The 72,089-nt window shown below is 34.8% G+C and overlaps 7 protein-coding genes and 2 long non-coding RNA genes across 12 annotated transcripts; 5 read left to right on the top strand and 4 right to left on the bottom strand.

Moving 5' to 3' along the window:
- Window positions 1–7,178: 7,178 nt before the first annotated feature.
- LOC122602225 lies at window positions 7,179–9,399 on the bottom strand. Its single transcript, XR_006324184.1, has 3 exons — window positions 8,591–9,399; window positions 8,148–8,383; window positions 7,179–8,060 (listed from the first exon to the last, which is right to left on the bottom strand). It is a non-coding gene; the product is annotated as an uncharacterized LOC122602225 (long non-coding RNA).
- Window positions 9,400–20,538: 11,139 nt separating this feature from the next.
- Window positions 20,539–25,047, top strand: LOC122599521 (lycopene epsilon cyclase, chloroplastic). Its single transcript, XM_043772048.1, has 11 exons — window positions 20,539–21,030; window positions 21,375–21,546; window positions 21,959–22,094; window positions 22,233–22,343; window positions 22,424–22,526; window positions 22,678–22,821; window positions 22,919–23,026; window positions 23,113–23,209; window positions 23,301–23,429; window positions 23,959–24,091; window positions 24,738–25,047. The coding sequence occupies exons 1-11, from the start codon at window positions 20,746–20,748 to the stop codon at window positions 24,901–24,903; spliced, it is 1,584 nt and encodes a 527-aa protein (XP_043627983.1). The 5' UTR covers window positions 20,539–20,745; the 3' UTR covers window positions 24,904–25,047.
- A 2,816-nt stretch (window positions 25,048–27,863) lies between these two features.
- On the top strand, window positions 27,864–29,468 carry LOC122600969 (protein ANTAGONIST OF LIKE HETEROCHROMATIN PROTEIN 1-like). Its single transcript, XM_043773748.1, has one exon. The coding sequence runs from the start codon at window positions 27,995–27,997 to the stop codon at window positions 29,357–29,359; it is 1,365 nt and encodes a 454-aa protein (XP_043629683.1). The 5' UTR covers window positions 27,864–27,994; the 3' UTR covers window positions 29,360–29,468.
- A 3,695-nt stretch (window positions 29,469–33,163) lies between these two features.
- LOC122600252 lies at window positions 33,164–40,890 on the top strand. 3 transcript variants are annotated; one of them, XM_043772942.1, is made up of 15 exons: window positions 33,164–33,233; window positions 34,452–34,984; window positions 35,069–35,339; window positions 35,464–35,714; window positions 35,833–36,000; window positions 36,093–36,776; window positions 36,869–36,963; window positions 37,069–37,119; window positions 37,201–37,289; window positions 37,391–37,939; window positions 38,025–38,099; window positions 39,273–39,343; window positions 39,424–39,481; window positions 39,619–39,853; window positions 39,944–40,890. In XM_043772942.1, exons 2-15 carry the CDS (start codon window positions 34,578–34,580, stop codon window positions 40,531–40,533), a joined length of 3,594 nt encoding a protein of 1,197 aa, XP_043628877.1. In that variant the 5' UTR covers window positions 33,164–33,233; window positions 34,452–34,577; the 3' UTR covers window positions 40,534–40,890. The 3 variants fall into 3 exon arrangements, with proteins under 3 accessions (XP_043628877.1, XP_043628876.1, XP_043628875.1); XM_043772941.1 differs by having other exon boundaries at window positions 37,060–37,119; XM_043772940.1 differs by having other exon boundaries at window positions 36,869–37,002.
- Window positions 40,891–40,976: 86 nt separating this feature from the next.
- LOC122602049 lies at window positions 40,977–42,715 on the top strand. The gene is made up of 3 exons (XR_006324147.1): window positions 40,977–41,028; window positions 41,676–41,748; window positions 42,462–42,715. It is a non-coding gene; the product is annotated as an uncharacterized LOC122602049 (long non-coding RNA).
- Window positions 42,716–42,999: 284 nt separating this feature from the next.
- LOC122599389 (berberine bridge enzyme-like 15) lies at window positions 43,000–44,613 on the bottom strand. The gene has a single exon (XM_043771896.1). The coding sequence runs from the start codon at window positions 44,611–44,613 to the stop codon at window positions 43,000–43,002; it is 1,614 nt and encodes a 537-aa protein (XP_043627831.1).
- An 11,345-nt stretch (window positions 44,614–55,958) lies between these two features.
- Window positions 55,959–66,682, top strand: LOC122599437 (kelch repeat-containing protein At3g27220-like). 2 transcript variants are annotated; one of them, XM_043771947.1, is made up of 8 exons: window positions 55,959–56,148; window positions 56,579–56,757; window positions 56,828–57,031; window positions 57,104–57,333; window positions 57,487–57,657; window positions 58,177–58,282; window positions 58,367–58,573; window positions 66,314–66,682. In XM_043771947.1, the coding sequence occupies exons 2-8, from the start codon at window positions 56,599–56,601 to the stop codon at window positions 66,479–66,481; spliced, it is 1,245 nt and encodes a 414-aa protein (XP_043627882.1). In that variant the 5' UTR covers window positions 55,959–56,148; window positions 56,579–56,598; the 3' UTR covers window positions 66,482–66,682. The 2 variants fall into 2 exon arrangements, with proteins under 2 accessions (XP_043627882.1, XP_043627881.1); XM_043771946.1 differs by lacking the exon at window positions 66,314–66,682 and adding an exon at window positions 60,830–62,108 and having other exon boundaries at window positions 55,963–56,148; window positions 56,579–56,758; window positions 56,826–57,031.
- Window positions 62,792–64,405, bottom strand: LOC122599435 (berberine bridge enzyme-like 15). Its single transcript, XM_043771945.1, has one exon. It carries the CDS (start codon window positions 64,398–64,400, stop codon window positions 62,802–62,804), a length of 1,599 nt encoding a protein of 532 aa, XP_043627880.1. The 5' UTR covers window positions 64,401–64,405; the 3' UTR covers window positions 62,792–62,801.
- A 1,662-nt stretch (window positions 66,683–68,344) lies between the features above and the next one.
- Window positions 68,345–70,112, bottom strand: LOC122600386 (berberine bridge enzyme-like 15). The gene has a single exon (XM_043773096.1). It carries the CDS (start codon window positions 70,101–70,103, stop codon window positions 68,502–68,504), a length of 1,602 nt encoding a protein of 533 aa, XP_043629031.1. The 5' UTR covers window positions 70,104–70,112; the 3' UTR covers window positions 68,345–68,501.
- Window positions 70,113–72,089: the final 1,977 nt, after the last annotated feature.

Below are 72,089 nucleotides of genomic sequence, written 5' to 3'. Positions count from 1 at the left end.
TTGCATCTTGTTTGAAATGATTAGATCATTAAATGTAGATATTTGACTATATATAGTACTGAACGTCGACCTGAAATTAATTATCACATTAATTAACACTACGTGATCATTTCTATAGCTTAATTCTTCTATACGTACCAATAATCGAGCCAATAATTTGTATTCCCCTATGTAAATTCACAATAAATAAATGTTGTTCGATTGTTTTTATTTGTATTTAAAAACTTTAAATTGAGATCTCAACTTTCTCAACCAACACTACGGCCGGGTTCCATGGAACATATACATACCTTCCAATTAAGGTTGTACTACTCCGGTTTATGTAATTCTAGTGTTAATTAGGCCCATGCCAACGCCTTGTCGACAGCTCCTTCGTGAGCCTCATCGATGGGGACACGGTTGGCAGGGGGTGTGTCGACACATTCGTCGATGGAAGGCTTCGATAGATCGATGGGGAAGGACACAGAGAGAGGAGCGTGTGTGGGACCCAAAACAAAAAAAACGCTTTTTTTTTAATTTGAATGCAAAACGGCTAGTTTTTTTAAATCTTTTTTCTCTTTGACACTTTCAAACAGCAAACACATACACACATAAACTCTTCTTTACCTACAATCCTTCCACTTAAACAAAAACTTTCAAATCCTTTCTCCTTCTTCACCTAAACTCTCTGCCGATATGTGGCGACAAAATCTTGACTATCCGTCACCGGCATTGTCATCAACCAATCAAAGCCAAACAAACCACCCATTGGGCTCCTCCAACCCGCCCCCTATGGGTCCTCCCGCAAGCTTTATGGTTAACCCATTTTCACAACCATTTTATAACACCATGAACTACAATCCAATTATGGGTCATAATTGGAATGAAACTCAACGAATGACGTTAACTCAAGCTCAAATGGTGTTCGAATTTCAACAACCACCACAAAACCCGAAAGATGCACCCGAAGCAGGTAGCGTCGCGTTTGCTGATGATGAAGTTTAAACGGTTGTTTGTGCGGGGGGGGGGGGGAGGCGGCCTAGAAAACCGCTAGAGAAAAGGAATTGGGAGGATGACGATACGGAATTGTTGGCACACTGTGGGGTGCATTATTTGCAGGACCCGATCGTGGGTAGGAATCAATCGGATGCGATATTTTGGAATAAAATAGTGGCCATGTTTAACAAGGATATGAAATACGGCCCCCGTACAAAAATCCAAATACATGGAAAATGGAATAAGATAAAAAAGGGTGTTAAGGATTTTGGCGCGACGTTCAAGAAAGTTAGTCAGCAGGGTCGGCAAAGCGGGCGGATGACAAACAGGTGGCCGACGCGGCCATAGCGTTGTACAAGTGAACGACATAGGAGAAACATTCGCATTACCATAAGTGCTATAACCTTCTTCATGACGTGGTCACCTTTTGGAACGACAACGCCTAGACAAGTAGGCAACCATCGCCTTTGGTAGATTTGACTACTGATGATACGCCTCATGGTTTGTAACACTCGTCATTTTAAAATTTGGATGTACAAAAACTTTTGCCTAACGGCATTTAGAAATACGGAAAACAGAATCATTAAAACATAACTAACCATTAACGAATAGTTCATTTATAAAAGTGATGTTACAACATATATACCATTAAAAAGTTTTTGAAAATACAGATTTTAAAATGACGGGTGTTACAAGTGTTATCAGAGCAACCCTTGGGATTGTTAGGAGTGTATGGCGCACTTGCATGACTCAACGAGGACATTGAGTTGTGTTGAGCAGATGTGAAAGCATACATTGCTAACATACAAGGGGGATCATGTCTATAAGTAATATCATTGGTCTAACAAAATATAACCCGTTTTGGGCGTATTGGCTGTGGATGAGAGAAGAACTCCACAGTTAAGCGTGCTCGGGCAGCGTCAATGCCAAATGGGTAACCCTTCCGCGAAGTTTGCCCGAGCAACCAGAAACAAAGCCGTGAGCCTGCGGGCAAAGCGAACAATATTGTGTTGTGGTAAGGAAGGGTGTTACATGGTACAACCCCGACTATAAATGAAACGGGTCCCTCATTTGAAGGGTTATTTAGTAACGACCCAATAAGGGGACCACCAGGTCACAACGTAAGCTGTAGGTTGTCTAGTTCATCTGATGCAACATCTAACCGGTCATCGGGTTCCGAATCAGCCTAAAGTATTACTACATATGTTCCAATGCAACATGAAGATTTGGAACAGACCCAGATTAGGGATGCCATGAAGCTTTTGGAAAAACCAATTCCAATGGGTCTGTTGAGGAAAGACTTAAAGGCCCATGTCATATTGAAAATATTTGCAAGAAAAGTTTGGGAGCAGGGTTTATTCCGAAGACGCCGAGGAGGCCGACGAGCACGAGGTCGATGAGTAGTTTTATGTAGTTTTAATAATGTAGTTTAATTTTATCTAGTTGTAGTTTGATTTTATCTAGTTGTAGTTTGTTTGAACTTTATTTGTAATGTGTTTACTTTTATTAATGTAATGTTTTTTTAAAATAAAATAAAATTAGTTTATGTTTTATATTTTTAAATATAAATTATAAATAAAAAGTTGATTAAGAGATGAGGAATAGGTGATTTAAGAGAGAGAAAAACTGATGTGACAGTGAGGAAAAGAAAAGATAATGTCTTGGGTTGGCTGAGGCCTAATAGCATTACATGGTTGAGGTAAGTATATATGGGTAACACTCCGGTGATAACACTTTTAAAATAAGAACGGTGATAACACTTAAAAATATCATTTTGATGCATTAAAAGTCCATAAAACTAACATAGTGCATAAATAATTTTCATTCTTTAAGTGTTTAACAACACATTGATCTGTCAAAATCGAAAAAATCACCTTTTTTTTTGTGCATCCATCTTGGATACATATTAATCAAAATGATGCCTCCAACAAAAAACGTGATTTTTTCGATTTTGATGGATCAATGTGTTGTTAAACACTTAAATAATGATAATTAGTTATGCACTATGTCAGTTTTATGGACTTTTAATGCATCGAAATGTAGTTTTTTAGTGTTCTCATTTGTTCTCATTTTAATTTGGTTTTCATTTGATAGCCACCTATATATATATATATATATATGGGGTAAAGTTATTTTGAGAACCCTTTTTTTGCGAGAACCTTTGAAAACTTTTCAAATCAAGCCCAACCGATGATTGTTCTTTACATGAAAATTATTTTTTGAATGTTTTCTAAATAACTTATGTGTAACTTTGAAGTTTATAATTGTGTGCAAGCATGTATTATCATCCGTTATACAATTATGTGGAGATTTGGATTTTTGATCACATGTGCACGAATATTGCTATGATCACATGTATGCAAGTCGATCACATGTAATCATAGCAATATTCCTGCACATGTGATCAAGACAGTGCCGAAGCCAGATGTTTAACTTAGGAAGGGCCAAAAAAATTTTAAAGTGAACAATAGCCGAACAATGGTGATGACGTAACATCATTTAGTATTTTAGTTATTAGATGATAAACATAACCCTCAGAAATAACAAACAATATAAGATATCTTTACCTAGAAACAACAACATTACAATATTTGACATAGGCGGATCCAATGCATTAAACACGAGGGAGACTGACCCCAACGATTAGTAGTCAAGCAACGATATTTTAATATATTTTATACTTGATTTTGATTTAAGGTGAAAATAGAATCCAACCCTAAAAGGGAAAAAAGACCCCAACATGTTATTCAGCTATTGAAAATATACAATGATAGAATAATGTAAGACAAACAAATAGCAAAACAATGGCATCCTTAAGATAAGTTGTATAGAGTATTGTAAATAATGAAAAGTTATTAGTAATTTTAATCATTAATTAATAATAACGAGTAAATGTGTCAAGAATAAAATCAATGGTTCATAGTAATGAAAAACATACATACATGAGATATTTTTACCTTTTAGTTTTTTTACTTGCGACGTTTTCTTATAAAAGAAAAAAGAAAAAAAACTTTAACAAATATTAGATGACCAAACAATTTTACTGGTATGATTTTTTAACTTTTTTTAGATAGGATGGGTAAGATAGATTAAAATCAAAGCAGGCTATGTATTATATTTGAATGTCATTAGCATACTTGGGATGGGCCTTGGCCCACTCTCAGTCCAACGTGGCTCTGTCACTGGATCAAGAATCCAAATCTCCACATAATTGTATAATGTATGATAATCCATATCTCCACACAATTATAAACTTCAAAATTACACATAAGTTATTCAGAAAACAATCTAAAAACAATTTTTATGAAAAGAATAATCATCGGTTGGGCTTGATTTGAAAAGTTCTCGCAAAAAAAAGGGTTCTCAAAATAACTTTTCACTATATTTCTCATTCACAAATTCATCTTTGTTTAGTGAAAAGTTATTTTAAGAACCTTTTTTTTACGAGAACCTTTAAGAATTTTTCAAATCAATCCCAACCGATGATTATTCTTTAAATGAAAATTGTTTTTTGATTGTTTTCTGAATAACTTATGTGTAATTTTGAAGTTTATAATTGTGTGAAGGCATGAATTATCATCCGTTATACAATTATGTGGAGATTTTTATTCTTGATCACATGTGCACGAATATTGCTATGATTACATGTGATCATAGCAATATTCGTGCACATGTAATCAAGAATCCAAATCTCCACATAATTGTATAACGGATGATAATCCATGCTCCACACAATTATAAACTTCAAAATTACACATAAGTTATTCAGAAAACAATCAAAAAAACAATTTTCATGTAAAAAACAATCAACGGTTGGGCTTGATTTGAAAAATTCTCAAAGGTTCTCGCAAAAAAAAGGTTCTCAAAATAACTTTACCCTATATATATATATATATATTATTTGATTGTCCTCATATATATCTATAACTCTTATAAAACAATAGTTAACCAAGCATTTTAAAGCCCTCTTGCAATCTAAAACTAATTTGAAAAATTGCCACATAAGATTTTATCCTATGTGTCAACTTCATATTTTTCTTTAAATAAACTATATATTTAGAAAACAAATGAACTATATATGTTAAAATAAATATATATATATATATATATATATATATTGTAAGAATTTAAGATTTTCTCATTAGATAAAATGATATCTTCTCTTTAGTTTAAAAAATCACGTCTATACCTAATGATATTTCATTATCTTTTTTATTCAACATTTATATGAGGTTCATTTCGTTTTTTTATGGGGATTATATGAAAGTTTGCTCAGGCCGTTGGTTAGTTGGAACTCTCATCGCATTAATCATTAGTGGCAATATTTAAAGTTTATAAGTTTTTTTATCACCACTAAATTATATTCATCTTATATAAGTTAAGAGCTTTGTATAATATCATAACTTTCTGAAAGAGTTATGTTAATTCTTTCATTCATACCACCATGGAAATTATGTACAATTTTTGGTTTAATTCTTTTATCTTTTTTTGAATTTTATGATATGGTTAATATAATCTCTTTTTTCTTTTGTTATTTAACAATACAATTTTTCATTGTGATGATGAGAAAAATATTATGATGGCAGACGAAGAGTTAGTTCAAAACAAGTGTACATAACAATTAGTTTAATGATTGGATAATGAATACGTTATTGCTAATTTAATTAAGTGAAACTAAATAGATTGTTTGTCTATATGTTTTTTTTACGATCATTATTGATTCATTCCATTAACTCATTTGTTCACATATTAAGCGTTTCATTAAAGCAGCCGCACATCGTGCGGGTAAAAAAATCCTAGTATATATATATATAGAGAGAGGAAAATTGTTTTTAGTACAAGGGTTTAAAAAAGTACAAAAAGTGCAATGTATTTCCTCCTTTTTCTTCCTTCTTCCTTCCATCTCTGACCACCATCACCACCACCATGATTATCTCCGACCACCACCATTGACCACTTAATTGCCACACACTACTTCCACGTATCCTTTTTCCCCAATGAAGAAAGATAGATACTTGTGTGTGAGTGGCTCGAATATTATTAGATTCTGGAAAGAGTACGTACGTAGTATCGTTTTAAATTAGTCTGTCTACACCCTTAATGAAGGCCTCCAAGTTGTGAGCATAGGGCCATCTAATTTTTCTTTACTCTTTTATCAGATATTTAATTTAATCATAACATACACCATTAAACCTTCTTATTTGTTTTAAAATATGGTAACGTGTACTATAATTTTGAGACGATATGATGGTAACATATTTAAGGTTGTGATCTGGATACCACTTACTTTTAAACCATGTTTAGAAATACCCATTGATGGTTTCTAGATGTTTTCAGAGGTCATATAGATGTTTTTGAGGGTTGGGTTTTTTATTTTGGGTTTGTAGGATCCATATTTTTTTTTGTCATTGGGCTTATTCGAGAGTCATATATGTTAAAACATAAAACATCTAAACAACGTAAAAGAAGGTGCAACAAACATATAACTTAGAATATCAATCTTTATGATCAAAAGAATGTCAAATAGATTATTATTGATAGAACCTAATCTAATAAATAGTTATTAGACTAGTATCAGCGCAATGCACAATGATGATGACAGTGATGACAGGTGACGGTGCTAACGGTGGTGGTGTGATTAATTGATATAAATGAGGGTTGTGTAGTTATTTTAAATGTTAATGAATATATGTTGTATATAATTACATTGAGAGTATTATAAGTATATATATTAGGTGAAAATGGTAGTTTAAGTATTCTAAAAGGTAAAAGTTGAAAAGGAAAGAATAGTAGTTTTATTTACATAGAAGTAAAGAAATATGACATATACAAGTAATAATTAAATGGAAACAAATAAATCGTTCTTATGTTTCTTTGTGTACTATTAAAAAAGAAAGAAAGAAATTAGTTGTTTAAGCCAATCCGTGACAAAGCATGCGCATAAGACTAATAGGAGTAGAACATCCGGGGAATGCCCCTCCACCATTCAAAACGCGACACGTGTCCTATACTAATCATATTAGGCATTCCTCCCATTCCTTTGGGGTGGAGTAATGCCCTCAAGGCATTCCTTTTCTTTTTTTTAATAAAATAATTGTATATATGTATATTTTGATATATATATATATATATATTATTTTTAAGTAGTTATGTATAGATATATGATTAAAGTTTATAAATAAAAGCTACTAAAAATTGATACGTCTTAATACAATACATACTAAAATTACTAAAAAATAAAACGTCTTAATATTTAAACTAACAGTACTAAATAAAACATGGAGGAATGAAAAGGAGAAAAGTAAACATACTAAAACTACTGAAATCCATACTCGGCACGAATTCTAGCCTGCTCCTCTAGCAAAGCTAGTCGATTTTCCGGCGGGACAGTAGACACGTCCCTAAACAATAAGTCCATATTTCTGCTTGGTTGTTTTTTCGACTTAAGTTCAAGCTTCTTCAATTCGATCTCTTGGCGTGCCTTGCCAACTTCTTGTAAACTCCGCATCTCCATTGCTATGTTATACGCCTCCACATCCACCGACGCCGCAGTCTTCCCCTTCCGTGAACCCCCCCCCCCCCACGGTCGGATTTTTTTGTCGTATCCCTCCCAACCGGACGACCTAACCTAGATAGTTCTGGCTGCGGTTCCCCCTCATCAGTATCATTAAGGTCGAATGCAACCCTCGCAGACGACCCCACACTTTGTTGACCCGAACTTTCTGATGTTGTCTTCGACCGTTTTGAACTCGGCTCACCAGGACTACTCATCGCCTCCCAACTCTCAATAACCTCCCACTTCGAACTTCTCCTCAAACACTGTCATTCTTTCAAAAACTTAAAAATCGGAAACTGAACATTGTATTCACTAACAACATTACTAATCAAATCTTTTTGGCTACTACCACTTTGATAACCCGAACCACTAAGCCTAGTTATAATACCATTAAACATGGTGACACTAGTCCTAATTTTCCGCCACTTCCCCTGTAATGATTCAATACCCCGGTAAGTCGGTCTCTCCAAGATTTTGTGATATCCTTCTTGAATCTTCAACCAAAAGGTCCGAACCTTTTGATAATTTGCTACAAAAAACAAATACACAAATATATATATATATATCATACGGTTTTATATATACATATATATATATATATGTGATGATGTTATACCGCATTTTGGGTCCTCAGATACATCGACCCAAGATCGACATAACGCCAAACTTTCCTCTTCCGACCAGTTTACTTGAGAGGCGATTTTCTTCGGGCCTCGGTTTGTTTCTTCCGATGTTTTCTTTTCTCTTTTTGCGGAGACGAAACACTAACTTCGGGTTGTGTCTCCTGAACCTCCTCCACATCTTCATAAAAGGAGCTCGATGCCGGTGGTGTATTAACCATCCGTTGTGAGTCTTAAAAACAAACACATAAACGAAAAATATATCAAGATTTATATATACACATATATATATATATCCGAAATATATATATAAAAATATATATTTATATATAAAACAGAAAATATATATGTATATATATATATAAAATCGAAAAAAAAATTTATATATATATTTATAACCGAAAATATATATGTATATATGAATAAATCCAAAAATTACCAAACATGGCGCCGGGTGTTTGAGCGAAACCCGACGGAGAAGGTCCAAAACCGAAGTTATCTTGTCGAATCCACGGGGTTCTATGTCCAGAGGGAGTCATCGATGATCCAATGTTCATTGTACCAAGTGATTGAATAAAATCCGGATTATTGTGAAGATTCGGGTCATCGAAGTTGTGTTGCAGGGGTGTTCTTTGATTGTTGTCCGCGTTTTGATTGGAGAAAAGGTTCAAACCCCACTGATTGGGAAACATTTTCGGTTGATTTGGATGAAAAAGGTATGATTTTTTGAAGAAGAATAGAGGGAGAGATGGAGAAGAAAGGGTGTAAAAATATATATGTGTTGTGTGTGTTTTGTATATATTTTAGAAAAGGAAATGAGTAAAAAAAAAAGAAATCGGAAGTGGACGGATGGATGATGTCCCCGAGGTCAAACCTCACTAAATTCCAATTAAATGGACGCGTTCAAAATGCAACGGGGCTCGTTTTTTCACCATTCGGAACGCCCCCCGGGGCCGAAGTGGGGCGTTCCCGGGGCGATCCGCACGAATTTTTTTGGTGGGAATGGGCTAGTCCCAATAGTCTAAGTTGATTAGTGACCGGCTATTATGTTAGATTTGTGGTCAGATGTTTTTTACAATGTAGTTTCTTCGTAAAGTCTCAAATTCGAATCTTGTTATATGCAAATTTGATGAGAGAACCTTAACAATGTTATACTCATCTAACACATAATGATGCAAATCCTTTAAGACGTTGCTAGAAAACGAACTGACATGAACACATATGCGTGAAAGTGGTAACCATTTATCCATTGCTGATTTTTAAAACTAAAAACAATCTATAACAATATACATACTATACGGGATAATGACCTGTGAATATAGTGAACAATGACAAAATGTCTATGTTATGTAACGAACTTACCATAACTGTCTAAGTGATGCATGTTACCGGGTAATCTACAGGTAGCCTGTTACCATCCATTTTTTTAAGGGATAATGACATGTGGATGTAGTTAACTATAACAAAATATCTATGTTATGTATTGATCTAATCGGAGGTCTATGTTATGTAACGAACTTACCAAAACTGTCTAAGGGATGCATGTTATAGGCTAAAGCCGGTCATCAATTTTTTTCACTTTATTTTTTTAATCTTAATAATTAATTAATTAATTTAACATATATAAATAAATATAAGTTATGGAAACATATATGTATATAAGTTCTGTAATTATATAAAAACTATAAACACCTTCATATCTTCTGGCCGCCACCTACCTCCCCATTTTTCTGATCAACCCTAACACAATCATATACCAAAAAATCAAAGATCTCAAAAATTAAAATCGCATTTGAAGATTACGATCCCTTATAAGGTCAAGAACCTGAAACCAATCATTACATATATTCTCAAACATATACACATTGACACACACAAATCTAAGGGTACATATATACAACCCACACAAACAAACAATGAGAACAAACTTAGAAGAACGCATTACAAGCCTAAAGCTGAAAAGATCAAATCCCCTTGACCTCAGAATTCATCATTTCTCTTTTCGGGATATTAATAAATAACTAAATGGAAACAAGAAAATAGCAGTTCTCAAATACTCGGGAGGAGTTGGAAACAATCAATAACATACATCACTTATAGACAGTTTTGGTAAGTTCATTACATGACATAGACCCTCGATTAGATCAATACATAAAATAAACATTTTGTCATAGTTCACTACATTCACAGGTCATTATCCCTTTGAATGATAACCGGCTACCTATAGATTACCCGGTAACATGTATCACTTAGACAGTTTTGGTAAGTTCGTTACATAACATAGACCCCCGATTATATCAATACATAACATAGACATTTTGTCATAGTTCACTAATTATTATCTCACATACCATACAGTTGTATTTGTTATGGAATGTGAAAAAAAAAAAAGTATTGTTCGATCATCAGTGTTCTTAATTAAATGACAATTTCAACATGGTTCAATAATCCATATTACATGTCTTATAATCCTTTATAAGTTAGGAAAGACATGATTGAACATTTAACTTTGATCATTATTTTGGTTATTCTATGTATTGAGAGCAATTAGTTTTTTTTAAAAATTTTGTTCAACTAAGTTATTCATAATTCCAAAGTGTTATTTTTTTATTATTCTCTATTTTAAGATATCTATTGCACATAGTCCACTTAAAATATTGCTAACATGAACTTAATTTACTTAAACAACTACATTATCCTTTTTTAAATCAATTACTTCTACATTAAAAACGCCACCGCCACCGCCGTGACCCGTCACCACCACCGCCGTGACCCGTCACCACCACGGCACCACCACTACCACCGCCATTATACCACCGCATCGCGCAGACGTATAACTTGGACGTACATAGGATGAAGATAAAAAACACAAACAAAAACAAAAGGCTCATTTTTTTGCCGGATGTTTGAATTAGAGTATTAGACAGCAAATCAAGGGAGTAACCATCTAGAGTTGATGAATAAGACAAATCTGGATTTATTATTTATGCCAATACAAGGAAAATTACTTGGTTCCTATATACTACTACAAAACATCACAAACCTTAACACTAGCAAGATGACACACATTGACATGATGAGAAATATTATATGATTCTAAGCACCAATAAAGATCAAACTTTTCTCATTATTTCACAATTCCAACCTTAAACCAACCTCATGAACACCATCATTAAACAAAAAAACTCATACATATATATAAATATATGATCAAAAACCAAAGATGTATTAATTCTTTTTTTTTTTGTTTGTTTCTTCAAAGATCTAAAATCATATATATATAGGTCATGACCTCAAACCATAAACCATTTGTGTGTACTTATCTTTGATCCATTTAAAGCTCTTTTTAAAAGAGCCTTTGACTTTACCTTCAACAGTATAGGCCTTGTAGCCAGCAACCCTTTTCTTCCTTTGCAATTCAGGGTCACTTATGCTCCAGTTTCTTGACATGGATGATGATCCACTTGTTGACTTATTTTTCTCAAACTTTGGATGATGGTTATATTGATCCATTTGACCAGTTTGTGATGTTGATGCATATGAAGTACTATAACATCTGAAATCTTGAATATTATTTGCATGGTTGTTGTTATAAGGTTGTCTTTGCATACCATTTGCATTGTATGACTTGGATCTAAAATCTTCCATATTTTGGTATGAAAGATTCTATAAGGAATAATTATAACTATACATACATACAGAGCTATGAATAATGAGTATGGGTTGTATCCAACTGTTGGGTGGGTGGGTGGAATTTTTACAGAGCTATATAATTTTATGATGATGATGATGTATTGATGTGGTAATTTGATTCTTGTGTGTAAAGTTGCTTTGTTTATGGTGATTTTTCTTTTTCGTCGGTGGAAAGATAGGAATTTATTCTCTAGGTGATTTTATATTTTTAATACTAGTACTTTATTATTTTGATACTACTTTCTCTTTCGGAGTTTGCAGTAAATAAGGCGAGCATAGTATCCGCACAATGTGCCGGCGATATAGTGGTGTCAGTGATAGTATTATTGGTGGTGATGGCGGTGTTAAGTGTTGTAGGTTGATATAATTGTGATACTGAAAACTTTTATAAGATAAGGGCTTAAAATGTTAATTGTTAAAGGTTTAGAATGCAAATTATAATTAATTAATGGAAAAATATAAAAAATTAAGGATAATTCTAATAATTTAAAGGTAGAATTATCAAACATAAAAAGAAGATAAAGATAAAGAAGAGTAAATTAAAATAAACTTTCTATTATTTGATGTTGGTGATTTTTTGTGTTTGAATGTTGCGCAACCCTTAAGTTTGCCCCGCTATAAATATTTTCAATGGTGTAATTCATTTAAAACAAACCGTTAGTAATTAACATTCTAAATAGAAGCATTCGTTACTACATGATATATCATATATTAGGCCATTATATTAGGAGTATTTATGATTTCCCTATATCGAAATATAAGGCAATTCTACTCCGTAACTCGATACATAAGAATTACCAGGAGAAAAAAAAGGCAGAGAATAATTGATGATGAGTTTTGTGGGATCCGATGCAGAGTGGATCACGGCATCTCCATTGGTCCAGGAACTATTACGTATTTGTTTTCGTTCATAGAGTATAAAGAAAGTAACTTAAAGTTAGCAACCATCAACAACTAAAAGCAAATAAAAAGAAAGGAAAATTGGCATCACACTTTTTGTTTTTCGGTTTGATCAACTAATATACCTTTATACCTTATTCATGAATATTGGTATAACAATTCATTTACTGAAATGTTCATTTCACTTTCAAAAATATCTAAATATGGTTACTTATCTATACTCTCTTATAATAGAAATTGACCATTTTTCTTTAAATTTTTAATAACCTGACATGTCTAATTTACCTTTCATCTTAATAAATTCCTATTTCCATTCTATACACTATGACCAAAATACCCTTACAAAAGTTTCAGACTTTATTATAAAAAAAAATTATTCGTTAAATATATATTTTTTAATTGTCAAAAACTATCATACAAATAAAAGTTCTGATTAAGTATTTGATTTGAAATTAACATTATCACAACACCTCAAACGTTGTCTATTTTAGTACCTGCATCGTGCGGAGACCCATCTAGTACGATATAATGACCACCCAAAGACATGTTTAAAATGCTAGAATGCACTATTAAAATACATTAACCTGTCACCTTCAAAATCTATGATATCTTCTTAATACTAATAACCAACAAAAAATTATCTTTGGTTTCAAAGTCGAAGAATGATTCATCTTCCATATAATCATCCTTGATACTTTCGTCGTCTTCCTTAACCTCAATGCATTTCGCTTCATACTCTTTAATTGGTTGCTTCCAGGTCTCTACCAAACCCTCTTCTTAAGCTAATAGGTACACACAAGTGGTTTGCGTTCTTGGAATCCCGCTCTTCAGGTTTCGGTCTGAAATCTCTAGGGGTTCCCAGCGGCGCTGGCTTGCCCTATTAGCTTTCGATTCATTCTCCTCTTCACCTTTTAATTCCTTTTCGGCCATATTCTGCTCGGCGTACTTCCAATCATACCTTTTTGTGTCAGGTTTTTCTCCTAAGATGCTTTCCGGGCTCCCTTCAAACACTCCCCCTGATTTGAGCTTGTTTATGAAACTGTGATCTTCCTGGTATTCATGTTCCTTTCAATTCACCTTTCTCTCGAGAAACTCAAAGGCTTCATTAGTTTTATTCAGAAACAGATTGCTTGCGACTTCATAGCAAAGCTTCGCCCTTTCTTAATATTTTAATCCATGATAAAATAAGGGAACGTAAATCCCCGTCTTCAAATCTTCATCTTCAAGCAAATCAACGGTTTCCTTTATCCTAAGACATGCACTTTCCCAATTCTCGAACCACAACCGCTCAAAATTTTCCAAATTACGTCTGAGTATGCCTTTGCGGCTGTTGTCAAAAGGTCCACAAATTGGCTGACCAGTAATCCCCAACGGCGCTGGGTGATGTCGAGCGGCACTAGATGGTCCTGAGCAGCTTCTGAAGTCGCCTTTTGTCATTTTAGCGTCTCTTTCCATCCCTGAATCAGGTTCTCCAGACTCTTTCCAGTGCATGGTACCTATCTTAAAGAAACACTAAATGAAAACTAAAGAAAAGAAAAACAAAAACGAAACAAACACGAAAACGATTAGTAACTTCAAGAACAAACTAATTTAACCTAATTTCAAACAATCTAATCTTAATTAACTAAAAACGATAAAATAAAAATATTTTTGGATTTTTGATTTTTAAGAAAAATGAAAATACTAGCTAAATTAACTAAAACCCTAATTTTGACCTAATGGCCTAATTTGACTTTAAACCTAAATGACTTGACCTTAGTGCTGAAAAGTATCTACTTTGTGCCGAAGTGTGTTTTTATTATTGATTCTAGCTTTTAATTTTATAATGTTGTACAAGTAAATTATCCTAAAACTAATACACTTACGAGCAGAGAATCCGGTCTGTGTAGTATAAGTCTAGTGATAAATTACAAGATCGTTCGCAGAGACGCATGCACTACCTAATATAATAATATGTGTAATTCTAGTTTGTTTTGGGGGTTTGTCACTAACTCCTAATAAACTACTACCTAACAGTAACTATCCGGTATTACCGGTGCAGACTGCGTCAGAAGACACAACGTAAAATATTGAAAAAGCAAATAACAGTAATTAATTTTAAATACTTGTTTGGCATCTCCGATCTCATGGTACGACCAAATACTATTCTACTCATTTGTTAGACTGTTGGAAACTTAATCACGACTCAGATTTTCGTTAGATTCACTTTGCCTAATTACTAGTGTTGTCGCTAGACTCACACTACCCTATAAACAAATTCTCGCTAGATTCATTATTTAAGCATTAATGACCTAAAGTTGTGTTATTAGTTCATCTTTTAGTTACCCGGTGATGATATACCCTACACAGGGCTCTACCTCCGTACCCAAAGCAGACACGAAGTTACCTTCATACAGATAAAATTATGGCCAGAACGGAGCTCGATCTTCTGTCACACCCCGACTAAGGCGGAAAACTCGGGATGCGACACATAGTACACGCGTCATGGATATTACGTATTTGAAAATACAAGGTCACAAATGAAATACGAGGTCACAAATGAAATACGAGGTCACAAATGAAATACGAGGTCGTATTTGAAAATACGAGGTCACAAATGAAATACGAGGTCACATTTGAAATACGAGGTCGCAAATCGACGGGGTCGTAAACTGGGTTGTTCTTCCCCAAAATTCATTCTAGAAAACCCTAATCGTTCATTTCGATCTGAAAGGTGTTTTTAACATCATATTCTACTTTTAGACTCCCTAATATGATGGGAAAACAATCCTAAAGTCGGAAACTCGAAAAACGGACTTAAACTCGAAAACCATTTGAACAAGGTTTATAAAAAGTATACAAAATTTATTATATCTCAAGATTTTGTTAACGAAATCACATTAAACTTTAAAAAAAGTTTTAATATATGTTTCTAAACGTTTTGGACGTGAAAAGTTTGATACTTGGCGTGTGTGATGTGTGTATAATAAGAAAAAACCGAAAATAGCAAAAAGAAGAGAATTAAATGGGTTTTGATTTTATACCTTGAATATGTAAAATATGAGTTTGTAAAGGTGTTTAGGACACAAAAACACTTGATGTAGTAAAGGTGTTTAGGACAAAAGTTTGTTAAAGCTAAATCTAAACAAAATAAGGTTTGATTTTCGTAAAACTTGATGTAAAATGGGGTAGTAATTGTGAGGTAGTAAAAGTGGGTTTGTAAAGTGAGGTAGCAAATTTGGGGTAGCAAAAGGGAGGTAGTAAGGGTTTTTGTGTGTTTTTCTTGAAGGCTAAGTTGATGGAATGAGAGTTTGTGAAAGAATATGAGTATTTATATGTAGGGTAAAATAGAGGTGCTTCCTTGCTAACACTTAAATACGATGCCAATAGAATACAATCCAGACTCAAATACGAGGCTATACCAGAAATACGAGGCCAAACATAATACGATGTCGAATTTAAAATATGAGGTCGATACACAATTACGAGGTTGTTGCACAAATACGAGGTCGTATTATAAACACGATGTCGATACAAAATTACCAGGTCGTATTTTCAAGTTTTAAAATTTTGATTTGACTAAAATTTTTCGTGGTCGACTCACGAGTGTTACACCTTCGTTTAGTATGACTAAATCTGGAGCAAGTACAGCTCCAAGGAAATATATATAACAAAGATCGGATATAGATCTTCTTCATGACCATCCGACTAAAGATATATCTAGCTCCGGTTTACTCGGACACGACTTGGTAACAAGATTACCACAAATCTTCTCAAGAAGCAAATAAGATATTCTCAAAGGATGAAGAGATTTACCCTAATTCTATTACCCTGCTCTCCAAGTTATTTACCCTCTATAAATAGAGGAAGAAGCCATACGATACATTATCATCATCATACGCATAATGCGTACAATGACTAAACCTTCATCCATAGTTTATTCGACCTCCGAATAAACCCTAAATAATTCCTCAAACCCTAAGTCGAACGAATCGACTTAGATCACCAATAATAAGGCGTAAAGCGGTCTTTGATCATAGTGCGATTATTTGATCAAACAAATTGGCGCCATCCGTGGGACCTTCAAACTGATTCCAACGACACCCACCTACTATCATAATAATCAGTTGCAATGGCTAAACTGGGAATTGATCACTTATCGAAATTTAGAGGTGCAAGGAGACCGCAACTGCTTCAAGAGGAGCCAGAAATGAAGAGATGGCGTCACGGAAACCCACATATGCCAGTCTCAGGTCTCCAAGCGACTGCCTATGACGACGCAGCGATGGTAACTGAAAAAACATTGGAAGCACATGAACGGTTAAGAAAGGATTACGTGTCGGCAAAGGAGGGCCAAAGCCCAAATGGGCAAACAGCCTCTGGTCCGTACACCCGGATCCAAAAATCCGGATTGACGCATGCCGACCGCCTAACTTGCGAAACCTCCTGAGCGCTCCGCTAAGGGAAAGAATACACGGAAAAGATAGTATAAACATAGACGACCCGAGAAAAACACAAACAATACCAATGGTCCTGGCACTAAATAGGCCCATACCAGGGCCACTAGGCGGGATCATGATAGATTCGCTCAAGGGCCGCTGGATATAATACCGAATGGGTCTGATCTGGTAACGCCGCGTAAGAACCACGGTGGCTCTTTACCAAGTCCGCCCGGTCAATACCCAGAAAAAGTCGTAAAAATTTCACCATTTCGAAACAAGGGACGCTAGAAACAGGGAGTCCCAAACAGGGGAGGCTTGTGACAAAAATACAAGGCCAGAAGCGAAAAGGATCCGAGCTAAGCATACCATACCCCAGTGAGGCTAAGTCCCCGGAAGGACCGTCGGGGCAGGCTCCGGACACAACCTTCGTCGGGTCGATAAGTCGAGACAATACGAGAACAACACCCAGGGTGAAGACAGCCTAACACGCAGAAAACTTCGGAGAACAAACCAAGATGAGCGAAGGCGCATCTTCGGTGACACGAAAGGGTTTCAAATCTCTGGCTCTTTCGTCGACACGTCACCCGCAGTAATAATTTACAAACCTGAAGAAAAAATGTCTGCACTAATAGATAAGGGGATCACCGACGCTAGCATTTTAAACGTTGGCATTTTAAGACAACATGCATTCTCGTCGCCCAATTCACAATACTATGGTTTGGTTCACATATAAAGGCATAATAAGTTCCACTTCCACACGACGAATCTGTTAGAATATGAGCACATAAACATATAACAATTCACGAGTACGCAACGGAAAGAAACATATATATAATCAAATTAATTAACAAAGAGAGAATCGAAACGTGTACCTTTGCGCAAAGTTTCCAATAATGGACAAGTGGTTTAGCCAAAAACAAGTCAAAGGTAGCCAAATCTTACCAAAACTAGTGATGTAGTAGTAAACTTGCCAATTTTTTGGCTAAAAAATACTTACCAAAAAAAAAACAAATACATACTCCCACATGTCCTTTGTCAGCCAAAAATGGTCACGTGTCATTGCCCAACGTTCACTTTCATCGGCCAAAACTAGCCGATTTATCTTGTCAATACTTGCCGATAAAACTTGTCGATACAAGCCGATGCATATGCTATAGGATAGCTAATGAGCTGATGCTTGCCGATGGTTTTTATCGATAAAACAAGTCCACTACACCCTTACCCTAAGGTTACTATTGAGTTTGTTTAATAATTTCAGCCAATTTATTAATCACATCAAAAAAGGCTACAAAATGCTATGGAATTCAAATTGCGGTGTTACAAAATTATAATTAAATATATGGTCATTATTCTCTTCAAATTTTCGCTGTTATGTAATTGTCACAACTTTTTCTCCCAAAACACAACCAGAACAAGCGTCCTACCGACAATACCAAGGTGTATAAATTATTTGTACATTTACCATGAAAATCAGGGGGTGAGCTTTTAATATGAAAGGTATAAGTGTTTTTATGCACGTTAAATACAGCCAGCATTTCCCTAAATATTATTTATACACCATCTTAACACAAGCTACACATATCGCCTAGACGCCGCTCCCACTGGTACTCCTCGTTCTATAAAGGATGTGACTTCGAGAGTTTGGTCGAGAATTGGGCGGCGCTAATGATGTTGCCAAGAACGTGCCCAAATTCTCATCGTTGGTATCACTTTAAGAAATTAGTCATATAGAGTCATTTAAAAGTACTCGTAACATGATCACAAACTATAGTAAATCGTATAAAACTATAACAACCAAATTATATATGAACCTGATATCGATTTAGCCAATTCGTTTAACCGGATCCTTGTTTGGATTTTATCAATTTAACTAAAATAGGTAGCCATGTATAAAGATAGAAGTTTGTTCGATTACAATTTAATTCCATGCATCTAACTTCTACTAACATATATTGCGTGTTGTCTCTTTCGCTATGTTGCGTTTTTTTCTCATTTGTCAAGGTTTTGTTAACATATAAAGAAATTTATTTATGGTTTTCATATGTACACATGACTTTTGCCATACATCGTTTTTCTTTTACTTGTTTTGGTATCTTTGATCTAATATAACCTCCCCAAATTTAAAAATGTGTCTCTAGTTGTTGTCAATAACAAAAGTCACTTTTTTCTTTGTAATAATAAGAAGTGTCCGTATGATTCGGTGATGGTATATGTTGGCAACCAATATCTTCAATTCTTACATATATTAATTTCTTAATTTATAATAAATAATAATTCATTTCATAGATTGTTTTAATCCATAATCCGTATATTTAATAGTTCGAGTAATCATAATTACAAACGGTCAACATTAGCGGTGAGTTCTTGAGTTTATTAATGTAAAAGAAAGGAAATGATTGGAAGTGAATATCTTTCCTTCCAAATCACCTTAAATTTGGGCTGAAATTTTTTTAAGCAAAATAACACTAAATCTTCCGTCCCTTTCCTTAATAATCATTTCCTTTCCACCTTTAAAAAAAAAAAAAACTTAAGAACACAATTATTTTTGAAATCATTTGTAATCATTTCTTTTCTTCCCTAAAAAAGACTCGAGAACTGACCGTAGACGAGAGTTGTGAAAATTAACTCGATAACCTTTGCTTGTCAGTGATCGCCTAGGTAAAATTAAATAGGTGACTTCAATTTTATTTTATTTTTTTAATTTTTTACTTTTTAAATTAACTAATAAAACCTAACTAAACGTAATAGTTGATAGTCTAATCCTAACATGTAAGTCTATCTAAAAAATCTGGTTTTCCCAACGTCTTATTTGTTACTTGAGGTTAAAGAGTATGCGATCTATACACATCTATGCTTGAATATAAAACCCTTACATTTTATATATTTTTTTATCTATAAAAGGTAGGAGACTAAACATTTGTTTATATATATATATTAAAAATTAATATGCAAAAAATTTTATATTTAAATTTAGGTATCTAACATCAACACAATTAACATTTCTCTTGTTTTGTTTAAATTTAGGTATCTAACATCAACCCAATTAACATTTCTGTTGTTTTGTGATTTGGCTCAACTTGACCACCCAAACATTGAAAATAGTGTACTAATAATAATAGGGCATGAAGTAGAATGTGATGGAGAACTCGGCGAACTTGACCACCGAAGAAGAATGACTTTTCAAAAGAGATGGCCGATTTTCTTATTTTCGTAGGTGTACGAACGTACATGGGGGGATATATAAACAAAAACAAATGAAAGAATGCCACGTCAGAAAAGTCACGTTACAACGTGGCCTATTTTTTAAAAGATGAATGGCTATCTCAGTAGTATCTCCTATCCATCCATTCATTCACAACACAAACAAAGAAAGAAACAAAGAAAAGAGCGTGACCGTATTTTCATTCCATTTTCCCCCATTTTGTTTTCCCTTTGTTGAAATTATTCATTAATTTAATTTGTTTTATCCTCCTCCGGAAAAGTAAAAAACAAACACACCACAATGGCATGATATATATATATAAGGGGTACAGGTACAAGTGGAGGTTCATAATTGATTGTTGCAACAACAGCAGCGAAAATGGAATTATCGTTTGGAAACATGACTAGTACAAAAATGATATGTTTTACAAGCCCTACTTGTGTGACTACTACTATTAAAAGAAGAATGATGATGAAATGCAATTCTAATAATAATATTATGAGGAGAATGTGGCAGCAGCGAATTAAGAGCAGCGCAAAAAGCCAAGGAAGATGTATTGTAGTTGATGAAGAGGATTATGTGAAAGCGGGTGGATCGGAATTGGTGTATGTTGAAATGCAACAGAATAAGTCCATGTCTACTCAGTCCAGTCTTTCTGATAAGGTTGGTTGTTTGGTTGGTTGGTTTCCCCTTTTTTATTTAATCATTTTTTTTTATTATTTTTGCCAATAATTTAATGGATTTTTCCCGGATATTGTTAAAGTGTTGTACGTACGTATGTTTCTTATATTTGGGGGCCGTTATTTTTATACTATATAATATGTTCATGTCATAGAAGTGTCTTGTTTATTTTAATGGATTATAACTGTCTTCGGTTGAGCTTTCTAAATTTAGAAAGAAAAAAAAACCCGGCCATAGGGTAGCTTCAGAACAATTTATTTGCAGAGTTTGATTAGTATGGAATAAGAGTTGTGTGTCTGTGTGAATGGAATTAGTCTGTTGTGCAGCTGCCACGGATATCGATTGGAGAGGGTGTGCTGGATTTGGTTGTAATCGGTTGTGGTCCTGCCGGACTTGCTCTTGCTGCAGAATCCGCAAAGCTAGGCTTGAATGTCGGACTCATTGGACCCGATCTTCCTTTTACAAATAACTACGGTGTTTGGGAGGATGAATTTATAGGTAGGTACAGGGTACTTGACTTTATCATTTACATTTTAACCATGTTTGAGTAACAATTTTTTTTTTTACTATATAGTGACCTACTTGAGAAGGGGATAACTCTTACATAAAAACCAAACATCCAAGGTTTCAAATCCCACTAGGTGTAAACATGTACTAGGAGCCGTCCTCGCCTTCGTTTACCTGATTTATGTGGAGGGGCACTTTTCATAGACCTGGTGGATTAGTGACCCAAATCTGACCTTTTAGGTCAAACTTGTTTGGCTCTGGAATCATATTTGACCTAGACGGTGATCCAGATTTGATGCCAACATTTCATATTTGACAGAATCTGTAAACTGATCTCCTAGTAATCAATATTTATGGTATGTGTGAGCTTGAGTGAATTACGTTTTTTATATATATTTTGCAGGTCTTGGACTTGAAGGGTGTATTGAACATGTTTGGCGGGATACACTTGTATACCTTGACGACAACAAGCCCATCCTCATAGGTCGTGCCTATGGACGAGTTAGCCGTGATTTACTTCACGAGGAGTTGTTGACAAGGTAATGTTCTTCCTATAAGTTATTTTCCTTAGAAAACTTCATATTTGATTCTCTGTTGGGACTTGACAACCTTAGCAAATTGCCCAAGTCTGTTTCTTTTTGAGGCGATTTTAAAACGAAAATTTGTATTAATGTTAGGTGTGTGGAGTCAGGTGTTACATATCTTAGCTCCAAAGTGGAAAGAATTACTGACTCCCCAAACGGCCAAAGTCTCATCGAGTGTGAAGGCGGTGTCACAATTCCATGCAGGTATACTGTTTTTTATACTCCATAATTACATCTCTGTATTATGCTTGAAAGTTTTATAATGATACTTTGTTTTGCAATAGGCTGGCTACCGTTGCTTCTGGAGCCGCTTCAGGAAAATTTTTGCAGTATGAGCTTGGAGGTCCTCGTGTTTGTGTTCAAACAGCTTATGGTGTAGAGGTTGAGGTGAGGATGTACACTTGACATGTAACATTCACATTACCATCATTCATTTTTCTGCTTCATTTTGTCATAATTTTTGGGCAATTAACTTTAGTTTATCGCATAGCTGGATCGTTAACAATGTGCAACTTCTGTTATCTATTATGTACTGCAGGTCGAGAGCATTCCCTATGATCCAAGCCTAATGGTTTTTATGGATTATAGAGACTACACCAAAAATACAGCTCAATCTTTAGAAGCACAATATCCCACCTTTCTTTATGTCATGCCCATGTCTCCAACCAAAGTATTCTTTGAGGTATGCTCAATGCACATCTTGTCTGTATAACCTGGTCGCCACTTTTTTTGTTAAGCTCTATGATCTTGTACGATTGATGTCAAAAATAAAATTGTAGGAAACTTGTCTTGCTTCAAAAGAGGCCATGCCTTTTGATTTACTGAAGACAAAACTCATGTCAAGATTAAAGACAATGGGAGTTCGAATAACCAAAACTTATGAAGAGGTACCCACTGTTTCTCTCACTGAGCAACTTGGAAAGGATTCTGACTTCTACTAACTTGGTGTCATTTGGTTTTTTCAACGTGAAAGGAATGGTCATATATTCCAGTAGGTGGATCCTTACCCAATACAGAGCAAAAGAACCTTGCATTTGGTGCTGCTGCTAGCATGGTGCATCCAGCCACAGGTAACAAATTTTGGCAACTTTTTGGGATTCCCTTTTATCAGTTGCTTGATGCTTCAAATTGATTCCATTTCATGACATGTGTGACAAACAGGGTATTCGGTTGTCAGATCGCTGTCAGAAGCTCCTAACTATGCAGCAGTAATTGCGAAGATTTTAAGGGAAGGCTATTCTAAACAGATGCTTGATCCAGGAAGATACACAACAAACATCTCAAAGCAAGGTATTATAGCGGAAACATTTTTTAAGTTATCTACCCAGGTTAAAATGATGACGTGACAGTACATTGAACCATGTAAGTTTAAATGGCGTGGCACTGACTCGATGCCTAGAAACCTCTCCTTTTTTTTCTTAATTTTAAGTTTGAAATGCAAGGCTACTCAGAGTTTCAAACCTATGGGATTCAGACTTGATACCGCTTTTGAAGAACTCAAGTGTTCAGTGCTCGCCCGCTCCAATGGGATATGGTTCCTGGAAACTATTAATCTAAAAAAATATACCTTGACTGAAAATTTGAAACTTCTCCTTGTTTCTGTTCATAAAAGGTTGGTTACTAAGTAGAAACTTTGTTTAAGCTGGGTAATCTTTTTATGCAACTCGCCCACCTTGGAAGACCAGGTTCAAAGTTATGCACATGTAGCTCCATTCACAGAGTAAATAGCAGACCTGCAGAGCACATTGTTATGTACATCGGTATTTTTGTCGTGGTATATATGGTGTTTTGATAAAAAATTTTATTGTTATTACTTCAGCTTGGGAAACACTTTGGCCACTGGAAAGGAAAAGACAGAGAGCATTCTTTCTCTTTGGCCTAGCTCTGATTGTGCAAATGGATATTGAGGGCACTCGTACATTCTTCCGAACTTTCTTCCGCCTGCCCACTTGGTACAATCTGAATTTTAAACCTTTACAATCTGAATTTTAAACCTTACAGTTCATCCATCCACTTGATTTTTGCTTAATGTTATTTTCAATGACCCATGGTCGCTGGTTTATATATTAAGTGATTCCTGATCCTTTAAGAAAAGCCAAGTTTGGAACAAGAAAAAAGAACACCTGTGTTGGCATAAACTACAAAAGGAACACTATAGTTGAAAATATCAATATCGCTCGATTGGTAGGTGGAGGGTCATGTTTGCTGTTATTGGTCTTCTTAATGTGTTAAAATACTAGAATTTGATATGCCAAAAACTCCCATATTTCGAATCACTAGTAAACATGCGAGTGGCAGATCCTACAAAATTAGAAATGAAATTAGCCCCTCCACAACTAAGACTGGATTTGCTAATATTTTTTATTAGAAAAGCAATAGTTTGTTTGAGTATGGTGTCTTTTATCATTCGATACAGGATACATAGTGGAGTTTTACCTGATTTGTTAATAGCTATGTATTTTCATTATCTTGAAACTTTGCCTCTGTTTACGCTTTTTAACATTTCAACATTTTCGTTTTATCTTGTGTGTGAGGAGAGTCAAGGTAAATGGTGTAAACAAATAATGCTAATTATATGATGATGTTGTTTGAATGCAGGATGTGGTGGGGGTTTCTAGGATCTTCTTTATCCTCAACAGACCTAATACTATTTGCGTTTTACATGTTTATCATAGCACCTCACAGCCTGAGAATGGGACTAGTTAGACATCTGCTTTCTGATCCAACCGGGGCAACTATGATCAAAGCATATCTTACATTTTAGATCACTCTAGTCCCGATCGGTTTAGATTATACTAGGCACATCCTGCATATATATATATAACCTTTATGTGTGTTGTATCCGTACATCAACGCAAGCATCAATTATATTTCCTGGGAGTAATGATGATGAAGTGATTTCTTGTCTTGACCCGAGTGCACATATCCTGTAACTACAAGGGGGGTTGGATTTGCTAATATTAATACGGGTCATGCAAGGGGGATTGCCCCAGAAAGTTAGAAACTTGACGTCTAGTTTTATTTTTGGAACGCCAAACTATCCTACTACTACAATAAACTGCACGAATGCCTTGGTGTACCTCAATAACTTTATACCCTAGTGCCTGGTCATACCCCCGTGTGATTTTCACAGTTAGTTCACATGCGGGTGGATGGTGGTGCCGTGGTAGTTCATAGTTAAATTTGTCACTATCACAAAGGTAGGTATTTTTGGGTGTCTTCATAACAATTTTTGGGTTCTTTTAATGCACATACACGCGGTAATCGAGTTGAGCTTACTTGCAAGCTATCAGATAGACGCAAAATTGATTTGGAGTTAGTCGAGTCCAACTTGAGCTTAAGCTACTCTAGTATCATAATACGTGGCTCAAATAAGACATGTATAAGATGTTAATAAATTGGTATGTTAAGGTAATAACTTGTCTCTGTCTTTCAAATAAAACATTATGTAAAAGTACCATAGATACATCATCATGAGTAAGTGACTATTGTATCCAGAGGTGGCTCAACTTAATAATGGGCCTAAAATGAGTTGTGTTTCTGGAAAGAATGGTGTTTTAGAGTGACAAATATGTGAGTTTTTTTTTTTTGAATTACTTGTAACGGCTTATGATTTATATTTTGTAGTCTATAGTACGTATAGGATTTTACTATTATACGGTAAGGTGTTTTCTGATATCGAATACTGACTAACGGTTAAAAAAAATTAATCAGTTAATTAAAAACTGCGACTTGGTCAACTTGTGATTTAAAAATAAATTACTTCGTATCAAATTATTAGTGATGATCCCTTTTGAACCACGTGTTCATGTGCTTAACACCATGCATTTTGAAGCTTGCATAATTTTTTTATTCAATTCAATTATACATCCTTATAAAATATTCATAAACTATTTTACTAATATTTTTATGAGATTATTAAAGGAAATAAGTTCATTAGTTGACATATAATTTCATTAAGTTATCATACGGATCAAGAATGAAATAAATATCAGCAACACACAAGGACATTTACATGTATATATAACTTACGGTAGCAAACTTGATTCATGGAAGAAATAACACATATTTTTAACTGGAATATATTACAAATGTCACATAGTAAAACACTAGAAGACATCAAAGTGTATAAACGTTAAATATTTAGAAATAAAACTACATCTGTAGTTTTAACTGTTAGAGATTGTAAAAAGAATGCGAGATTTTTAAACATGTGCTTACAAGACACAAAATTAGACACATGTAATGAACTAATATATGTCATACATACAAATAATTACGTTTAATAAGCTTTAATGAAACACAAGACTTACCACTTTAGGATGCCGATTTTTATATTTCAAGAAACTAACATTAACCTTATTAAATGTGTCTACACATGTGGCTTGACCATTACACAAAGACGCGAAAGAATTAACTAGATAGAATTAACTAAGTTGAAAAGTTGAATATGTTTGACTTGACCTTTTTGTATATTGTGTGTATAAAACCTAAGAATGAAGTTAAGGACAAAAAGGATAAAGCTATCTATATACGGACGGAAAAAGAATAAAGATTGACGACTGAGATAAGAGAGTTTGTTTGTTTCTTTCTTTCTCAATTGCTTCCTTTACATCCATTCGTTGACCAACAAGGTTCCATTTCTTGACACACAAGTAGAGTAGTGTAGTAGCAGTCAGCTCTTTTTCTTTCTTTCTTTCTTTAATTTATTCTTATAAAGTTAGCCCAAACCGTTAGTTCAATTCCCTACCGCGTTAAATACTATTTTGTATGTATCACTATTTATCCCTTATATCTTCAATATAGCTACATTCAAACCTCCTCTATTTACTTTTCTTTTTCACAATGTAATAAACACAAACTACTACCATTTCAACTCTACTCTCTACATTCATAGATACTGTGTTTGGCAACTACTCCACTTCTAACGGTTTATACGAGCTTGAGTTTTTGGTTTTTTTAAGCTTAAACATACACACTATATATCTTTAAGTATGCATTGTTGAGTTTAACCATAATTAATTACACAAACGTCTAACTTTAAAAGTTAGAATACATATTTAAGATGACAAAGTTTTAACATATAAAATTGTTGCACCACATAACAAAACATGTTTTTCGATTCTTATTAAGTAGAGTTGTAATTAAAAAGATGAAAATAAGAATTTTTTTACTTTCCACGTATATATATTCCATATATGGTAAAAAAAAAACACACCGCCAGTATCATATAATTATATATTCTCATAATATCATTAGTAAAATACTTTTTAACTCGTAGATTAAATAATTACATGATGACAGTTAACTTGAAACAAAAGAAAAATTTAGAACAACATCATAAGATATGCTAGAAATCTCAAATTAAGTTGTATTAATGAAATTATGCAAACAAATAAATAGTAAGTTATAATGTATATTACATAATATATTAGCAAAAAAAAAAAATATATACTAACTCCAAACCAAAGGGTACAAAAAGGTGTTCTCTAAACTTGTGGGGATTTAAAGGCAACCTTATTATCATTCCAAGGTAGAAAATGACATTTCTTTCTGATAAGATATAGAGTAGTTTTATATGTACTCCTCCTAGATGAACGAATTGAAAATGAATCTTTTTGTCTCTTTTCAGTCTCCCTGCCCGCGTTCACACGCTTCTTTACGCTCTAATCTCTTATTTGTGTTACGTATAAATATATCAACTCTTTCATACCCTAGCTAGCTAGTTTATATTTTCATTCTCCATATCAACACTTACACACCAATCGATCTATATATATTATACACATAATAATAATCTACCTTCGATCACTTTATTTCTACCTCTATATAAATACATACATACACAATAAATAATGGAACTTACTAGTCCATTTTTAAATCAAGAAGACTATTCGTATTTTTACAGTTTCTTTCAAGAGCTAGACAACGATAATTCTTCTGTCAACAAAAGACAAAAGTTGGATGATTTCGACCAAGATAACACCTCTTTGGACGACATTCTAGAAGGTCTTGACGACGATCAAGTCATACCCACTTCGGATTTCGTAAATAGGGCTACTGAAATGGCGGATTGGGATGATCATGGGATGAATTTGAAGAAGAGGATGAGGAATTCGTCTCCGGCGGAAGGTGGTGGAGCACATCATCACCGGAGGTTGTGGGTGAAAGAGAGGTCGAAAGGGTGGTGGGAGTATCATAACAGTGACGAATGCCCCGATGATGAGTTTCGGAAAGCTTTTCGAATGAGTAAAGCCACGTTTAATATGATTTGTGACGAGTTAGACTCGGCTGTCACTAAAAAAGACACAATGCTACGAATGGCTATCCCTGTTCGTCATCGGGTCGCCGTCTGTATTTACCGTCTGGCAACAGGCGACCCGCTGAGAAGCGTCTCAGCCCTATTTGGCCTGGGGATATCCACTTGTCACAAACTAGTCCTTGAAGTTTGTGCCGCTATCCGGACGGTCCTCATGCCTAAGTTTCTCCAATGGCCTGGTCAAGAAAGGCTAAAAGAAATCAAAAATGCATTTAGCTCCATCTCAGGAATCCCGGAGGTCAACGGGTCAATCTACACAACCCATATATCAATAATCGCCCCAAAATCCAACCCGGAAGCTTACTTTAACAAAAAACACACCAATAGAAACCAAAAGCCCTCGTATTCCACTACGGTTCAGGGGCTGGTCGACCCGAGAGGGTTGTTCACGGATATTTGTATCGGATACCCAGGGTCGATGACAGACGAACAAATCTTGGAAAAATCGGCATTATCTCAAAGGTCTAACATGGGGATGTTGAAAGACTCATGGGTTGTTGGTAATTCGGGCTACCCGTTAAAAGAATGGATGTTGGTACCATATACTCATCAAAATCTTTCATGGAGTCAGCACACATTTAACCAAAAAATTGGTGAAGTACAAAAGATAGCAAAAGATGCATTCATGAGGTTAAAAGGGAGATGGGGTTGTTTGCAAAAAAGAACAGAAGTGAAGCTGCAAGAGTTGCCAATGGTGTTAGGGGCATGTTGTGTGTTGCATAATATATGTGAGATGAATAATGAGGAAATGGATGTGGATTTGAGGTTTGATTTGTTTGATGATGAGATGGATCAGTTATTAGGGGATGATGATACTACATCCATTAATAATGTACTTCAAGCTAGAGATACTATTGCTCACAATTTGTTGCATCATAGCCATGGACGCTTAAATTTGTAAAAACACAATTTTTAATGTACGTGTTCATGTGTAGTGTTTGACAACTTAAAAATATTTTCTTCAGTGAATTTTGTTGTTTATGGGCCTTTATGTTCGAAGCTTTGTTAATTACAGTATCAAGTGGTATAATTTTGGGCACCTCCGCTAGTATATACATTTGTCTATTGTCAATACTAATTTTGCAAACAAAGAAAAACAAGTAAAGTTAGAAGAATAGTAATACTAGGTAAACTTCTTGGCTAAATCCGCGAAATGATCGAGAAGCTTATTTCATAATTAATTGGGTAAGTTGGGATGTTGTTGACTTTGAAAGTCATAATAATGCTAATTAAACGTACGTATTTTTGTCAAAATGTGACTTTCAGTACGCCTTTATCGAAAGTCCTATCTTGATGCGCGCATTACATTGTGCAATTGCAATGATATACATGTGACACTGTTACATTAGGAATACATATATATCTAAGGTTTGTTGCCAAAAGTTTCAGAACGTTCTTATAACACCAAAGGTCAATTAGTTTAGTTCATTAGTTGTGACAGGTTTAGTGGCGGAACCAGGATTGCAGATGACCCGTAACACATATTTTTTTTCGGTAGCCTCGTATCGCCGCAAAGTAACGATAACGCTTAGACTGTTACAGTTTTTAGCACTTTTTTAAGGATTTTCTCTATTTTTAGTGGGTTTTTAAGAGTTTTTGGCACGTTTGGAGTATTCTTTTCATATTTAGTAGCACAAATGCATGTTTATAAGCTATATTGATAAGAAAATCTTTCGAAAGTTTAATATTTGATACATTGACCGGTATCCCATATTTATTTGACCCGTAGCACCAATGAAAAATACATCATTTTTCAAAAAATTTATACTACAAAAATTTAACGGACCCGTAGCCCGGGCTACCCCTAGTATTAGTGTAGTTCCGCCAGTGGATAGGTTTACGGAGAAAACCTATAAACTTTCAATGATAAAACCCGTAAAGTGGGTGAGACTTAAAAAAAAAAATTTCATATTTTATTCACAATTCAATATACAGATACAAAGACGTAAATAAACATGAAAATAACGTCCTACTACTACATATGGATGACCACTACTTCTTAATATGCTAAATTGAAACATGTGCTAAATCACTTAATTAACAAAACTAACAAACGTGATCAAATAACATAATATGCATTAAATATAACATGAAAAATGGACATATAATAAGTCCACCTTCTTAACAAGCAAATATCAAGTTGTTTCATGCATTTTGTACAACATTGATAACAATTCAAACTATCTTGTTTAGATTATAATGGCGACCAACAATGAAAAAGTAAAGGAAAGTGATATATCTATAACTATTTTTTTGTCATCTACAACAATATATGCATTATACAGCTGTATACTATGCTGTAAAATATGTACAATTGTTGTTAATGGCTAAAAAATAATGTAGATATATCACTCCCCAAAAGTAACATATTCTTATTGGACAAAAACGTGATAACATTTTTTTTTTACTTTCAAAACCAAAACCGAAAAACCAAATCAAGTCAAAACCGAATCCAACGATTTCTGGTTTTTAAGATTCGATTTGGTTTTCGGTTTTAGTCATAAGCCGACCCAAACCGAAACGTACTTACCCCTGATATCTTTCGATGCGTGAAAAAAGATATTTTGACAAAGAACAAAATAAATAGATAGAAAAGTTAAAGTTTTTTAATAATTTTAAATTAAAATATTAGATTACAACAAAACTGATTTTATATTTTATTATATATAACTAAATAAATATTAATAATTTCTGATTAAAACTAAAATTTGATTACATAGATTATTGTTCTCTATAATCCATGGGTAAAACCAATACACGTCTCCGATTATATACACAACAATAAACGTTTGTTTATCTATAATAAACTTTTTAATCTTTATGATTAACTTTAATTCTTTTTACATATTACCTCTATATTTATGTTTATATGTTGTATGATAATTGTTACTTCCTCCGTCCCATCAAAAATGTCTACTTTTGAATTTTTAAAGTCTTTCTCTCGCAACTTTGACCTTAAATACTTTTATTTATAATGTATAGTGTTTGATGAAAGTTATATGAGTTGATAGAAGTTTCGATATGTTTTCATTGAGTATAACTTTTATCAAATATTATATAATGTAATAAAAAATATTTATGATCAAAGATACAAAAGAAAGACTTTGACAATTTAAAATTGGACACTTTTAATGGGATGGAGGAAGTACTAAATTTGGTTCTTTTTACAAATTACCCATGAATATTATCAGCGGCTAGGCTACTGAATCAATAGTTTGCTTGCCTTTTATTTTTTTAATTTTTTTTTCAATCACTTGAATTTTAGGTTACCACATACTTACAATTTTTTTAGACAGCATTACAAAATTTATTAAAAATGCTAGTAAAAAACTAGCAAGTACAAATTACGATCCAACGAACAAAAGAAAATAGGAACAGAATAAGTTCTAACAGTAAAAGACAAACACGCAACATAGCAACAACTACTAAAATCAAAAAGGGAATCCTAAGGCACCGCAAAAAGAATGACCTCCCATGAACGAAACCGAACACCCGTTGCATCAAATCACAAATGCAACGATATCTAACCGACATCCTTTGTTCGTTTCTTCAAAACACTATGCACGCGAACAGTTTCCTTCACACTACCATAATATCTCCAAATTTCAAACTCGCTTAAAAAATAATCTTTCCACGTGTGTAATTGTGTGAGAGAGAAAGAGTCTTGAACATTCTCATCAGGGTCTTTATAGCTTCAACATTTCTCAGAATCTAGATTACCGTTAATAGGTGGACCAATATAATCAAGCCACATAAAACAAGACTTTTCATCAAGATTTAGATTAGAAGTCGGGGGTGTAGATGATACTTACATTTAAGCGTGTCTTTTAGATTTTTTTTATTGTTCATTTTGTACCTTTATTACTTTATGCCTTTATGGTACAATTTTGTAATGTACGTTTATCATTATTTACGTATCACTAATTTAGTATAGTATGCAAGTTTTACATGTTGTTATATTTTTTGGGGTAATTATATATATATATACTAAAATGTAACTTTGGCATGTGAGGGGGGAGTACTGTAGCTAAAAGTACACCCCTACATGCTTAAGTTACAAGTACTTATTGCATAACTAAAATAACTAACGCCCTTAATGACCGTTAAGTATTGTTTGGTTAACTAACGGTACTTACAAAAAGGTATTTAACGGAGTATGTTTTCAAGTTTAAGTTTTTTAACTTTTGCCATTAAAGTTCTGCTTTAGTTACTTTTTGCCACATAACTTTTGGTTTTAAGCTTTTCTCATCAAAAGTTTTTTTTTTTACCACATAACTTTTACTTTTTTAACTTGCGTCACGGAAATTTTTTCTCGCTTCGAAGGTTTTTTTATTTGCTTTTTACCACCTAACTTTTGGTTTCTAAATTTTGTTACCAAAGTTTCATTCTCTTTACATTTGACCACAATTTTTATTCTTAACTTTTGCAACGAAATTTTTTTTTTCGGCTTAATGTTTTTTAACTTTTGTATTTTTTGGTTTAATGTTTTTTAACTTTTGTCATGAGAGTTTTGTTTTTCTCCCGAGGCAACGCCCGGGTTAAAATACTTGTATTTAATTAAAAAGAAAGATAAGTCATAACATATTTGAGCAAGAGCTCATGACTCATGACAACCAAAATCTGATTTTCTTATTGAATAAAAATAAAAAATCTTTATACAAATAAACCCCCAAAGTTCCAAAATCAAATTTAAATATATAATTATAAACTTTTAAAATCAAATTAAACAATCGAAGAAGAATTTTACACGCGATTATCACCTCCAATAAGAAGAGGTATGTAAATATATATAAATATAAATCTGTTATTTCAAATTCAATTATTAAAGTTCAATCATTTTATGATTTGGTAGCGCCTCTGCTTTTAATTTTACTTTAATTTTGAGCCTGTATTTGCCTTAATTTAGGGTTTCAAGTTGGATGAATGTGTAGGATTATTATATACTTTCTGTGTAATTATCTGAATATATATATATATATACACACACACATTCGTATTTGAATATTTAAATTTTAATTGTTTGCAGGGTGTTTACTAAATTTGAGATCACAGCTTGTGTTCTGATTTTATGTGCTTTAAACATTTTTGTATTGATCCTCGATATAGTGCTTATATAGATAGATAGATAGATAGATAGATAGATAGATAGATAGATAGGAATTACAAATTTGGATTGGCATTGCTCTGTTTCAGTGGAGATCAAATATATTGTCTGAATTACATGTAACAAAATCAGCCGGGCATTTTGATCAAGTGAGAGATTGTGACGTTTAGTGCTTAAGCGTTAAAATGTGACATGGGAGCGTTTTATTGTGAAAGTGTTTTATGTGTATGCTTGTTTCATGTTGAGAAATTTGTGATAAGAAGCGTCGTTAAGGTGAAGTTAGGCTGTTAGAATAGGGTTTTGTAATTTAGTTGTAAGGTGCAGTATGAACCTCTTCCCCTAATCAAGTCAAACAAAGATGCTTATTAGTTTATACTAGGTATCGTGTTTCAGAATTTAGACCGAGGAGGCATAGTGTCAGACCTCTGATAATTATTTATAGTATATGTTTTAAATTGCTAGGATTGGGAACATTATATGTTGGCATTTGAGATATTAGATTTCCAAGTTAATCGACCTCATGCTAATATGAGACACAAACTGAGAGAATTTTTAGAGTTGAAAGATACACATAAGAGGACATAAAAATATATGTATTGTGGGAATAGTGGGGAAATACATGAGCGAATTGGATGTACTTTACCTTTTGAAAGTACCATCCTTTCTGTTACATTCCTTCTATTGGCGATGATTGCGTTAACCTGTTTAACCAGAATTCTTAATACTATGTTTTATTTGTTCTTATTTCCATTTATCCTGCTGATTATATAACTAGATTTTGCAAATCATGGGAAATTAGTGTAGCATCAAAGTGGTTAGATCGTACTTCTGTTTGGCTTGATTTTGTTTCGAGACTGATCAGCATACTTTTCTACTTTCTTGTTTCTAGGTTCATTCCTTATCGGTGAAAAAAAAAGTTCGATCTTTCTTTTCATATGTTGTAACACTACAGTATTGTCATGCATAATTGTGTTGACAAAGTATGTAACAAAGATAATACATGTGAAGTGGTGCAATGGCATCATCTGGTAAATTTGATCTTTCATCTACTAGCCCAAGTAGACCGCTATATACCCCTGGGAAGCGTGGCTCCCATACAGCCTCTGCAATGGACAGGTCATCCAGTTTTCGCGTGAACATTGAAAATCCAATCCTTTCTTCTCTTCCAAACATGTCAAGAAGTACTATAAATGTAAGCCAAGGCGAAGTGACTAAATTTTTCCAATGTTTGCGGTTTGATCTAAAGTCAATGGCTGCTGAATATAAGTGTAATCAACATGGCAATTTTAGAAGACTTGCTAATGCTGCCCTTTGTGCACCAGATGGTTCACCATCTGGTTCTTTGAAAGGCAAGCTTCCTTCTTCCCATGAGGATATGAAACGGCTGAGGATTGGATTACGTGAATCAACTATCAAATCCCGGTAAAGTTCTTGGATCTGTTTTGAAAGCATTTATTCGTCTGGGCATAAACTTGATTCAGCTCATAATATTCTTTCACGTTTCAGGGAGCGGGTAAAGATATTTAGTGAGGTCTTGTCCGTGATCAACAAGTGCTTTCCAAGTATATCCTCAAGGAAGAGATCTCGTCCAGATACTTTTTCTGGGAATCGTTCTACTGCTTTACTTGCTGATCGAGTTGGCATCACTGTTGGGAAGATAGGTGCACAAAACCGTGCTCTTACTAGTGGTTTTGACTTCGAGCAGCCGAAGGTTGAAGAGAGGTGTAAACCTATTGTTCCTAACAAGCGAACTAAAACTTCTATGGTGGATCAAAGGGTTTGTAGTTATCCACTAGTTTATTTTACACTTTTATTTAGTTTATATGTAAAAGTTATCATAGTTAGACAGTATGCAATTGTTTATTTTATTGTTTTTAATGTACATGTTTTGAGAATTGTAGGGAGATGCTCGACCCAACACTCCTGTGAGATCATATGGATCCGCAGATAGGGATAGAGAAGTTCTGAGCCTCCAAAACAGCAACACTAATGCTGGTGTGGATCTATCGTCGCCAATTGCTGATGGATGGGAAAAGACAAAAATGAAGAAGAGACGCACCGGAATAAAGGCCGAAACTGCTCCAAGTACTAGCTCGGCGTCAACTAAACTTACTGATGGAAGCAGGAGTTGTCTTATGGATGCTAAGCCAAGGTTGAATGATTTCCTTGAATTCTGGAGTTTTGGGAACTATCCAGTATATATAACATTGGCTCTACTTATATGATTTTCTAGTCAATTTAATTGCCTTATTATGGATATTTTCTTATAGACCAGTAGTGGCTAATGGAGGTATTGTTGCCGGAAAATCTGACAGCGTGGGAATGCGTTCTTCCATCCCTAGGCCTGAGCAGCTGGAGATTACATCTGTTCTCCATGATAAAAGAAATCAAACTAGTAACGTGGAGCAGGAAAGGACAAATGTCAGACCTCTTAAAAAGTACGAGTCGCATTTCCACCTTGACTTGTATCATGCTGTGATGCTAATATGACGTTTCTTTTTTAATGCTTCTTACCTTTTTTGATTATCAGAGTCTTTGTTCGAGACGAGTTTATTACTGGTACCTCTTCTTCTTCAACTAAACTGCATGCAGCTGCTCGAGGTCCAAGATCAGGGACAGGTGTTGTACCTAAATTGACCAATGTTCAGCGTGCAACTGTTTCCAGTGATTTGGATTCAAGTTATGGTGCAATTAAGAATGCTAATCTTAAACAAACATTATCAACACGTTCCTCATCGCCACCTGTAGCCCGATGGGCTGATCGTAGGTTCCAGAAGATCTCACGTACAGCAAGGCGAACTAATCTTGTCCCTGTCGTATCAACCATTGATGAAGTCCCTGATTTTGGCAACAATGACATAACTGTTAGTGGAAAAGGGAGTGGAAATGCAAGACGATTTCCTGCCAATTCTCCTAAAAAATCTAAATCAAAAGGTGACCATACTCAGTCTTCTACCTTATCAGAAAGTGAGGAGTCAGGGGCTGCTGAAATCAGATATAGGGATAATGGCTGCAGGTCGGAGAAAGTTGTAAAGATATCAACTTCAGTCCTTCCAACAAAAAAGAATAAGTTCAAGAGAAAGGAGGATCTTTCTACTGGGGTTGGTAGACAAGGCAAATTTGAAAGGGGTTTTGCTTCTGCACGATCTGTTGGCAAAGTGAGAACAGCAAAACAGCTTAGAACTGGCAGAGTTGGTTTCGATAAGCCTGAAAGGTTAATACATCTTTTCAGCTGTCCCACACAAAACCATCTAAATATTGCTTCTATGATATATAATAACCTTATGTTTCATGAAACATTCACAGTAAAATAGGTCGCGCTTCTACCGGGAAACTTTCAGGCCCCAAAGCTTTTATGCGTCAAGAGCATTCTGCAGCTCCTTCTGCTTTGCATTTTGCTGGTATAGGAAATCCTCATGATTATAAGTTACAAGCATTAGGTATACAGCTCTTTGGTTCTTTTGCCCTCTTTAAACCATTTGATAATTTTCAATCAGCTGCTTCAGATGATGAGCATGGAGAGCTTTTGGCTGCAGTGAATGCTGTTATCAATCCTGGTACTGTGCTTACTGGCCATCTATCTAGTTTCTTATTAGAATACTCTTTTATGTAGTTAATTGATGAGTTGGTAATGTCAGGTTGTGCATGGTCCAGCCCTTTCTGGAGGCTGATGGATCCTCTTTTTGGTTATGTATCTGATGTGCATGTGAACTACATAAAGCAAGAGGTGATGGTTCTTATATCTGAAGTTCAGTTATCCGTGGGCTGAAAATAGCATTGAAGCTTTTTGATGTAACTTTATCTTTCTTATATTCTAACCCTCCACAGGGAATCATACTATCTACCGCTGACACTACAAACCTGTTAGATAGTTGCACTACACACCCTATTGGAACTGTGGTGGTTGGAGCTCCAAATAATGGAAGAGTAAGCAATAGCAAATGCTCGGAGCTTTTAATATCAGAAAGTTCGCTTTGTCAGAGGCTTCTTGCTGCTCTAATTTCAGAAGATGATGGCAACGAATATACCTGGTGTGCAAATGATGACCTACACTATAATGTTTATGGATCAGTATCTGAGCGTGAAACAGATATAGAATCCAATGGCATAAAGTGGCATTTAATAGAGAACTTTGAAACCGGTCGAAGTTTTTCCAGAAGTTACAGTATAGATTCTACATTAAGATCATGTAATGAGGTGGTGCATAGCCGATCGAATAACAACATCATGTCTATGTCAAATCCAGAAATTGCTACAAGCGGTCTCCTTTCAGATCCAGCCATGATAACTAGTTGCCAATATGGGTATGCTAATGTGTCGATAAATGAAAGACTTCTTCTTGAGATTCACAGTCTTGGTCTTTACCCAGCACCTGTGGTAGGTCCCCCTCCTCCCAAATGGATGTATAATCATACGTATATCTATGTGTGTGCGCCCTTAAATATTACACATTGTTGTACAGCCGGACTTGGTACACCCTGGAGATGAAGACATCAGCAAAGATATCAGTAGACTGCAAGGAAAACACTATCTACAGGTACATATGTTTGATGATGACCCAGTAAAGTAGAATTTTTATAAGCATAACTAAAAAAAGGGTAGATCAATGGGAACCCCTTGATTACATGTACCACATTGGTACAGGCAAAACCCCCATGCAGATTTTTTTGCATCGATGGTTAGCTTCCATTCTCAGAATGCCTTTGGCAAGAACTGAACTTATTCTAAGAAAAATTTGTAATGATATTTTGCTTGAAGTTTTGAATATAATAAGTAATAGCTGTTGTGAACGGGTAATTGGACTTAGGGGTATAAAAAATAACCGGAAAATTGAAAACCCGGACCGAACCGTGTGATCTGAAACCGAAAAAACCCAAACCGAAGAAAACAGTAATCCGAAAAAACCAAAAAACCGATGTATAACGGTCCCGTTACGCTTTTTTACCTGTGGTTAACCGAACCGAACCGAATTTTGATATATTCCTGCATATAGTCATATATACTACATCTTTTTAAGAAAGTTTTTGTTTAAATTATATGTCAAAAATATTAGTAATATCATGTAAAGGGCATTTTAAGTAGTAAATTATGATGCTTTTAGATAGAAACTTGCATTGCATAAATATATCATTAAAAAAAAAGTATTCCAAGATTAGACGTAATGCATATTTATTTATAAACAAAATATTAATATAGTTAACAATGACTACTATACATATAAACTTAAATAGTTCACAATGTAAATTGACTATTATAATTGAAAACATGACTTTTTTATTAGCATGACTTTAATAAATTGTTAACCGAAAATCGAACCGAAATTAACCGACTCTTTCGGGTAACTGAAATTAACGGTTCAAAATTTCTAGCTAACCAAACCGAACCTGAAAAAATGGTTTAAAATTTCTAGCTAACCGAACCGAATCGTTTGCAGCCCTAACTGGAATGGTGTCAGTGGTTCTAAAAAAGCACAAACAGCTACCATTACATTATTCATTGTGCCTATAGACATTGTTTGGAGAAATCTGTATGGTAAACAATAATTACTATCAGCAATAAAGAGTATACGCTCTAAATTTCACAGATGTTATCTTTGTGTATATATATGTGTTTTTTGTCTGCATTTAGACGTATTGCCAATAGTATTTCTTAATGTATGTTTGTAGCGTTGTGGCCATTGGTCAATGGTCCTAATATAGTTTACTAATAGGTATCTAGGAAGAAAAGCCTGCTGGACAAGCTTCTCAAGTCTACTGAGCAAGCAAGGGAGCTATATGAGAAGTAAGTGATTTCTCTATACATATAGACTTTTTTCTTCTTTAATTTTGCATTCTGATTTTCAATCGGTCATCTGTTTGTAGGGAATATGAGCAGCTTTCTCTTGAAAAGCTCACAGGAATGGCTTATCAAAAGTACATGGTAATGCTGTTGGTGATCATCATTTTTCCCTTGCGTCTTGATAACAGTCCACAAGTTGTGGCATGTGCATTATTGTTATGTATTTAATGCAAACAGAATTGTAGTTTTGATAATCTTATCTTTTTAATGTTCTCCAGAGCTGTTGGGGCCCAAGTGCTCCTGGAGGTAAGAGTGCCTTTGGCAAAATGGCTAAAAAAGCTGCTTTAAGTTGTGTCCAACGAACACTAGATCGATGCCACAAGTTTGAAGAAACCGGAAAGAGCTGTTTTGCTGAGCCCTTGTTTAAGGAAATGTTTATCTCTGGATTGTCACATCTGAATGATACACAAGTAAATGGTGTCATTGATGAGATCTCTATGGATAGTATCTCAGGTACTGCATTGAATTACTTGACAGTTTCAATGCGTATGCGTATAACTGTCTTTGGTTATTTATGTTATTTATTTCTTGTAAATAATTTAGGTACACCACTAAGCCCTTCACCAAACCATGGCATCAATCCATCTGAGCAAACTCTCAGCAAAGATGATGTATGGTCGATCAGGGTTAAGAAGAAAGAGTTGTACCTTGATGATGTGGCAGTGTGTACCTCTTCAGGAATTATAAATAATGCAAAAGGAAAGAGGAGTGAGAGGGACGGCCTTAGAAATGGAGGTCCTAAATCTGGGCGACCTGCATCTAGTAATGTTAAGGGTAAAAGAAAGACCAAGACAAAGCTAAAACAGAGAACAACACAGTTATCTGCATCTGTAAATGACGCTCTTGGTAAATTTTCAGATCAACAGAGGGCACCATTGTCTTCAGCTCTGAAGTCCACTGTCGGTGAAAGGGATGCGTGTATGTGGATGGAAAACTGTGATGAGCCACTTGATTTGTCCCACCTACAACTTCCAGGAATGGATGACTTTGTTGTTGGAGATGACTTTGGTGGACAAGGGGAAGACATAGGTTCGTGGTTGAACATCGATGATGATGTGTTGCAGCAAGATGATGATTTTATGGGACTTGAGATTCCAATGGATGATCTAACAGACTTGAATATGATGGTTTAACAGTTTGTTATGTTGTATAGACATGTTGAGTATATTACTTACAGACGACACATGTTTGCTGCTGTCAAGAAATGACTAGTCAGTAATTAGGCTATGATTCTTTTTCAAAACCCCTGGAAAAGGTACTATCGAGAGAATTCCCCGAGTGTTTCAGATTTTGCCTGCTATTTAAGATATTCACATAGGTTGTAAAAATCTTTTTTGCTACCTGCTAGCCAGTTTGCTTTTTCTGCTTTACCATATCATAGGAGACAGGTGTATTTTGGTTGTAGCATTTATTGATCAGAGCACAATTCCTCTTGTACATGCAAGTTATGATTCTAATAACAATAATATCAATTCATTTTTTTTGTTAAACATCAACTGTTCCACATTCATTAATGCAATCTCTTTTTTCAACTAAATTTGTCTACAAGCTTTCTGTGCAGCATCGACGCTACACAATTGGGAGCTGATACTTTTTGTGGTCACATTTTGCAAGATCTGTGTTTGGAGGTATACATTTTTCTTTATCATATCTATATGAGGTACATGGCTTTGGTTTTCCATAAATTTCGAATCAGTTGGTGGCTTTTCAAACATTTTGCTGTGAATTATGATGCATTTCTCCTAAAGTTGTAATGAGGTTAGTCTTTTTTCAAATGTTACTCAAAACTAGCTCTTGATTTAACTGAAGTTTGCAAGTTCCCTTTTTCAATTGATGAGTGACATTTTTTGCTGTTATTGGAGGTAAGTTGTCATGATGGTTGACTTGTGTTGATCAAGAGATTTAAGATTCATCAATATCTACATAATCTCTCTCGTTGCATTATATTCTTATTACTATTAATTAAAGTAATATATAAATCGTAATTATTTTATTTATAATTGTTAATATGAATACAACTGAATAAAATGAGCATTTTAAGATTGATTGCTTTTTATTATTTTGGACGAACCATTGTATGTTGTATATGACTAGCTACTTTGTATCTAGCCTTGAAAGATGAGTCCGTTAGGAGTTCATATTTTTGGCAATATTCTTGTTTATAACTATCATTCTGGTTTTCCTCAAATTGCACAGTTTTTTTCTTGTTCAACTATTCACCCAGTGTTTCTGCCCTTTGTGGATTCTCTACCTTTGCTCTTTGTTCGTGCAACAGGGTGCACGCGGGAGGTTTTACGAGTCTATGGTAGGGATATCTTTGCGAGCATTATCTACAAATTGAAATAAGAGTAAGTTTGTGCCTTACCTACAAACCGAATCCTTTTGTCTTAAGAAAGGATGTGCTCATTTTATATCAACATGATTTATGCCTGTTGGATATAATTGAAGGTAACAGTTTCAACGTTCAACCATTCTATATGAAATACAGCCAATTCTGCCATAGCTTATTTGTAATGAGTCAAATGGGTAACTCAGACAAATTTGGTTGACAAAAGATGTCTAATAGGGTGAACCAGTCAAAATTTACCTGAAGGGAAATCTAACGCTTATAACTTCATCTGCTTAAAACTTATGTATTACCTTAAATCGTTAGATGGGCAGACAAACCCAATTTAATGTGAACAATTTTGATTTTCTAAATACAAAATAACTACTTCAAACCCAAATTCTAAAATTACATATGTTGGCCTGAGCTTATAAATCATGTATTATCCGAACTAGTTCAGATTTTAGACATTTTAACCATTTTTTAACATTCAAAAGTGATATTTAGATGAAGACACAAATTTTTTTTAAAAAAAATAAACCGGCCTTATTCCAGTCTCAATCTAGTTTTAACCTTCCAGAATACCAAATCAATCTGGTCCCACATGAATCTTCCTATCTTTAATTTTGTCTAAAACTCCCGTTAAAGGTGGTGTTGGTTCGCTAGGTCCAAATCTCTATTATTTGATACATAAAATATAAAAGTAATTCATGGGTTATGCTATATTATCTGTAGAACCTGGCCGGATTAGTAAACAATGATACCTGACATTGCTCTAGGCGGGCCATGAGGATGTGAGATGTAAACAGTCATAACTTCTGTCCGAAAGGGTTGAGGTACTACTTTTAGAAAGGATAGAATGTGGATTCGTGAACCAAATAATTTTGTACAGTATTAGACTAAGATAATATTAATGATAGTATAGGTCCTAGATTGAAATATCATGGTCTACATAAATCAAACGTATTGTAACCCTAGTCACAATATTATAATACGAAACACATTTAATAGCTAAATATAAAATTAGCTATGATAAAAAAACACCACTTAATTTGTGTTATGGTCGAGTGCTTGACTACTACAAGTTTCCTTTCTTTTATCATATGTTTATTCAATTCTTCATATATCTTTTCATTTAACCTATATCATATTTTGTCAGAAGAAATAGATCAAGTTATTTATGTTTGTAGATCGAGTAGATTATTTATCTTCAAAACGAGAGTATGTATGTTTGTTTGGAATATTAAAAACCTTCCAACGATCAAATGGAGTGTTATGACAGGACTGGAATGCTCTGTTCATGCCTAAAAAAGTTATCAGGATCAAACTTAGTCTTGATCTTCACCAACCTCATGAAATTATCATCTTTGTAGTATCGTCTTCCCCATGAACTTCTTGCCGTCTCGAAACTTGCATTTTTGTCATTCATTCCAAGATCAAAGTCTCTGTAATTCATATACGCTTCTCTTGGATCATTTGAAACATACTGACCCATGTACTCATAAACATCCCTGATCCACTTATACTGCTTCTTCATGACTTCATTATCACTTGTTGCCCAACCGTTGACATACTGAATCATGAAAAGAACTCCATTCCTGTGAGGAAATGGTGTTGATGATTCTGGTATCCTCTCCATCATTCCTCCGTATGGAGTCCATAGCATCGTTGGCAGATTGTCGAGCTCTGTTGCCAAGTATTTTTCCAGAATTATTTTCAATCCTGTTTCTGGGATTGGGGTTCTGACAAAATCTGATTTGGCTTTCATGTAGAATAAGAAAGCTGGTTTTCCTGTGAGAAGGAAGGTGGTAGGGACATTATTGGGGAAACTGGACATGAACATCACAGACTCGAGCCAACTCATTTCAGTACAATCGGATTTATGCAGATTTAATTCAGGAAAACTATGTTTCATGATCTCAAGTAGTCGGTCAGTTTCTCCAAGGAAAAGTGCATTGTAGGTTGTAGTTATGGTTCTTTTATTTGTAGTACCGGTTATATTAGTAGCTGTGGTAATGACTCTGAGAAACAGATCTTCATCTAATTTATGACCCACTTGTTGCCATTTGTCAAGAATCTTGATGGCACCTTGTTCCAATGTTCTTGGGACATTGAAAACTGTGACAGTTCCAGGGACGGGTACGAGTCTCAGTTTCCATGAAACTATGACTCCGTAGCTGCCCCCTCCGCCTCCTCTAATCGCCCAGAAGACGTCCTCTCCCATGGTTTTTCTGTCTAGGATCTTTCCTTTAGCGTTTATGATCACAGTATCTAGCGCGTTATCAACTCCTAGCCCGTATTTTCTCAACATGGACCCATATGCACCACCTGTGATATGCCCACCAATTCCGAGGCTTGTGAAGATCCCAGCCGCAACCCCATGAGTTTTGCTTTCCTGAGCAACTCGGTAATATAGTTCACCAATGGTTGCACCGGCCTCAACCCAAACGGAATTATCCTCAAGGTTAACCTTAATGGCACGTAATTTTGACATGTCAATGACGATGAACGGGAGGTTCATAACAGACGTGTAAGAGACCCCTTCATAATCATGGCCCCCACTTCTGAACCGGAGCTGTATGTTGAGTTTTTTAGCACAAATAACTGCGGTTTGGATATGGTTTTTGTTCAATGGGGTGAAAATAGCTTTTGGCTTGGGAGTTGAAGGGGTTGTGAAGCGAAGATTTTCAGCAGTGGAATTGAGGAGAGTTGTGAAGTTTGGGTTGTTTGGGGTGTAGAAAGTAGTAGTGTAGTGGGTTTGGATTGTTGAAGAAAGACATTGCTGGAAGGTGTGCTGAATTTCGATTGAAGATGACGAAGATTGAGCAAGTGATGATGGTAGTAATACAAGTAGCACAACAAAACTTGAAGGTAGGATATGTGTCATTTTTCAAAGGAGAAATTATTTTGTGAAGTTTACTCGGAAATGGAGGTCAAATTTATAGTGTTTTGTGGTTGACCAAAATATTTGCATATGAATCATATCATAATATTAACTGTTCCATAGTACGACAACAAGTCTACAACAAATCCACAATATCAAGATTTGTTAATATTTTGATGTCGTTATCGTGTGTGTATAAAATCTAGTAGATGTAGTGGGTTATCATTTAGATGTCGACTTGTGAACTAACATCCACAATGTCAATGATCTAATCAAGTTGAATGGTAGACATACACCATTTTAAAAGAATTCACACACAGCCTTCGTCATATTTAGTAGACGTAATATTCGTACATTAGCTGGTTGATTGTTGAAGTCAAAAGGCCAGGAGATGATGTCAGACAGTCAGCTTCACCTACCACCGTTTGATGCATATGTTGATTAAGATTGGGCTAGATGTATTGTAAGTAGAAGATATGTTTATATATATATTGTGTTCTTTTTTGTGGCTCATTAGTGTCTTGAAAAAATAAAAGGCAGAATACAATTCAAAAGTCTTCTGCAGAGGTTGAATGTAAAGCCTTAGCTTCGGTGAATTCTGAAGATATCTTAGTTCTAAAATTTTAATCGATTTACATTGCGATGTGTCTAGTCTAATCAATGTTTTCCGTGATAGTGAATTAGTGATGTTGCTACTAAAATAGCAGGTTTAATGAGAGAATACCTTGAAATAGATTTACATTTTATAAGAGAAAAAAATGTTATTTATACTAAAAGTTACAGAGTATAAGTTTTTCATATCAAATTGTAGAAGTTCTTAACAAAGCACCAGATACAAAACAACACAACTTTTCATATCACGTATGAAATCTTTGGGTACCTTGTCTGTTCATAATATTGTAACAAACGACGTATACAGGGTTGGATTCTCTACTTCGCCGAGATTCTAGGCTATCATCTTATATTGGAGAACGTTTTGTAGACGAAGATAGATATAGATTATGATGATCAATATGTAACTAGGCCTGAAGATGGAGTTATACTCGAGGATCACGTCAGAAAAAAAATGATAATCAAACAATACACTTGCTTAAGGATCATTAACATATTACTATTAACTCTGTTTCAAATGATTAGACATAATAATGCCTAAAAGCTTTTCATCAAAATTGTTTAAAATTTGTGAATAATGCCATATTTAATAAAATCAATCTATTATAGATACAAACCTAGCATGGAAGATTGATTGGAAATGTCGGGTATACAACTTTTGATAGACATGACATTGAAGATTGATTGGTATACAAAGGATTCTTATACATATAGATAGATTGACTGCAAGTTTTTAGCTGATGGATCTATTTTCAATTTAAAGAATATTACGTTTAGTTATGAAAAGAGGAGAAAGTTTCAGATGAGGAATATTATTTTTCTCTCAATTTTGTAAAGGTTAGAACACGAAAAAAAGAGAAAAAAGAAGGATGGGCGGGAATTTGGTTTTAAGGCCTCTCCCTATAGTTACCTCTTCCACATTGCCACAACAGCTTTTCTCTTCCATAATCACTCCCTATAACCCCTCTTCTACACTTTTATTTTATTTAATTTTATATTTAAACAAGCTTTTTTTTTTTTTTTTTTTCTTTCTGTTTTTGGCTTTTTCCTCCGCTCCCCTTCGTCTACTCTCATCGATGGATAGAACTAGCTTGAACGATGCAGCCGTCGACTATAGCTTCCTGGTCAAAGACCCATCGACGATGTGTCGACGATGGCGATAGGGAGAGGCCTAAGAGGGGTTGTGGTGGCTCGAAATGCTTTTTCTAAATCCTCTTTTAGTATAGTATTAGATTAGATTAGATTAGATTAGATAGATTTGATTCCATTCCAATTCCAATAACCGTATAATCATCTTCATCGTGAAAAAACCCATCATTTTATTGCTTTGATATTCTGACCCCAAAGTGTTTGATATAACTTCTCAACCAATTATCTGCATTTGGCCTGATGTTATTAATTTAAATTTAGGTTGTTGTATTTTTAGTTTAATTGACTGCGTAAATAAAGTTAAAACACATCTCATTCCACAAAGGTCAACGGTATGGAGACTAATAATAATGCAGGTATGATTTGATGGCGTATATGCTTAGGTGAAAGATATATTGAAAAACCCTTTTTCAATATATCTGAAAAAGCCTTTTTCAATATATCTTTCACCTAAGCATAGTGTGTTTTGTTGTTGCAGTCTTTGCTTTTTGAGTTTTTTTGCCACTTCTATTTGTGAATCGTCTTTAACAATTCTATGGCTAGCTTTTACTAATTTATTTCATGGAACTATATGATTTCATAAGTATAAGGTTTGTGATTGTAGTTTTAAGTGAAATTCATTTAAGTTGGGTTTTCTTTTTATGTCTGATTATATGTTTTGGGGCTTTTGGGTTTTATTTACAGGTGATGGGAGATATAACTGAATAAAGATGGTAACTGGATGCTTGTAAATTGACGGATTATTGCAATGTGTTAACTGGATGGGAGTAAAGTGTTAAACGACTCTCTTTATTCGCTTGCTTTATGTTAATTGTTATTGCAATGGCATATAGATGCACCCGATTGAAGTAATTCACATACTAATGCATACCAAAGCAAAAAGAGAACTATTGTCATTGCGTCTGTGCTGAGGTTTCACACAAAACAACATCACAAATGGCTGACCAAACATGATGATGGTATACCATTATTTCAGTAGGATTGAGTTTACGGGTTGCATTTGTCGGTCCATTTTTGTCAATTTGACTGACTGCTGGTTTTCTTTTTGTTGGCATGCATGCAGAGACAGGGTTGGTTTTATGAGAACATCATCAGTTGTTGGGACTTATGGAATAATGGTATCAAGGAAATTCCTTTTGCTTCCGTTTTTGTTCTTCTATACCAAGTGGCAAGGTAATTCATCCATTTATTGTACAAAAAAAAAACAGATTTTTTTTTTTTTTTGAATTTGGGAAATGTGTGATTTGTGTGTGTGTTCCCGCATTTTATGTGAGAATTCTAATGCTGGTTTGCATTTTGGTATTATTGAATTGATTACCAAGTTGATACACATAAGGATGTGTATGTATATTGATTAGATATTCAGATCTCATTGATACAAATTTAGATAATGTACAGTAATATTAGCATAATGTAAAGTTAAGTAATTTACTTGAATTGATCACAGAATAAAAGGTCCGGATAAACGAAGATGGAGTTTTAGGAAAAGATCAGCTAAGCATCGAGTGTTGAGCAACGTCATTGTTACGGAACTAACTACTATAGAAACAGAGAGAGATCGGACCAGTAACTGTATGAATGGAGGTTCATTCTTGCTAGCTAGAAGTCATGCCAAGACAAGTTTTTCTGAAGGAAAAGGTGGTGCCGCCTATTCAAGAAGATTAACAGCAGACCTCGAATCGTGAAACTCCCACCGATGTAATAGTGCTTCTGAAACAGTCTTAGAATGGTATCCTCCTGTGTTGTTTGGACTTTTTTGTATATGGCATGAAATATGATTTCCAGTTTACGTCTTATATTGTAAGTTACAGCTTGGTTTAGTTTATAGTTTTATAGTTATAATCCTCATCGAAAGAATATATAGCATGTATATTGAATTCAGGTTTTCAAATTTAGGTGTGTATGGAGTATTTGCTTGAACAGTTTTAAGTGCCATTCCATGAAGTTTGTCGAGTGTTTATCATTGTAAATGGAGATGATGGCTTGATTGAGTGCTGTGGTAGGGAAAGCTATTAAAGGCTGACTCCTGCGACAAATTGGACAAGGTCTGCCAACTTTATCATATGTTATATGTCATTTAGGTGATTACTAATTGCATGTTTTTGAATTCAAGCTACCATATTCTATGAGGTGTTAAGTGTTTGTTTTGAAAGTGATTATGCAATATCAGACTGTAACTTGTAGTTTAGATGTTTCAGTGTTTGTCAATGCAATTATTTTTATAAAAAAAAATCAACTAACTAGATGTCAAAAGTTACAGTCATGTGAAAAGAATAGTGTGTGCAATTAGGCTCAAAGAGGTAGACAATATTACCTTAGACCGGTCAAGCTGAATGACTATCAGCCGATAGATATATGCTCTTGTATGTACTGTTGCTACCTTATCTTAGACCGGCCAAGCTGAATTAAAAAAGCATCCATTTCTTTGAAAATTTTATGCAGATTGGACAGGCCGGGGACTTACAGCTAGATGTGTGTCGTGACCTTGAAACTGGAAATATTGTCGCCATTGTTAAGATGCGTCACTATCGAGCAGGTTAGACACATTGATATGTGTTGGCACTATTTGGTTTTTTATATTAATTAGATTAAATAGCTTCTTTGGCTTATGCATGTACAGGTTAAATGTCAAGAACTGGAGCAAACAGTTATAGATCGACCAAGCAACAGAGACAACGCCATTCTTGGCCAGCTTCGAATGGCCGGTACTTGCGCTTCTGCAAGATGTCAAAGGGGTCCATTTGGTTCAAAGCTCAAATCTACTGGTCCAACTACTATGTTTTGAGAGATTTCACTCTACGTAGCGCGCCATGAGTGGATATTTTAATTAATAGGAAAATGAAAAGGGCGTGGGATATATGGGAATCAATTCTGGAAGCTCTCATGAACTACTACTGCAGGAAGGGGTACAAAGGGATTGGGATTTTATAGTAAAAAAAAAACGGAATTGTAATGTTTGAATTGTGATTTTTTTTTAATCAAGTTTATACGTGTATTCAAAAACATTCATATGTCTAAAATTTGATTTGATCATCTTATTTAATTAAAACTCAACCCTAAAGATTACCAAACCACTCTCAATTGAGTTACCTACACACTCCACTCTCTTTAATTTTCTACCGGCCAATGAAAATTAACACAAAAGAAAACAAGGTAAAGGAAAATTAAGGCACATGCATGTAAGGGACTCAAAATGCTAAGTAAGTATTTTATCAAGGACTGGTTTGAAACAAAAAATAGGGAATATTAAGTTAATTAAGTTGTTGATCGTGAAAATTAATTAGCTAGGGTTTCCAAATCATCATCTATCGATCAGAGTTCCACCGACCATATACGGGAAAAGAGGCGAAGCCGATGTTTTTTTTAAGTGTCTGGGCGGTAAGATTTTGCTTGTGGATCCTCGGTGCTTCTATGAATCTGGAAGGCTCAGTGGTTACGTTGAACTGATAAATGATATTAGAGAGAGAGGGATAAGTACATCACATACGTATGATGACAGAGATATAAGCGGTTTTCACTATTATCATTGAAATGGTTGTTGGATATTGTGTTCATGAAAGACTTTGCCGGTTTAGACTTTCCGGATGAAGATGTGGATCTCCTTGGACGCAGGCTCATGGAATTCGATTCCATATTTCTCCAAGGAATTCAGTCAACATCCATTCTTCTTCTACTTCTCAATGTACGCCCTGCCCGCCTCCCTTGTACGTTACGAGTATTATTATTTTTTTAATGAATATTGGTTCACGATATTTTTCTACTTGTCATGTCAGGCTGCTATCGAATTGGGGATTAATTAAGAGCCTGTTGAACCTGGTGCGTAATGCTATTGTTGACCGACATGTTAAACAGGAGGAGTTATTATAGATTGATATGTTTATTATAGATTGGGTTCCTAATTGCTTCAACATCCCTTGTATCATGAATTCCAAAGAGAAATTCAAACCTCATCAAAGTTGGACGGGTTATTATAGATTGGAAGGGCAATTCAAGCCTCATCTAAGTTACTAATTGGATGGGCATTGATATGTTTATTATAGATTTACAGATGTCAAGTTGACCCACGTATTAATTCATTATCGGGTTGATTTAGTTTATATTAATTGTATCTCATATACGAATAGATTAGCTTAATAGGAAATGGGTCAAATAGGTCAGACGGGTGGGTTGATAGTCACATAAAATCAAATGCATTAAATCCTAAATCGATTTGCTAAAAATTCTAAATTATGACTGATATGGCCAAATTGGATAACAAAAGAGCAAAGATAAACAAACATTTGTTAATTACTTTGACAGATCGAAAGAATAGTATATAACGTGTATTAAATGACAAAATGTTCATTATCAATTATCAATCATACCACATGATGGAGCTCTTATGTGACATGCTAATAGTAAAATAGTACTTTATGACTAATGAACCTTGGAGGTTATAAATTTAACGATGAGAATTAAAACTGTCATGTAACCACTGTAATTATCCTCTGATGTGTACCGATGTTGTGTGGCTCCTTCTTTTAGTGATGTTGCCTCTTCCATTGTCATCAACGACAATGTATACATATGTATAATTTCTTATTAAAACTAGCATGGTACCTGCACAATGCGGCAGAAGTTGTGACAACGACGGTGTGGTAGTGGGGAGACTGTTGGTGGTGAAGGGGGCATCGAGTGGTGTAGAAAATTGATGTAAGATTAATTGATGTAAAGGGTTAATGAAAATATGCTAAAAGATAAAGAATTGATAATGTACTTAATCATTAATGTTAAGGTGGTAGTATATGTGAAAATATTTTAAGGAGTGTTAAGTGTAAATATTACATATTTTCAACACTTCAATAAAGTGTTATTTTTTTTATAATATAGTACTAGCGTGGTACCTGCGCGTTGCAATGGACACCATTAACAAAGTGCAAATGAACAGAGAGAGAGAGAGAGATATTGAGACAGAGTTGCGTGTGTGTGAATAGCTACAAATGAAAAGGGAAGAGTTCTTTCAATATGGGGATTATTCTTTTTATTATATAGTATAGAAATATAGAAGTATAGATTGATATTAATATTTTATATAAAATATAGTTATTAATCGATAAACGTAAGAGGAACTTAAATTTTAAAGTAAAAAACTTAAACTAATTGGTTATTATTATTTTATTATCATTATTTCTTGATGTATCTAATAGTAACCATTAAAATTAAATTAAGAAAAATGATAAATCCTCCTAACCAAATAGCCTAATAATCCCCCTAATACATTAAGAAGGTGACATACTGACATGTGGTATCCACTAATTTTATTTTCTAATCTTGCCTCCTGATATTTTCACATGTCATTACCTCATAGTTATGAAAATTATTAGGCTATTTGATTAAAAGGATTAATTATTTCCCTTAAATTAAAATATCGAATACCTAACATTTGTAGCTACAATCTTTTTGTTAACCACCATGTATTTGAAAAAACAAAATCAAAATGTTGACTTATTTATTAATTTGACCAAATCACTATTTAAATATTAATATTAATTATAATTATTAATATAGTTATTATTATTATAATAATAATATAATAAAATACATAATAATATATTTGAATAAACAATTAAAATTGAGGAGTTTACAACTAAGCTAAAATCTTATGTAACAATTAACTACCAACGGGGAAACCCTAGTAGTACCGCCTGAATTCTAGGGAGCTAAAAGGCGCGGGTTCAAATCCTTGCTAAGCAGATTCTGTCCCATCTATTTTTCTGGGAGTCGTCGGGCTGTAGTCTATGCGGTAGTGATTCAAGGTACCTATTCGGTACATGGGACCAGAAGGTTCCCACTCATTTATCTTTTTTTTTATGTAACGATTAACTAATAATGTCAACTAAGTTTTAAAATATTTTCTCTTAGTTAAATATAGGAAAGTTTGTCACGTTCTATTAAATAAAATATAAAGGTCTATCCGCCTAATTACTATATTGATATCATCCCATGATTTAAATTTTAAAATCTTATATCATATAAAAGTTAATATATCAAATGATATATATCTTTTTGTTGGTATATCTTTAATCATATTTGAAACTTTAATCATGTTTGAAATCTTTAATCAAATGATATATATCAAAGGTTTTTAGGAGTATTATTAGTTTATACCAGGTGAACCTCGTGCGTTGCACCGGTCTATTTATTTTCTATGTAATTCATCGTATATTACATACAAAAAAATGTTGTTATAACAAAAAGTGAATAGTTGTATATAATAAATAGACATTTCGTATGGATTGAAAAATAAAAAATCAGTAATAAAGACATCCGCAAATTGAAGGAACATAGAATTTATTACATAAGAAAAGTTACAAAACTGATTGAAACTAAATCATGATTAAATATAAGTATAAAAGGAATTATAGATGACTCAAAACCTTCTTAAAACAACATTTTCTGTGGTGTTCGTAAGTGGGACATCACTACCCAAAATCAAAACTGTAACACCCATCGTTTAAAAATAAGGATTTCCAAAAACTTTTGCCTAACGGCGTTAAAAGAAGCGGAATTAACTTTAAAAGTCCAAACCAGTAAAATCTGTTTGGTTTATTCATTAAATGGTGTTACTAGCCATATCATCAAAATAAGTCTAAATGGAAATCTATCGGTTGCCCAACATTAAACAACCGAGTACATTATCAATACAAGTCATTAATATTTAAACATAAAGCAAATGTCTAAAGCGAGCAGCCACTTTGGGTAATCTATAGCTAGCTTCAAGATCATCTACCCATGCCTCACATCTTCACACATCTACCTGCTCACTATTGTTGGACCTGAGGGCACAACACATTTTAAAAGAGCAAGTGTTAGCTAACGAATTAGCTAAGTAAGATAACACATGGTTTATAAAACGTTTGTCCATTTAAAACATTATATAAAAGTCATATTAAGTCGTTAAGGCACATATCATCAACATATCATCTCACATACATATCATAGCATCAACATCTTTCATATTAGGATGGGTCATCCTAAATGTGCCTAGTCATCTTTTGCATCATCACATATCACATTTGAACATCTTTATAATTGTGACAAAAGTCACGCATCTCATATAACATATGCATCTCGTTAAGTGTGACATAAGTCGCACCCGACTAGATGAACCACCATTCAGTAGTACATCAATGTCGTTAAGGAATGGCAAGCCAATCCAGGAGTAATCCGTATGTTCAATGACAATGTGGTTGGTAAGACCTCCCGTATTACTCTTCACGTTGTACCATGTTGCAAGGAGCCACCCAAGCAACCACATCAACGCACTTAACCGGGCTAGGGCAAGTACGGGTTAAGCTTAACACTTTCACATCAAATTTACGAGCTCGATTTCACATCACATATAGTTTAGGTGTTTACACAACCTAAACAATCATCACATATACATCTTTTACGTTTGGGCCCTTAAACGTGCACGTGTCATGGCAACTTAATAAGTCTAGTGAACTAGATGAACAAGCCATGTAATCATGCACATTTCACATATCATCATCATACATCACATTTCATAGCGTTTCATTTCATATCATCACATCGCATACATTGTTACATCACGTACATCTTCATATATCATTGCATATCGTATATCATTACAACATTGCATAACATTTATCCTCTTAGATCGTACATCATTTCATATCATATCATCTATTAAGCATACATAACATCTCATAGCAATACGTATCATTGGGGTAGCATTTCAGGCTTTTATATGCATCTACATAGCCCATATTACCTCCCGTATAATCCCGAATACCCATAAGCAAACAAGATACCATTTGGGATATTATTATATGAAAACCATCTTTTGTTGAACCCTCAGTATGTCAAAGTAGTGTATCTTACCTCGTAGAAGCACACAACAAATGATAACGTAAGTTACCGATCTTTGCAAGTATTCCCGACTACCTTTAATCATTAAACGACATAATAAGCTAATAAATACCCACTCACTTATGGTCATGACTCACGTCTAAATACCTATAAACATGACTCATGACAATGCTTGATGCATCGGACATTCGATTAATACTTTAAAGCTTACATAACTCGACGAAACTCAGGATACACTCACTAAATTAACCTTTCTGGAAACTTGACATTACAATCATCTTTCAAAAACATTTCCATTAGAAAGTAGACTCTCTCACGATTCCATGGATATCTTATTTGTCAAAAACGGAGTTACGGTTCAAAAGTTATGGCCATTTGAAAATTCCGTCGCTATTGCGTCGCAACTACCAAGTTGCGTCGCAGCTATGTGTCACTGGTTTCCAGTTGCGCCGCAGCTAGTCCTGGTTCTGCACAAAACTCATTGTTTAACCTCCAAAACTTAACCAAACACACCCCAAACGACCCCAGACCTTATGAACGACTTTTGTACCTCAAAATTCACCATTTTAAGACGATAATGATGCAATGAAATCATTGATTAATCCTTACTTGATTTGCATCACATAATTAAACGTTTTAGGTTACCGAATCGATCAAAACACACGTTTTTGACATCAATTGATCTTCTAATAACCTAGACCAGTTATGGATCTGATTATATGATTGAAATGACATAAAATCAATGTTATTATACCTTGAATACCTGGAGATTACAAAGAGGATACAAAAACTTGATCAAAACACTCTCGAATCAACCAAACGAAGATGAAATCGAACAAGGAATTGGTTATGGCAATGGGGAATGGTTAGGGCTCAAAGAGAAAAGGATAATATGAGTAATTAGAAGCTAATGACCTGCTCCAAGACCCTAATCCCGTTTTTTAGTTTCCACCTATGTCAAAACTAGTCCTTAGGCTTCCTTATGGCTCATATTTAGCTCAAAACACCTATTGGGAATACTTACAACACATTAAACACTTTAAGCACATCAAAAGGCATATAAAACATATCTTAAGCACTTTAGCACATTAATCATTAAGGCACTAAAGCTTGACACATATAACACATTAAACACATATAGTCATTAAATCATTTATAGGCTTAACGGACACGTAATGTTGACTTAACGACCCGAGTCAACCGTTAAATAAAAAGTTTGGGATGCTACAAAAACTATCAACGAGTGTTTGTTTTTCACTATCGAAGAGGTAACATATAACTTGTTGATAATCATTGTTGATAATAAATTCCGAGTATTGCTATCAAAAAGTATCCAAGTTTTGTTAACCTACTCACTAAGTTTCCTTACTTAAAGTTTGACGCCATTACATAATCCACCTGGTTGATCTATGCTGTTAAGTATTTTAACCGATACACTTACTTTTGAATCAAGTGATGGTGTGGATTGCTAGACACTTATATATAAAGAATATAATAATAGTTATTTTATATGCTAGAAAAATAGTTTTTTTTTATTTTAAAAGTACTAAAAAAATAGTTGCTTTAATAATATAAGAGTATTATTAGTTTATATTTATTAGATTAAAAGAAATAGCATTTTTTTAAAAAAAATTGATTAATAATAAAAAAAAAAGTTAGAAAATACTATATATGACCCACCCGTATGAATAGTCGGTGGGGGGTGTCATATTTATGCTCTATATATCCCTCCCAATACAGAGAGTGAAAGAAAGAAAGAAAGAAAAGGGTGTGTGGGTGGGTGGTTTTGCTGATTGATTTAGAAAAGACTACTAGATACATATATCTACACCAAGACAAGAAGAAATTGATTGAAAACCGCTCTTACTCCTTCCTTGAGATTTGATTTCTTGTACTTCAGACCAGGTTTTGCTACTCTTTCTTCTCTTATTAGATCTATCTATTTATCTTGTTGGTTTTTTTTTTCCTTTCTTGTTTCATACGCATATTATATATGATAAAATAAAGGAATTATAAAGTAAGATTCTTAGCCAATGTAATGACAATGTGCAGTTTACCTTAAGCTAGCTAGGTACGAGTAGTGATTCATTGTATGTATGTGTCCCCATTTTATTTCCTTTTTTTTTAATGATAATAATTATATAATATAGTTATCCATTGTGTTCCCAATTCCTAATCATCACTAAACCCTTAATCACTACTTCAAAGAATCCTAAATGTATTGTTAAATATATATATAATTTGGGATTTTAGGACCTAAAAATGTTAACTGGTATAAAAGAATACATTGATTGACAGGCTTTTATTTGTTGTGTGTTTTGAAAATGAAAAACAGTACACCAGCAGAGTCGGGCGATGGTAGTGAGGGGAAAGAATAATTATAATAATAGTAGGAAAGCGTTGAGCGTTACCAAGTTGGTATTAATATGCGTGATTGGGCTTGTTGTTGGAGTAGCACTTATTGCCGATCTACAACTCATCCCTTACTACTCTTCTCCTGCTCCCAATACCAAGGTTCTTTCTTTTTCTGTCTCTATTTCAGTTTACAGTTAGTTGTTGGTATTCATTCGTATACAATCGACAGGAGGTGGTGCAGGGGGTAAGCGTTGATAATAAAAAAGATGGTATACATGCGGGGAGATTACTATCTAAAACTTTTGCTGATTTGCCTGGGCCACAACTACATTGGGACAAGATGGCCGACTCACCCGTTCCTCGTCTTGATGGTGCTGCAATTCAGATCAATGATCAGCTCTTCGTTTTTGCTGGATATGGAACTATTGATCTTGTGAGATATTCAAATTTTTACTGTTTCATTGTCACAAACAAACGCTAACCCAACCTGTTGCTTGCTTGGCAGGTTCACTCTCATGTTGATGTTTACAATTTTACAAGCAACACATGGGGAGATAGATTTGATATGCCAAAAGAAATGGCGCATTCACATTTAGGAATGGTGACAGATGGAAGATATATTTATATTGTTACTGGACAATATGGTCCACAGTGTAGAGGCCCAACCGCACATACATTTGTGCTAGACACCAAGACCAAGAAATGGCAGGACATGCCCCCTTTACCAGTCCCTAGGTATCTACTTTGATCAGAAAGATATTTCCCCTAGAATAATTCACGTCATTGTTGGATTCTTTTTAGACCACCTTTTTTGTGTTTAAATGCGAACAACTCAGGTTTTACATTATTGGAGAACATGCTCAACATATTCCCTTTTTTTAATGTCAGGTATGCACCGGCAACTCAACTTTGGAGAGGTAGGCTTCATGTGATGGGGGGCAGCAAAGAAGATCGATATACAGTAGGAGTAGATCATTGGAGCATTGCTGTCAAGGATGGGAAAGTTCTAGAGAAGGAATGGAGAACTGAAATGCCCATACCTCGTGGTGGCCCCCACAGGTATCTAATTGCAGTTTCTATATGCATTTTTAGTTACTTGTAGGGAAGTGGGTAGCCCAACATACAAGGCACCTGCCATTGTTAGCATTAGGGATCACATCAGTGCTATCAGATCTTTGTAAAGATATAGTCTTTCGAATGTATCATGTAAAATTCTGTGGATGCTCCTCAAGAAGGGTCGTTTCATTACTTTAAAATATGAAATCAGATCCGGGAATTAACTTGTGTATTTTACACTTGTGTCTTAACCTTAATTTGCGGATAGTGCATGAAATAATACTGTAACTAACTGAAATAACCTATAGAACAAACCTATTGTCAAACCCATGCTATAAAATTCGAGTAACTAGATTATCTGTTAAATCATTTCTCCATCATTGTGTGATTATATTGTTATTGGTAACTTGCTGCGTTTTGTCTTTTGTGGATATTTTTGCAACATATTTAGTAAAACCTTGTATCCTGATATCTTCTAATGCATAAATTGATATGTTTTTGCATCTCTATACTTTGTTTTAGGGCTTGTATCGTGGTGGATGACCGGTTATATATGATTGGTGGTCAAGAAGGTGATTTTATGGCCAAACCAAATTCGCCTATATTCAAGTGTTCTCGGAGAAACGAGGTAATTTGGTTTCCGTATTTAGTATCCTCTTTGCTCTCTACTACTAGTCAACCTTTTCTGATAAAAGCTTTGCAATTGGGACAGGTAGTATATAGTGATGTTTACATGTTAGATGATGAGATGAAGTGGAAGGTTTTACCTTCCATGCCAAAGCCTGACTCACACATAGAGTTTGCTTGGGCAGTTGTCAACAATTCTATTATTATTGCCGGCGGCACTACGGAGAAGCACCCTGAAACCAAGAAGATGATCCTGGTTGGAGAAGTCTTCCAGTTTCAATTGGATACTTTGGTAAGATGTAATTTACTATTTATTTTCCTTTGGGATCTCTGGATGGCTGAAGTTACATTTGCATGCTTACACTCTAAATTTGGACCACCCTCAGTACTTGCTAGAAATACGCCTAGAGTGTCTTCATCACTATGTGACAACATCAGGAACTTCAAATCTTTCAGCTCGTTATACTATTTTTTGTTTTCCAAAAAGAAGATAGTTATGTTGATAGATATCCAGCATGTTAACAAAGTAGAATATTTTAACGTTAAGTTATGGATCAGTAAATGAGTAGGCAAGTGTAGCTATCATGTAATCGTTGGTTTTTGGCAAGTGTCAGATATCTCTAAGAATGGAGCGTATAAACTTCCAATTTTAGCCTATTAAAGAGGTTTCGATTTGTGTTAAAGTAGATTTAAGCCAATTAAACTAATGTAGATAGCAGTAGGATAAAATGGCGATGATGGAGGTATTCATTCAAATTAGAATCCCTCTAGTGGGGTTCAATGCTGATGATCGTAAATACATGTACCTTGATGACTTAAGCTTTTGTAAAATAGACTCTTTGGTCCCAATATCTAAACCTACATAGCAACCACCTCACATTAAGGATATCCAATACCGGTATAATGCAATTGTACACACCTTTAGATTCAATTTGCAATAACTCGTAACCCAATTACCTGGCTAGTCTCATATTAAAAAAAAAACAGAGAGTACTGAACATCTATAAATGAACAATGCAAAATCAAAGTTGGCCAGCATGATAGGAATGAACCAGTCATGGCAAGAGAAATATGATTCTATGGAAAGCTAAAAATATATAACACTATGATTATAAATGTATTAATGATCAAGAGCATAAATAGAAATCCTAAATGCCAGAGTTTCTCTTCTTCAAGTAAAACAATGAAGGATTAATCCCACACAGTTGGGGTATAAATAATCAAAACTTTACATGAAGTGTTGGGAAATCATATTTCTATCGATGGAAACTGAAAGCGTAACCCTGAACCTTATATATGATTGAAATACTTGAAGCTTGATCTTCTCCTCTTTTTCTTGTCTATCAAAATCGCCAAGTCGCCCGTAATATGCTCTTAAGATTTGAAAACCCTATCCCTTAGGTTGAAATAGAAGATCAGATGTCCAAAATGTAAGGAGAACATAGGCAGTTTTTGGCCCAGCTGTCGATTCTTCTGATTTGGTTCTGTTTTTGCTCTTTTCTTGTCCAAGCTGAGTTTTGTAGCTTATAAAGTATATATAGCAATTAAGTATCAAAATACACGAACCTACACACGATTTCGCTATCTTGTCCTGTTCAGGCATCAGCCTTGTGTACAATCAACTGATCAAGTATCATGTCAAATCATTATGACTAATCCATGATAGTTTATTCATCTAAAAAGCTTAAAGCCGCGTGACTGGCTTTGGTGGCATAATCGTCACATTTTCAACTCCAATGTGGAGATAAGAAAAATGAAAGAAAATATATAATCTTATTGAAGCTTCAGTTTTGTAATTCATAAGAATATAGAGCCATGGGAATGAATAGCTGACATGATCATTATGTTTTAGAGACTACGCGAGAGTATTTGTATACTCATCATCAATTTAACGCCCAATCAAAACTTGTCAGAAAAGATATCATACCAACTAATGAAGGCTAGTTCAACATATGCTACTTCCTCCAACCCGGGTCACCCGCGGCCGTTGCAACTCTCTTTTTGAGATCAAATGAGTTCTTGGATTTGATTGAACTCTTGCTATGATTATGCCGAGTCTGGTTGTTTAGTTAAGGTATTTGAATAGTGACTTGCGGGTCGTACTAAATACAGTAAGCTGGCTCAGGCTGATTGAACTGTTAGGTTGTCAATATGAGGAAAAAAAGTTGGGTAGGACATAACTTCGCTTGATGAATTCTTGCTGGATAGACTGTTTCCATCTCTTTCATCATCTGACAGAATTAGTTGTTATTCCTTTTTTTGTCATTATCTCTGTATCTTCCCTTCTCGGGCTTGATTTTTTTATTAGCAAGCAAAAGGTGATATGTATATGGCTGGGTTAAGGGTGGCTATAGTAATGAGCAAAATGTTTTTGAAATCTCCTAAATGTGTATGAACCATTTCCTTGATTTGTTTTTATGTTATTCCTAAAATATTTTTTACGGTCTTACATTGAGGTGCAGATTGTATAGTGACAGTAATATAATGGTTTCTGTACTTGGGGTTGAGAACTTGATCATGCCGCTGATGTAAAATTTTTATTTTGCAGAAATGGTTGGTCATTGGGAAGCTTCCTTATCGTGTGAAAACCACATTGGTTGGGTTCTGGGATGGATGGTTGTACTTCACCTCAGGACAACGAGATAGAGGACCGGATGATCCTACACCTAAGAAAGTCATTGGAGAGATGTGGAGAACAAAACTCAGCTTATGAGTGTCACTTCTTTCTCTATATATACCCACAATTTCAACTTGATTATTCAGGTGAGTTCAAATATAGCTGTAACATGTACATCAATTTGAGATACTAAAAAGTGCAAATTGATTCGCATTTTCATCCATTTGATTTTTTTTATTATTAGGTGTCCCTGTACTATTCATTTTCATTGTCAACCGTCCTAACACTAACAACCGTTAGTTTTGCTCCGTTAAACCCCTCATGTGCAATGCACATTAGGGTATAATCATCAAGTTCATAACCACAGGAACTATTTGTAATAAAAACATTGGATTAAAAAAAATCTTTGTATTCCTTTTCCCACACAACTCCGACCACCATTCTTCGCCCGACCACCACCTGTTATCGCCGGAAAAGTTCGCCGGAAAACGAGAACCACCACCCGCCACCGCCGGAAAAGTTCCCCGGAAACCGAGAACAACCACCTGCCACCGCCGGAAAACGAAACAGCAACAACGACGACGGTAGAGTGGCGGAGCATCAGCAGCAGTGACGGTTCTGTGGTTGTGATTAAGTAATTAAGGCTTAGGGTTAAAGATGAAACCCTATGTTGTTCGGGATGATGGCCGGAGTTTTTTATGGTAAAAAAGAGCGGCGGAAGGAGGCTGTGATGGTGACCAGAAGTTTGGATGGTGGTGGGAGTGAGAGAGGGAGGAAGATGAGAAGTTTTTGTCTTTTATTACAAATAGTCCCTTAAAGATGTTTTATCACAAATAGTCCCTGTGGTTATAAACTGGACGAAAAGGCCATCATGTGCATTGCACATGAGGGCACATGAGGGGTTTAACGGATGAAAACTAACGGTGGTTAGTGGTAGGGACGACTAGCAATGAAAAGGAAAAGTACAGGGACACCTAATGATAAAAAAAAAAGCACAGGGATCAAAATGCGAATCGAGCAAACCACAAGGATGATTTGTGATAATTTCTCTTGTTCAATGATATTATACTTTTTTTCAAGTTATTTTTTATGTCAAGTATCCTCTTGTCCGGACTGCAATTTGGAAGATGTATGTATGTCGTACGCCTGCCTGGCGATATATATTTATCTTTGGCTATATATATTTTAATACATTAACCGTTTTAGTTCAGATGTTGCCCGATTAATTGCTTTACAATATTATCATGCAATTCCGATGAAGTAGCTTATATAATGAGGTGGCCATTCTGCTGATGATGCTCAAAACTAACCTTTTGTCTTTTGGAATGATTGATGAGATTCAAGTTATATTTAGTTTATGAAACACAATGCTGCATGTAATTATATGCTTTGATGGCAAAAGAGAGCTGATCCATGATATGTTGCGTATCTGCTCCGTCTATATCGCTGGTCCGTGACATAAGAACGTCACATTCGAATTCATGTGTTAACCTTTATCACCTTTGTAATCATACTATATCCTAATTTAATAAATAGGCAAAAACGTAGCGGCAGGGTAAAACCTAGCTCATTGTTTTGTGTTTTGAAATGAACTTGAAAATAGCATTTTAATTTGAAACTAATTTTGAGCTGTGGCATATCCGGATCAAGATCCTTTCAAGTTGGTTTTTAACATAGACCTATTATGTTAGGTGTTTTGTGAAGATATAATTTATAAAATAGATGACCCACGGTAAAGGCGTCATTTATTTCTCTCTCACACAAAACGTTTAACATAATACATCATGTTGAAAACCAAGCTGAGAGGATCTTGATCCAACATATTCCCCCATCCTTTTCGTGTAGCCACTATGATCACATGTTACTCGCATACAGGGAAAAGCAAAGAAAGTATCCATTTTAATTAGTGTGGAAGAATTGGAATACTTTGTTCATGTCTGAAAAAATTATCAGGATCAAACTCAGTCTTGATCTTCACCAACCTCTTGAAATTATCATCTTTGTAGTATTTTCTTCCCCACATAATTGCCTTCTCGAAGCTTGTGTTTCCTCCATTTTTGGCATTCATTCCAAGGTCCAGATCTCTATAATTCACATAAGCTTCTCTTGGATTATTTGAAACATATTGACCCATATACTTGTAAAGCTCCCTGATCCATTTATAATGTTTTTTCATTGCAAGTTTATCGTTCACTCTCCAAATGTTGCCATACTGAATCTTGAAAAGAACCCCATTCCTATGAGGAAATGGCGTTGCTAATTCCGATATTCTCCCCATCATTCCTCCGTATAGATTCCATATCATTACCGGGTTTTCTTCTTTTAGCATTCTTTCCCAAATCCCTTCCATTCCTTTTTCAGGAATTGGAATTTTGACAAAATCTGACTTTGCTTTGAAGTAGTTCAAGTAAGCTGGTTTCCCGGTCAGGAGGAACGTTGTCGGGACAGTTTTAGGGAAACCTGCGATGTACATGACGGATTCTAGCCAACTCATTTCGTGGCAATCGCTTTTTTGCAAACCCAGCTCAGGAATGTTCTTATTCATGAATTTAAGAAGCTGCTTAGCTCTTCCAAGATACAGGGTATTGTAAGTTGTGCTTATGGTTCTTTTAGTTGTGTTTTCTATATTAGAGGGATTGATGAATACTCTGGTCCAAAGATCATCATTTTCAAAGTGTGGAGCCACTTGTTGCCATTTGTAAAGAATTTTGGTGGCACCTTGCTCCAATGTTCTTTCAACATTGAAAACTGTGACGATAGCAGGAACAGGTAAGAGTTTTAGTTTCCATGAAACAATGACACCGAAATTGCCCCCACCACCACCACGGATCGCCCAAAACACGTCTTCTCCCATGGACTTTCTATCAAGAATTTCTCCTTTGGCATTAATTATTTTAGCATCTAGCGCGTTATCCACTCCTAGCCCGTATTTTCTCATCATGGACCCATATGCCCCACCCGTGATATGCCCACCGACGCCTAGGCTGGTGCAGAGCCCGGCCGCAATCCCATGTGTCCTGCTTTTCTCAGCAACCCGGTAATAAAGCTCACCAAGGGTTGCACCAGCCTCAACCCATACAGAAGTGTCATCAAGATCCACGTAAATAGCACGCATTTTAGAGAAGTCAATAACAACATATCGAGGGTCCATAACGGAAGTGTAAGAGATCCCTTCATAATCATGGCCTCCGCTTCTAAAGCGGAGATGAATACCAAACTTTTTGGCACAAAGAACCGCAGTTTGAACGTGGTGTTCGTTCAACGGTGTGAAAATAACTTGGGGCTTGGGACTAGAAGGGGTTATGCAACGAAGATTTTCGGCAGTGTTAGTGAGGAGTGTTGTGTAATTGGGACTGCTTGGAATGAAGAAAGTGTAGGGAGTTCGAATTGAAGAAAGACATTGATTGAAGTTATATTGAATTTGGTTTGATAATGAAAACTGAGCAAGTGAGAGTATGACTACAAGTAGCTCAAAAAGTCTTGAAGAGAGAAAAGAAGCCATTTTGATGCAAGAAGTTGGTAATTTGTTAAAACTTGGGAAGGGAAAGGGCTTACATATATAATAGTGCATGATGCAATATTGTCTTCGGTAATTAAAAATTGTAGGATTAGTTAGTCTACATATTATTTCAAATGACCGGCCAGCCATAGATTGTAATATAGACAAATATATATATATATATTATTGATATTGACTGATTGTGATTATTGATTAACAATGGATAATGATATTGATGATAACATATGGCCTAGTTTTAGTGTTTAAATTTTAGTGTTGCGACAACTTATGTATCGTTAAACAACGTCCAAAGGGCAAGCATGTATGACTTGATATCTATTTGAACATGTATATTACCTAATGAAGTATAGTTTTAACGTTGGTTTGCATAAGGATATGTGCAATTAACACCTTCCTTTTTATTTAAATATTACCGTCTACAGAACGCAATGTTATTTTATGAACCATAAACAGTACATGAAACTCCCCCACACATGCAAGCCATAATGTTCTCTATATGTTCTTATTAAACTATTTTGAATATTATTATTACTTACATATCCTAAAACATCTAGCACTTGTGTAATGTGGTGACATGATAATGAAGGATTACCCCCACACGGTTGGGGTATAAATAATCAAAACTTTACATGAAGTATTGGGAAATCATATTTCTATCGATGGAAACTGAAAGCGTAACCCTGAACCTAATATTTGATTGAAATACTTGAAGCTTGATCTTTTCCTCTTTTTCTTGTCTACCAAAGTTGCCAAGTTCGCCCGTAATATGCTTTTAAGATTCAAAAGACCCTATGCCTTAGGTTGAAAGTTGAAACAGATGATCAGATCTCCAAAATGTAGGGAGATCATAGGCAGCTTTTGGCCCAGCGGTTAATTCTACTGATTTGATTCTGTTTTCGCTCCTTTCTTGTCCAAACTGAGTTTTGAAGCTTGTGAAGTATGTTATATAGTAATTAAGTATCAAAACGCACGAGTTTACACACAAAATTTCTATCTTGTCCTGTTCAGGCTGATGCCTGGTGTACAATCAAGTATTATGTCAAGTCAGTATGACTAATCCATGATATCTTCTTCATCTAACAGGCTTAGATCCGTGTGAATGACTTTAGTGGCATAATCGTCACATTATGTTTTAGAGACTACGACGAGAGTACCTGTGTAGTCATCATCAATTTAACCCCTAATCAAAACTTGTCAGAAAAGATATCATACAAACTAATGAAGGCTAGTTCAACATATGCTACTTCCTCCAACCCGGGTTACCTGTGGCAGTTGCATTGCAACTCTCTCTTTTTGAGATCAAATGATTTATTGGATTTAATTGAACTCTTGCTATAATTATATCGAGTCTGCCGTCTGGTTAGTTTAGTTAAGGTATTGGAATAGTGACTTGGGGGTCGTACTAAATACGGTAAGCTGGCTCTGGCTGATTGAACTGTTAGGTTGACAATATATGGAAAAAAAAAAGCGGATAGAACAGAACTTCGCTTGATGAATTCTTGCTGGATAGGCTGTTTCCATGTCTTTCTTCATCTGGTAGAATTAGTTGTTATTCCGTTTTCTGTCACCATCTCTGTATCTTCCCTTCTCGGACTTGATTTTTTTATTAGCAAGAAAAAGGTGATATCTATATGGCTGGGTTAAGGGTGGTATAGTAATGTGCAAAAGCCGTTCCGAAAAGAAAAAGACAAAAAAGTGCTGTGCAAAATGTTTTTGAAATCTTTTAAATGTGTATGAACCATTTCCATGATTTGTATTATGTTACTCCTTAAATATTTGTTTCGTGCTTACGTTGAGGTACAGATTGTGTAGAGACAGAAATATAATGGTTTCTGAACATGGAATTGAGAACATGACCATGCCGATGCCGCTGATGTAATATATTTATTTTGCAGAAATGGTCGGTCATTGGGGAGCTTCCTTATTGTGTGAAAACCACATTGGTCGGGTTCTGGGATGGATGGTTGTACTTCACCTCAGGGAAACGAGATAGAGGACCGGATGATCCTACACCTAATAAGAAAGTTATTGGAGAGATGTGGAGAACAAAACTCCGCTTATGAGTGTCGCTTCTTTCTTTATATATACACACAATTTCAACTTGATTCTTCAGGTGATCAGTTCAAATACTGCTGTAACATGTACATCAGTTAGCCATTCTCGTGTTTAGTGCTAAAAGTTGTCGATGCTTGATTTTAACCTTTATCCTTCCTTGTCCAGTCCATGTGGAAAAGAGCAGTAAGTGTACATTACTTTGTGACAATGTTTTATATAGATAATTTATTATAATTTCATATATACATACTAAAAAATCTATCTATGAAAATTTATGGAACTAGCATAGAAAAAAAAATTCAGGTACTACATTGATAATTTTAATATGTGAACTCTTTGATAATGATATCCCCTAATTTACTATAATTAATGGAATTATGTTTACAATGACTTGTGTAAAAAAAGATTAATTAACCCCTTTGTTGTACAACCGACATCTTTCCATAATTAACAGAATGGTTGAAAAAGGATAAGAAGAGAAAGCTGTACATTCCTTGTATATTATGAATAGGGAGAGATAAGTTCCCTGATGCAATCACTTTGTTAATTATGTTATACGTTTTTTCAAGTTATTTTTTATGTCAAGTATCGTCTTGTCGGGACTGCAATTTCGAAGATATATGTATGTCGTGTTCCTGCCTGGCGATATATCTTTCTTTGGCTATATATGTTTTAATACATTAATTGTTTTAGTTCAGATGTGCCCGATTAATTGCTTTACTATATTATCATGGATTTCTGATGAAGTAACTTATATAAATGAGGTGGCCATTTTGCTGATGATGCTCAAAACTAACCTTTTGGAATGATTGATGCATGAGATTCAAGGTATATTTAGTTTATGAAACACAATGCTGCATGTAATTATATGCTTTGATGGCAAAAGAGAGCTGATCCATAGTATGTTGCGTATCTGCTCTACTTATATAGCTAGTCCGTCACGTACATTTGAATTCGTGTGTTAACTTGTACGAGTATCATTTTTGTAATCATACTAAATCCTAATTTAAACAGTAGGCAAAAACATAACGGCAGAGTAAACCTAGCTCAATGATGTGTGTTTTGAAATGAACTAATTTTGGCTAGTAACATATCCTGATCAAGATCCTTTCAAGTTGGTTTTTAGCATTTTTGTGAAAATATATTTTATAAAATAGATGACCCACGGTAAAGGTGTCATTTTTTTTTTTATTAAGGTATGAATCATTTGCTCGCAACAGAGAATCTAGCATACATTGTCTTAACTGGGTCCGCGCTAGAGAGCCCCTCACCCTCAATACCTAGTAGGAGGAGAAACTCTCAGCTAAACCGCCTGAAGGCACTACAAGAAAAATCACCTTTTGCAACGAATTTTTTCGTTGTAAAAAACATCATTTTCGTTGCAAATTTTGCGACGAAAATATTCGTTGGGGAAAAGTGGTTAAAAAAAAGAATTTGCGACAAAATTTACGACGAAAATTTGGTGGGTCCCACTTTTTTTATAAAAAAAACAAAAAAAATTTGCGGCGAAAATTTGCAACGAAATTTCGTCGCCAAATTTTTCCCAAAAACGTTTTTTTGTTTTTTTTTTCTTAAAAACTTTTTGTCGCAAATGTTATTTGCAACGAAATATATTGTTAGGACATGTTCATTATATTTGTTTTCTTACGTACCTTCCATCCGATAACTGGAAGTTCAGTTTAATTTTCTTAATATGTATGATGGTGAAATGACTACGATGATGATGTAGTGATACTCTAGAAAAACATTTTGTACGTAGTGGCTGGTAACTACTGACTGTAGTAGATTGAGCCCTGCAGATCGAGTGCAGTCCTCATAAGACTATAAAGTTATATGAGAAAAGTAGGACAATAATTGAAGGTCTAAAATGATACATTAAATCTTTATGGATGTATATTACTTGATACAAAGAAAATAATTAAGCTTCTCATAAGATTAGCTTTTTCAAGTACTTAATTATTTTATGCTTACGAAAAACTATAGTCACACGTTACAGACAGGGAAAAGCAAAGGAAATGTGCATTTTAATTAGTGTGGAAGAATTGGAATACTCTGTTCATGTCTGAAAAAATTATCAGGATCAAACTCAGTCTTGATCTTCACCAACCTCTTGAAATTGTCATCTTTGTAGTATTTTCTTCCCCACATAATTGCCTTCTCGAAGCTTGTGTTTCCTCCATTTTTGGCATTCATTCCAAGGTCCAGATCTCTATAGTTCACATAAGCTTCTCTTGGGTTATTTGAAACATACTGACCCATATACTTGTAAAGCTCCCTGATCCATTTATAATGCTTTTTCATTGCACGTTTATCATCCACTCTCCAACTGTTGACATACTGAATCTTGAAAAGAACCCCCTTCCTGTGAGGAAATGGAGTTGCTGATTCCGAAATTCTCTCCATCATCCCCCCGTATAGATTCCATATCATTAACGGGTTTTCTTCTTTTAACATTCTTTTCCAAATCCCTTCCATTCCTTTTTCTGGAATGGGAACCTTGACAAAATCTGACTTTGCTTTGAAGTAGTTCAAGAAAGCTGGTTTCCCGGTCAGGAGGAATGTGGTTGGGACGGCATTGGGGAAACCTGCGATGAACATGACGGATTCTAGCCAACTCATTTCGTGGCAATCGCTTTTTTGCAAACCCAGCTCGGGAATGTTCTTGTTCATGAATTTAAGGAGCTGCTTGGCTCTTCCAAGATAGAGGGTATTGTAAGTTGTGCTTATGGTTCTTTTAGTTGTGTTTTGTATATTAGAGGGATTGATGAATACTCTGGTCCAAAGATCATCATTTTTAAAGTGCGGAGCCACTTGTTGCCATTTGTAAAGAATTTTGGTGGCACCTTGCTCCAATGTTCTTTCAACATTGAAAACCGTAACGGTAGCAGGGACAGGTACGAGTTTCAGTTTCCATGAAACAATGACACCGAAATTACCCCCACCACCACCACGGATCGCCCAGAACACGTCCTCTCCCATGGACTTTCTATCCAGGATTTCTCCTTTGGCATTAATTATTTTAGCATCTAGAGCGTTATCCACTCCTAGCCCGTATTTTCTCATCATGGACCCATATGCCCCGCCCGTGATATGCCCACCGACGCCTAGGCTGGTGCAGAGCCCGGCTGCAATCCCATGTGTCCTGCTTTTCTCAGCAACCCGGTAATAAAGCTCACCAAGGGTTGCACCAGCCTCAACCCATACAGAAGTGTCATCAAGATCCACGTAAATGGCACGCATTTTAGAGAAGTCGATAACAACATATTGAGGGTCCATAGCGGAAGTGTAAGAGATCCCTTCATAATCATGGCCTCCACTTCTAAAGCGGAGCTGGATACCAAACTTTTTGGCACAAATAACCGCGGTTTGAACGTGGTGTTCGTTCAACGGTGTGAAAATAACTTGGGGCTTGGGATTAGAAGGGGTTATGCAACGAAGATTTTCGGCAGTGTTAGTGAGGAGTGTTGTGTAATTGGGACTGTTTGGAGTGAAGAAAGTGTTGGGAGTTTGGATTGTAGAAAGACATTGATGGAAGTTATATTGAATTTGGTTAGTTGATAATGAAAATTGAGCAAGTGACAATATGACTACAAGTAGCTCAAAAAGTCTTGAAGAAAGAAAAGAAGTCATTTTTGTGGAACAAGTTCGTAATTTGTCAAAATTTTGGAAGGGAGAGGACTTAAATATATAATAGAAATTATGAATATTATGTCGACTAGCATATTGGCACATGCCATGTGCAATAGTGCAGTGCATGATGCAATTTTGTCTTTGGTAATTAAGAATTGTAGGATTAGTTAGACTACATATTATTTTAAATGACCTGAGGCCAGCCATAGATTGTTATATAAACAAATATATATATATATTATTGATTATTGATGATTAATTAATATGATAATGATGATAACATATGGCCTATCTTTGGTGTTTAAATTTTAGTGTTGCGACAACTTATGTATCGTTAAACAAAGTCCAAAGGGCAAGCATAATGTATGACTTTATATCTGTTTGAACATGTATCTTACCTAATGAACTATAGTTTAACAATTAATGTTGGTTTGCATAAGGATATGTGCAATCAACACCTTCCTTTTCGTTTAAGTATTGCCGTCTACAGATTAAAAGTCGTTAACGTAATGTTATTTTATGAACGATAAACAGTAGACTCCCCCACACATGCATCAACATAATGGTTTACTTACCATCACACATTTCAGCCATAATGTTTTTCAAAAATAATCATTTGAAAGTAAAGATAAAAGTCATAAAAACTATACATGTTTTTGTTTTTAATACATATATAAATATATATAGGGGTCAAATCAAATAAGAACTGTCTTAAAATAAAAACACGGTAAGAACACTTAAAAACTTCATTTTGATGCATTAAAAGTACATAAAACTAACATAGTGTAGAACTAATTATCATTATTTAAGTGTTTAACAACACATGGATCCGTTAAAATTGAGAAAATCATGTTTTTTGTTTTGTGCATCCATCTTGGATGCATATTCATCAAAATGATACATCCAACAAAACAACGTGATTTTTCGGATCCATATGTTGTTAAACACTTAAATAATGATAGTTAATTATGCACTATGTTAGTTTTATGGACTTTTAATGCATCAAAATGATGTATTTAAGTGTTCTCACCGTTCTTATTTTAAAGGTGTTCTTATCGGAGTGTTACTCTCTCTTAGAGATGTGTCTAGTAGGGGGCAAGGGGGGCTAATGCCCCCTTCCAAATTTAGATTTTGTTATGTATTTTTTAATTTTTCATAGATTTTAAAAATTTTACTATAGGTTTTTAACATTTTGCCCTCTTCTAAATTTATATTTCATGAATTTTTTAATTTTGCCCTCTCTGAAATTTTTTTCCGGTACCGCCTCCGCTCTCTCTCTCTCTCTCTATATATATATATATATATATATTTCTTTTTGTTATAATGAGTATTGCATATCATAACGCATATAGCACTCGTGCATAATGGTGACATGGTAACGTTAATTTTAGATCAAACATTTTGTGATGAAAATGATCGTACAGTACACGTGCAAGGTATAAAAGATAATATTACAATGAATAGCAAAACTTGTTTTTATTTTTTCATAATTGGACATTATAATACTCTAATCTATAATTGTTGGAAAATCAGTGTAACTCCTTAGATATATTACAATACGAACGATAAATATGAAACAATAAAACCAAGAACAAAATGAAAGAACTAAATAAAAGAAACAACTTGAAAGGTTCCTGCAAAACAACAGAAAACGTAATAACAATAAAGATGAACCGGGCTTGTGTTTGACACAATTCCCTTAAACAGATTCGCCATCTTTTCCCAGGGTACATCGGTTAAAAACAGCGTACTATCGGACGTTGATCACTTTCCTGAAAGAAGAACGGAGCACAAGGATGGTTGCTGTTTCGTGACCAAGATATCAAAGGAGAAGATGTGTGTGTGTGTGTGTTATGAACGAATTCTGTATGTTGTTGTGTATTTTCCAAGTCCCTGATAGATCATTCTTAAACGTTGGTTCAGAGAATTTTGACCCAGAAACCCGTTTTCTGTACCCTCCCCCCTGCGCGTGGGTAGGAGCCAGAG

The sequence above is a fragment of the Erigeron canadensis genome, chromosome 5, assembly GCF_010389155.1.
Source record: "Erigeron canadensis isolate Cc75 chromosome 5, C_canadensis_v1, whole genome shotgun sequence".
Taxonomy (NCBI): Eukaryota; Viridiplantae; Streptophyta; class Magnoliopsida; order Asterales; family Asteraceae; genus Erigeron; species Erigeron canadensis.
The sequence above is the reverse complement of the archived record's forward strand: the minus strand, read 5'-3'. Positions and strand labels throughout refer to the sequence as shown.

Bases quoted from the DNA above. Each gene is read 5' to 3' on its own strand.
- LOC122600969 (XM_043773748.1), top strand. From the start codon at position 27,995: ATGGAACTTACTAGTCCATTTTTAAATCAAGAAGACTATTCGTATTTT.
- LOC122599435 (XM_043771945.1), bottom strand. From the start codon at position 64,400: ATGGCTTCTTTTCTCTCTTCAAGACTTTTTGAGCTACTTGTAGTCATA.
- LOC122600386 (XM_043773096.1), bottom strand. From the start codon at position 70,103: ATGACTTCTTTTCTTTCTTCAAGACTTTTTGAGCTACTTGTAGTCATA.
- LOC122599521 (XM_043772048.1), top strand. From the start codon at position 20,746: ATGGAATTATCGTTTGGAAACATGACTAGTACAAAAATGATATGTTTT. The intron at 21,547-21,958 runs GTAGGTACAGGG...TATATTTTGCAG, and splicing joins TTGGGAGGATGAATTTATAG to GTCTTGGACTTGAAGGGTGT. The intron at 23,210-23,300 runs GTAACAAATTTT...TGTGACAAACAG, and splicing joins CATGGTGCATCCAGCCACAG to GGTATTCGGTTGTCAGATCG.
- LOC122600252 (XM_043772940.1), top strand. From the start codon at position 34,578: ATGGCATCATCTGGTAAATTTGATCTTTCATCTACTAGCCCAAGTAGA. The intron at 34,985-35,068 runs GTAAAGTTCTTG...TTCACGTTTCAG, and splicing joins GAATCAACTATCAAATCCCG to GGAGCGGGTAAAGATATTTA. The intron at 39,482-39,618 runs GTAATGCTGTTG...AATGTTCTCCAG, and splicing joins TGGCTTATCAAAAGTACATG to AGCTGTTGGGGCCCAAGTGC.
- LOC122599389 (XM_043771896.1), bottom strand. From the start codon at position 44,613: ATGACACATATCCTACCTTCAAGTTTTGTTGTGCTACTTGTATTACTA.
- LOC122599437 (XM_043771947.1), top strand. From the start codon at position 56,599: ATGGTAGTGAGGGGAAAGAATAATTATAATAATAGTAGGAAAGCGTTG. The intron at 57,032-57,103 runs GTGAGATATTCA...CTTGCTTGGCAG, and splicing joins GATATGGAACTATTGATCTT to GTTCACTCTCATGTTGATGT. The intron at 58,574-66,313 runs GTAAGATGTAAT...TTTATTTTGCAG, and splicing joins AGTTTCAATTGGATACTTTG to AAATGGTCGGTCATTGGGGA.